This window comes from Humulus lupulus, chromosome 5 (genome assembly GCF_963169125.1).
Source record: "Humulus lupulus chromosome 5, drHumLupu1.1, whole genome shotgun sequence".
Taxonomy (NCBI): Eukaryota; Viridiplantae; Streptophyta; class Magnoliopsida; order Rosales; family Cannabaceae; genus Humulus; species Humulus lupulus.
The window spans coordinates 223,652,464-223,703,227 of record NC_084797.1 but is presented as its reverse complement, the minus strand read 5'-3'; the positions used below and the strand labels follow the sequence as shown (position 1 = coordinate 223,703,227).

The window sequence follows — 50,764 nt, the reverse complement described above, 5'->3', positions numbered from 1 at the left end:
TATTTTGTGTACTACATGATACCTATAGTCTATCCCTTTACAATTCAGAACACTACAATTTTTACCCTAAAAAAATGCCTATATTCTCACAACTTACTCATTCAGACAGATCAAATACCCATTTTTCTACATATCTTCAAGAGAAGAAAAGAAAAGAAAACTCATGCATGGAATTGCATAAACGATTTTATGTGAAACAAAGTGTAGAAGACTTACACAAAGTTGATCGAGGAAACAAGAAATGTGTCAACTGGAAGATCGAGAACAAGGAGGATCACGTGGAATCAAATGAGTGAGGATTACTTGACTTTTTCTGTTTAGAGAACATACGAGGGGTTCTGGTTCTTTGTGTGAGAGTGAAAGATTTAAAGTGAAAAACAAAAATTAAATAGGCTTAAACGGTGATCCCCAAAAGGGATCTAGGCCCTTAAAACAAATTAAAATGTGATCCAAGGGGTCACATTCAATCTCGATAAGTGGCGGCAAAAAATGGAATTGAAAAGACATGGAAACCATTCCCATGATGACATGTGTGACACTCGAGTATGGAAAATGGACACGTTTACCGAATAAAAAGTTCAAAAGTTTCATTCTCATTGGACTCGAAAAGATACTTTTCAGGGGCAAAATGTTACACCCCAAATTTTGAGATATATAAAGGAGCCTCAAAATGTGCTTGCAAGTGTGGAGATCAAATATGCAAAGAGTATTCTATTAGGCTAAATTTAGCCTACTTTTTAAATGTCTTGATCATTGTCTTTTTAACGGTTTATGTGTTTTTGAAGCGGATTTATGCTTGTTTTGCTTGATTTCAGGTTTAAGCATATGTTTTGGGCATTTGGAGTGGATTGTGGAGAAAATATGCTAAACTGAAGGGTTATTCAAGTTTTGCTGAAATTGTATTAGGGCCGCGGCGCAAGAATTATCATCGCAACGCTAATGTGTTTTACAGCCGCGGTGAGGAACGATCACAGATTGGGAGCTAATGTTCCAAATTGAATTAGGGTCGCAGCGCAAATTTTAGCGTCGCGACACTAGGGTGCATTTGAGCCGCGGCGAGCCCATTTTCCAGAAAACCGAGACATCTCAATTTCAGAGTAGCGCCACGATGCAAGAATTGGCGTCGCGGTGCTGATGTCCGTACGTGTCAGAATTTTAAGGCAAATTTCGTCATTTTGGGAGAAAAATAGAATTAGGTCTTCGTTTTAATGAGAGGGAGTTGCGATTTTGGAGATATTCAAACTACTCTAAACCTAGAAAAAGGAGAAAAAAAAAATATGAGAGCAAGCGTTGGCGGATCGTGACAATCCCAACAAGTTTATTCTCTTCTCTCTTTATTTTTCTGTTTTGATTTTTTTTTTTTTGTGAATCAGATAATAACATGTTAATGGAGATTATGAAATAAACTCCAATTTAAGGATTTTAATGGAGATTGTTTGAGAATATCTATGGATTAATGCAATTTTGATATTTTCCTTTCTTCTATTGATATGTGATTTATTCATATTTGTGCTCAATACATGTTTTAGATTGGCCATATTTTACATGATTTATGATTCTAATATGAAATCTGAAAAGTGAATATTAGGAATGCTCTAATTGAATAAACATAGGTTTTGATGCAAAACGAAAGTATTTGTGTAGCTTATGTGGCTTTAGATTATTGCTTAATGCTGATTGATTGTGTAATTTATCTCAAAAATGCATTATTTTACCTTGAAATTTAGTACCTTTATGTCTTAATAGGAATATTGGTAATTTTATAATCAGCCATCACATAAGAAGAAGAAGGAAAATTATTTTGCATTATTGAATTAGATAATTGAAGCAATTGAATTATTTTCCCCTAATTTTCATCACTTGATTGAATATTGTTATTTGTCTAGTTTTATTTCTCTACTTAATTAAATTAGTCTCAAAACAAATTTTTTTTTGCCAAATAGAACTATAGATTCAATTTATTTGGTAATTTGCTATAGTACTTGTGGGAACGATCTCACTCACGTGAGTTATTACTTGGAAAATGATACATATACTTGTGTGTTGAATTTTCTCAACAAGTTTTTGGCGCCGTTGCCGGGGACTGCATTAGCTAATATTGAAATAATTGAATTTTATTCTAATTTGGTATTTCTTTTCAATTTCACTAATTCTGTCATTGTCTAATTTTTTCTCATATCAGGTACAGGTAGTTTATGCGACGTCTAAGACCTGCTGCAAGAGTGCATGTTGATCCTGAAATAGAGAAGACCTGTAGACTAAACAGAAAGAGCAAGAGATTGGAAAGAAGATCTAAAAGTGAAAGAAGGGTTGAAGTAGAGATGGCGGATCCGATAAATGGTAATAATGGGGGTGTTGTTGAAGACCAAGCTAATGGATAGAATCAACCAGCCAGAAGCTTGAGGGATTATGTATTGCCCACCATTACAGGGGTTCAGTCTTGCATCAGACCACTCGCTGTAGATGCCAACAATTTTGAGATAAAACCTTCCATTCTGTAAATGGTTCAATCCACTATCCAGTTTGGGGGGATACCAACTGAAGACCCAAACATGCATCTTGCTAACTTTGTTGAGCTCTGTAAAACATTCAAGATGAATGGAGTTAGTGATGATGCAATTAGACTTAGACTATTTCCATTTTCTCTGAGGGAGCGAGCCAAGAGTTGGTTGGTATCTTTGCCACCTAACTCAATCAATACATGGAATGATCTTGCACTGAAGTTTCTCTCCAAGTTCTTTCCTCTAGCCAAGGAAGCTAAGCTGAGGAGGGAGATCAACAATTTCTACCAGCTGGATAATGAATCTTTATATGAGGCGTGGGAGAGATTTAAAGATCTGATATGGAAGTGCCTGCATCATGGGATAGAGAGATGGATGTTAGTCCATAACTTTTATAATGGGTTGTGTGGTACCACTCGCACACTTATTGATGCAGCAGCTGGTGGGGCATTTATGAGGAAGAGCGCCAATGAGGCGTATGATTTGTTAGAAGAAATAGCCATTAATAATAAACAGTGGCCAAGTGAGAGAGGTAACTCGAATAAAGTGGTTGGTTTGCATGAGATTGATGCAATATCTAAGTTAACTGCTCAGGTTGAGGCTTTGACTAAATAGTTGCAAGGCAGTGCAATGGCAGCCCCCGTGATGCAAGCTCAAACTATGTGTGAATTATATGGGGGTCCCCATGCTTATGAAAAGTGCCAATACACGGATGTAAATAATATGCCATTGGAACAACCCTTATTCAAACTTTTGGCACTTTTTTAACCAATGGCATATTATTTAAACTACAAGCCATTGGGAATTTTCCTCGTCAAAATAACAACAACAACCCTTATTCAAACTTTTTTAACCAAGGGTGGAGGAATCATCCCAATTTTTCCTGGAAGAATGGTCAACAAGGTCAATCCTCAATTCAGCAACCACAACAGTCATTTCAGGAACCACCTCAAGGGTTCTATCAATAAAGTTTTAGGCCTCAGCTGCCTATGCAACAACAACAAAATCATGTGAGACAGCCTGATACTCAGTCTAATGTTCTTAATCAATTCATGACTTAGAAGCGATCTTCTATTAGAAATTTGGAGACTCGGATAGGGTAATTGGCTACTCTATTCTGATAACTTTTGTTTGTTTTCCTTAGTTCATCAATATGCATCCTAATAGTTCGAATGCATTAAAATCACTCTAATAGTTTATCAAGAAGCATCCTAATAGTTTGAATATTATAATAACTACGTAGCGATATTAACAACTTACTTCAAAAAGGGTTCCACAATAGTTGTATTTGATCAGAATGCAACAATGAGCACTTTCTAATAACTCATCAGTCAAGATAATTGATTTCTTCCCAGAAATTGGACCACCTCCAAGTATTACATCATGGCTCCTCTCTTCATTACAAACTTCTTTTACATTAAGGTCACTCCTATGCTTCATGAATTCACTACAAAAATTCATGCACTCATCTGCAAGGTAACTCTCAGCATTACAACCTTCAGGTCTTGCACGATTCCATGGTCTTTGAGTATCTTCATGCGTCTATTAAAGTAGACATGAAGATGTTAATAAACTTTCCATATTAGCACGATTCCATGGTCTTTGAGTATCTTCATGCGTCTATTAATGTAGACCTGAAGATGTTAATAAACTTTTCATATTAGTAAATTTAAAATATCAAGTATGAGAAAGTCACCTTTCAAATGGGTACATCCATCAAAATTGGACAGGTCCACATAATTGTGCTTCTTGTCCAATATGAACCACCAAGTGTATCATAATATCAAAAAAAGCTGGCAGGAAGTATCTCTCAAATAAACACAAGGTTTCAACAACCTCTACTTCATACACCATTAACTTTTCTCTATCAAGAACTCACTGGCATATTTTATTGAAAAATCTACACAATCTAATTATAGTAACCCTTGGACCATTAGGCATCAATCCTTTTAAATCCACTGATAATTGCATTAAGATGTGATAATCATGTGATTTCAGCCCCACAAGCTTTAATTGTTCCATCGACACGCAATTCCTAATGTTAGAGCCATACCCATCAGGTACCTTCAATGAGAACAACCTTCTACATAATGTTTGTTTCTCATTCTTCGAAAGAGTATGTAAAGTAGCTGGAAGGTAAGTTCTATTCCCTCACTCTTCTAGATGCAATGCAATCCTAATACCCATTTCTTTTAAACCCAAACGAGATTTCAGCCCATCTTTAGTTTTTCCATCAGCGACATCTAACAATGTATTAATGATGCTTTAACACACATTTTTCTGTATGTGCATCACATCCAAATTGTGACGAACATGTAATACCTAAATGGAAAATTACAAAAACAATGATTAACTTGAATTTATCTAAATATTTCTTAAAAAAAATGTTAAATAATTGTCACACTGACCTTCCAACAAGGCAACTCAAAAAATATTGATCATTTTTTCCATATGTTGTCAGCTTTATTATTGTTTCGCTTCATTTTCTTTGACTTGGAGCTTCCCCATATATTCTGAAAATCTTTTAGTTCTTCAAAATATTTAGTATACCATTCAAGATCCTTGGGGCAATTTCATTCTCTTCTTTTCCATCAAACCAGCTTTTCTTTGTTCGAAATAGATGATCAACTGGAAGATATGTACGATGGCCTCGAAATGAAAACTTTCCACTATATTTAAGCCATTCTGAATATGTATTTTTACCACATAAAGGACAGCTACAACTTCCCTTGGTTTTGCAATCAGCAAGATTTCCATATGTTGAGAAATCTTGTATTGTCCACATCAACATTGTTCTCAATTTAAAGCTTGAATCATCAAATGCATCATAAGCATCAACTCCATCAACCCACAATATCTTCAAGTCCTCTATGAGAGGCTCTAAATATATATATCAATATATTTGTCAGGTTTCTTAGAACCTGGAATTATCAGTGTCAATAAAATATTGTCTTGCTTCATACATAATCAAGGTGGTAAATTATACATAACCAACATCACAGGCCAAACATTGTACGCAGTACATAAATTGTTGAATGGATTGAATCCATCTGTGGAGGGGCCTAGTCTATGATTGCGTTCTTCATTTGAAAATGCAGGCAATTCTGTATTCACCAAATCCCAAGCTACAGAATATACAGGGTGGCGCATCTTCCCATCCTGCTTCTATTATTACGATGCCATCTTAAATTTTCAGCCATCTCTTTAGACCTAAACATCCGTTTAAACCTCGGTATTATTGGAAAATACCTCAACACTTTAGCAGGGACACCTTTTTTAACCTTGTCAGTATGTTTGTCTGACATCCAACGAGAAGTTCCACATTTTGGGAAATTTTCCAAATTCTCTTTATCCTTTCTATACAAACAACAATCATTGATGCAGACATGAATCTTTTCATATCCTAAGTCAAATGTTTGAAGAAATTTTTTAACAAAATACATTGACTTGAGGATCACATTACCTACTGGAAACACATAACGTAGAAGTTTGTCAAAACTATTATTTGACCAACTATTGGTAGTTTTTAGCTTGTACAAAGCAACTATGGCCAATAATTTTGTGTATTTTGTGCACCCCGGGTATAATAAATTTTCTGCATCTTCCAATTGTTTGGCGAAATATTCTTCTTGAGTACTTTCTTCTTGTTCATTATAAGCATCATCTCCAATATTTGTTGCTCTAAACAAATTGTATGCATCATCATTGTCCCTTTGTGCTATATCTTCACTTCTAGATAATTCCTCCCCATGATGATACCAAACAATATATGTTGAATCAATTCCATTGATAACCAGGTGCTCATAAACAACACTAACACACGACTTAAATTTTGACAATCTTTGCAAGGACAAATCAACTTTTTTGGATAACCAGCTTCCTTTTCTACAGTCTCTACAAAATACTTTGCACCTTCCTTATACTCATTTGAATCTCTCAATGGCATATGAAATCACACTTATTTATCTATCAATAAAACCCTAAGTATATACATAAGAATTTACTAAATGCCTCTTATCCTATTACCTGTTAAAGGGTACCCAAGTTTTATCCATCATAAAAGTTTCAATTGATTTATCCTGCTATAATCAACACATTATATGTTAATGCATTTATTTATATAAATAGAATAATGACCTACCGGTGGTACTCCAAAGCATTTATCTAAGCTTCAACATATACAAACAAAGATCGGTAAAAAAGCATCCCCAAACAAAGGCACTAAAAACAGAGCAAGTAAGCTATTCAAAGAAAGATGTCACTTAATGATTTTAATTGCTTTTGTAAAACTAAATTAGTACTTTTAAAAAAAAAAACCATTATGGCCACATTTCTGCAACACATACTCCATACCCACTCATCAATCTCAAACCTACAAGCACTAACCCCATACATCCCAATCCTCAATACCCTATTTCCTCTAATCCCAACTCTCGACAAAGTATTAGCGACGAAGTTTAGCAACAGTTTTGTTATCTCTATTCAATATAGTGAGGATTTATAGAGCTTTAGCTACAAAAAAATTCCTCTCTAAAACCCTTTTTTGTTATAGTGCCAACACAAAATGATATTTACAAGTGTATGCTTTTAACAATCTAATTAATGTACCAATAATTAAACAAATCAAACAACACTATGTTATTCTTCCTTATCTCACCGCAGCACACAAATTTCTCAGATCTTACTTCACTAAAACATGCAAGTTCTCAACCTTCCGTTATCATCGCAGCAGACAATAATGACCTCAGAACATACTTCACTATGGATGAATATTTAAGATATTCAAACTCCTCTAACATTTTCATAATATTAAAACAAAGGTAAACGACATACCTCTTGCAAAATGCAAACAAAACTATGAGTTTCTCGTGAGGCATCTCAATTATCTGCACAAAGCATAAAATAAATATTGAAGTGTCAAATCTATCTTCTATTGGTATCTCATATATGAATTAATTTTATTAATTAAACATATCTCAATATATATTATTTATTGGAAAAAAATTATGGATGGCAAAATTGTAAAATTTCTTTCACCAACAATAAAGATAGATGTTATTATAAAACAATTTTACCTATGAAAGTTATATAAATACGAGAGAAATTTCTAAACTTCAACATACAAACAACCTTGCTCGATGGTTGCTCGATCAGGCCTTCAAAATCAAGATTTTCATGAAAAAAATCGACTTTGCTCGATGGTGTTCAATGCGATTCTTACAAGAGATGTAATTTTTCACTCAGATATCCGTTTTGGGTGATATGTTTTTTGAATTTGGGTATTTTTTTTTTCAAAATGTAGGCGTTTGAAATATGTATATATTTATAGATATTTGGGAAGTGTAAAAACTTGAAAAAAATACCAAATGCAATACATACCTCATGTTAAAGACATATTTTGATATGTTTTTAAGTTTTATACTTTGTCCATATGCACCACTACAAAAATGTACATTTGTGTCAGTTCCCAACTGTCACAATTGATTTTTTTTTTCATAAGTTTTAAAAGTGACGTGAAATCCCATGATGCAAACAAGTTTGACATTTACGTCAGTGGAGAACTAACGTAAACGTGGAATTTGTGGTAGTTCTCCACTTCTCAAATGTGTAGATCTCAAAAAAAATACCCAAAATAAAAAAAAATCACCTTAAATGGACAACCGACTGAAAAATTACGTCTCTTGCAAGAATCGCTTCGAGCACCATCGAGTAATATCGAACCACCATCGAGAAACCATCGAGCCACCATCGAGCAAAGTCAATTTTTTCATGAAAATCTTGAATTTGAAGCCCCGTCAAGCTGACATTGAGCATCATCAAGAACCATCGACCTGGACATGATTTTTGAGTTTTTTTTTTCCAATTTTGAAACTCTGAAATCTGTAGAAAATCAACTTTGCTCGATAGTTTCTCGATGGTGCTCGATGCCAGCTCAATGGGGCCTTCAAAATCAAGATTTTAATGAAAAAATCAACTTTGCTCGATGATGGCTCGATACTGCTCGATGGTGCTGGATGCGATTCTTGAAAGAGACGTAATTTTTTCACTCGGGTGTCCCTTTGGGGTGATTTCTTTTTTTATTTTTGTTATTTTTTTGAGAACTACACGTTTGAGATGTATATATACACAATTTCAAAGTTTAAAACTTGATAACATACCAAAACATGTCTTTAACATGAGGTATGTTTTGCATTTTGTATTTATTTTTCAAGCATTACATTTCCCAAATGTGTATATATACATTTCAAAAGTGTTGAACTTGAAAAACAAATACCAAAATTAAAAAAAAAAAAAAAACAGATATCGATGAAACATCACGTCTCTTGCAAGAATCACATTGAGCACCATCGAACCACCATCTAGTAAAGTCGATTTTTTCATGAAAATCTTGATTTTGATGGCCCATCAAGCTGGCACCAAGCACCATCACTACTACAAAAACACATTTTTAGGACACTTTTTTAGGACACTCACCTAAATGCGAGTCCTTAAAAAGCCTCATGGACTTTTTAGGACTCACGTTGTGAGTCCTTAAAGAATTTGTTTTAGGACTCACGGAGAGTGAGTCCTAAAAACTATGTGTGTCCTAAATATTTGAGATTTTTTTTTAAAACAAACACCTCCTTGACTTTTTAGGACTCGCAAGAATGTTTTTAGGACTCGCATTGCGAGTCCTAAAAACTTATGTGTATCCTAAAAGTTTAAATTTTAAAAAAAATTCAAATTCCCTTCAATTTTCCTTAAAAAATATTTTTAGGACTCGCAATGAGTGTCCTAAAAACATATGTGGATCCTAAAAAACCTTAATAGAAAATTTAAGTGTAATATTAGTGGTGACTTTTAAGGACTCACTTTGGGTGTTCTAAAAACTTTTAAGTAAAAAATGATAAATAAATGAATAAATTAAAGCTTTGTTTTAATAACTAAATTAAAAAAACAGATTTTTTTTTTATTTTTTAAAAAAAGAAAAGAAAATTGAATTTTATTTATTTGGGGTTATACCCAAATATTGTATTCAAAAAAAAATCTGACCTAATAAACTAAATCCTAACCCTAAAATTTTCAGCCCCCTCGCGACCCTCTCTTCTCCCCTGCCGACCCTTGTCTCCCTCAGCCTTTCCATGCGTCTCCTTGTCTCCCTCAGTTTCAGACTCGCACATGGACGCCGTCGACGAGATCCGTGGCTCGCTCAAGCAGATGCGGAGAGGCTCACTGCAACGGTGGCTCACGGCTCACGATGAGGCGGTGGCTCGTGGAGGGGCTCGCTGCAATGGTGGCTCACAGAGGTGGTGGCTCGATGCAACAGTGGTTTGCGGAGGGGCTCGCTGCAACGCTAGCTCACAGAGGCGGTGGCTCGCAGGCGGGTCTTCATTTTCAGGTGGTGGCTGGCAGGTTGTGTTTGGTTGGATTTTCAGGTTTTGTATTTGTTTGGATCTTTATGTCAATGGAAATTTTTTGTTTGGATCTGTATGTCAATGGAAAAGTTTCGGATATGTTATTGATGTGGATTGTATATAATCATATAATATTATTGGTGTAGATTAATATTTGCTAGTTATCTCAAGAATGTTTGCTTTGATTTTGTTTTTGTGTATCTTTAATATATTCATTCAACTAATCATAGTAATATATCTAATATTTTTCTATAATTTATTTATTTTAAATATATAAGTATATATTTATTATTCATTCAACAATAATGAGATTTAAAAAAAAAATTGGGCATTTTACCCAAATATTGATTTATAAAATAAAATTATAATTAATTAAAAGGTACTCAAAGAAATTTTTTAGGACACACATTGTGAGTCCTAAAAAGTTTTTTTTTGTAGTAATGAAACCTTTTTAGGACTCGCAACACAAGTCCTAAAAAACCTCAGTTTTTAAGGCTCTCAAATAGAGGACTCGCGTCCCGCGAGACCTAAAAACTTTTTTAAAACTCGCAATGCAAGTCCTAAAAATCATTTTTTGTAGTAGTGAATAATAACTTACTTTGGAAGAGACATACAAAGCACTTTTCATAATGGCTTAAGGAAAAGGTACTCCTGCAACGTGGCCATTAATTTGTAACAAAACTGTTTACTTTATACACTAATATTTTATAAATATTATTTTATTAATTACGGGTTCCTATACATTCCTCAAGTGAATTAGATTTGTTAAAATTGTTATCATATGGTCCAAGAAAAGATGCAGTTTCTTATATTGGATAAATCATCAATGGTGAGAGATTTTATACAAAGGAAATTGAGAGATCAACATAGAATAGTGGCGTTTCAATTGAAGCAACGACTATGTGTATATCAAGTGCAAAGGATGTTTCACAAGTTGCCGATGTAGTTTCATATTATGGGGTTCTAAAACAAATAATATTGTTAGATTATCACATAGTTCAAATTCCTGTATTCAAATGTGATTGGGCTAATGTTTAAAATGATGTTAGGGTGGAAGATGGATTTACTTTGGTTAACCTATACCAAAGCCAAAACCCATTTGTGAGAGATCCTTTTATTTTAGCTTCCCAAGCTAAACAAGTATTCTACTCAAAAGAGCATGATTCATCAATTGGTATGTGGTGTTGAGAGCACCTCTAAGAGGATTTTATGAGTTAGAGAAGTATGATGAAAATGAGTATATGAGTACAATTTCTCAATAGGTAGAAGAAAGGATTGATACCTATCTTGATGATACAAGTGAAGATGATCCATATGTGAGAGAGGATTGTGAAGGAATATTAGTTTGAGTAATATGTAGAACCATTTTGAGTTTGTATTTCAATTATGTAGAACAATTTCAAGATTATATTTCAATTATGATATAACTTTTTCGAGATTACATTTCAATTTATTCTATTGGTTATTTATCTTATTTTCATTTCTACAGTGATATTTGATTCCTCAAGTGGTATATAATGTTTTTATCTTATGCATTAAATTGTACTATTCATGATTAATTATGTTGTATTGTTATTTAAATAGGTTGACACCCATGGCTAATGAAAAGAATAAAAAAAATCTTTCAAGAATCAAAGAACTAAGAGAGAATGAGTCTCTTGCACCTTTGAAGCACAAGCGAAAGCGTAGACTTCAAATCATTGAGGATTCTCCTGAACTTGAAAAGTCAACACATGCCAAGGACAAGCCAAAAGCGTAGACTTCGAATCATTGAGGATTCTCCTGACTTGAAAAGTCAACACATGTTGATGACAAGCCAAAGCGTAGACTTTAATCTTTGTGGAATCTCCTGAACCTGAAAATTTATTGCATGCCATAGACTCCCCTGCAACAAACACTGGGGGATCATTGAGAAGGAGGTCTATAGGCATCTCACCAATACTTGGAAATGTTGCAGGCCCTTTAGAAAAATATGTGGGAATGAAGAAAAGAGGTCCAACAAAAATGAAAACAATTACTACAAGTAGTGATGGTCGATTAGAAGTCAAATTCAATGCATTGGGCCAGCTAATTGGAGATGCATCGATAGGTTTATTTTCATTTCTTGGACCACTTGTCAGGGAAATTGTACCAGGAACTATAACTGATTTGAGAAAGATTACTCCTGGGATGAAAGATGTTTTGTGGAAATCAGTTCAGGTATGTTTCTTGTGCTTAATTGATTTTACTAATTCAATTAGTTTCAAAAATATTTACTTATATTAATACATTTTCATGTTTTAATTTCTTAGGCCAGATATTTTGTTGAAAAAGATTGGGAGAAAAACTATATATTTAAAGCCATGGATGATCTTTGGAGAACTTCTAAATCAAGGCTTGTTGCTAAAATAAGCAAGGCACCAAACGAACAAGAAAGAATTAAACTGCGGCCTGATAATATCAAATATGAAGTTAAGTGGAGAGCTTTTGTTAGAGAAAAAACTAGCTCTGAATTTAAGGTTTGAAATCTAACATTTTCATACAGTTATATGTAGGTTATTATGTGGTTGTTTTTAATTTATAAATTGAGACATATTTTAGATTTAGATTATTGCATATAACATTAACTTAAAATTTGTTTTAATTTTTTAGGCTAAAAGTGATAAGTACAAAGAGATAAGAACAAACGACTCCCTCACACTTGTAGCCACAAATGATATGCTCGATTAATTGATTATATGGTAAATAATGATTTTCTTCAAGTCTTTTATACCAATAATAACTATTATTATACATTTATATAGATGTTTTCTTTCCATATAGACAAATAGTAGTACATGTAAAGAAGCACCTTCTAGGGTTGATGTCTGGACTAAGGCGCACACAAAGAAAAATGGGGAACCTATCAATTCAAATGTTGTTGAAGCTTTTGTATGCACCTGCTAATTTTCATTTATTTTTTGATATTATTTCAATATAGTTATTTGAAATTTAAATATGATTATATGCTATTTGCATCTAGTTATTTTGTTAGGACATGTTGAATGATTCGTCATTATCTTCAAAAACTCCAAAAGAAAAAGGAGATTTTATTTCAAAGATAATAGGTCCTGAAAAAGGTTGTTATTTGAGAGCTTATGGCAAAGGAGTTACTAAAACAAAGTTGGCAATTGCATCCGAGAAAGATGATCATATAATTCGAATGGAAAATGATTATAAAGAGTTCACTACAAAAAAGGAGACTTTTGCCGGCGCAAATTTGCGCCGGCAAAAGTATGGTTTTGCGCCGGCAAAAACTATGGAGTTTTTGCCGACGCAATTTTGCGCCGGCAAAGAATTGCGTCGTATCTCCGTCGCTAATGTCACTTTTGCCGACGCAAATATAATGCGCCGGCAATGGACTTTTTTGGCGACGAAAAAATACGCCGGTGAAAATATAAATGCGCCGGTAAAAAAATCTGTCACGATATTGTGGAAAACACTTTTAGCGGCGCAATAATGCGCCGGCAATAGTTTAATTTTTTAGTGGCGCATTTTTGCGCCGGTAAAAGTGTATATGTGAAGGTAAGATTGAAACTCTTTGCCGACGTAATTTTGCGCCAGTAAAAGTATTTTTAAAATAATAATTTTTATTAAATTATTAATATTATTTTCAATATATTAATATTAATTAATAATTTTCAATTTTAATATATTAATAATTATTTAATTTTTTAGTAATATTATTTAATTAGAAATAAAAATAAAATTAAAATTTTATAAATAAATAAACAAAAAATTACAACTATTAATATTTATTGTCTCCACCAAACATTAAAATATAAAAGTAATTTAGTAAAATAAATGTCTCATAAATTAAATTTTAAATAAATAGAAAAAAAGTTCTACAAATGAGTACTGGCCGCCTCATCATTCCCGCCCCCATCAGCATCATCGTCCTCGTCCGAATCCTGGTCTGGTAAGTCAACAGTAAAACCAGGAGCCAATTGACCAACCTGCTTCAACAAAGCACTGAGCAGGAGATCTTGACGCCGTTGACGACTCTCAAGTTTAGTCGTATGCTTCTTTAGGTTCTGATTTTCTAGCATAATGTCCTGATTTTGCTGCAAAATGGTGTCCACTTCAGGTGGCAATTGCCCGGACATTTGAGAAGTTGACGAAGATGCTGCCCTCTTTGCGCCAATTGCCTTCAACCTAGGCAACCCCCCAAACCCTTTCTTATAACGCGAGCGGGGTCCAAGGACATCCGTGACAATATCCATATCAGGCGGGAAATGACCGTCGACATTATCGCCGACACAAGAAGCAGCAGATGATGCAGGGGCCGTACTCTGCGATGCTCGACGTTCGGTCATCTCATTCTGCACAATAAAAAGCACGTATTTCGAATTCCAATATAACATTATTTGAAAACCTAACTTATAAATTTTTAATATAACAACATATAAAATATAACTTTATTATCTATCTGCCAACATCCTATCATTAATGACTGCAGACCAGTGACTGAAAAAGAATGTAATTAATTTTGTTCCCGTATCAGGGAGCAAGTGGGCTAAAGTAAATTTGGTCATGAAAATCCATATCTGAATCAAAATCATGAAGATGTTGTTGATATATACGGTAAGTGCAGTTAATTCCATTAATGAGGAATTTACGTCTCCAAACATATACATCAACTATATTTACATGTTTTTGATTCAGATATGGATTTTCATGACCAAATTTACTTTAGTCCACAAGCTCCCTGATACGGGGACAACATTAATTACATTCTTTTTTTATCTTAGTCCACAATCATTAATCATAAAAATATTGGCACATAGATTATAAAGATTTCATTGTTAAAAATTTAATTAATAATTAATAAATAATTACTAATTGACAACAACAATTAATAATTAATATTTATTAATTATTTACTAAACTTTTTTAAAGTTAAATGATCATAAATTAGTTAAGGTTATGCAACTTACATGTTTTGTCGCCGCTGCATCACTAATCCACTTATCCTTCTTCTTGTGCAGGTGCTCGAATGTGTCGATCATGCTCGGGAGCTGGCCAGTAGATGGGTCCATCTAAAAAAGCAAATTATTTAAACATTGTGACATTTATAATATTTTCGTAAATGTAAGGATATAAGTTATTATAATTTACGTGATCATAAACATGGGCAACGATGGATTTGGAACCGTGTCCTCCTGGTATGGTCATTTTAGCTCGAGCTTCTTTATTTTTCTTCGATATACGCTTCAAAAAGAAAACAGTACTCATTAATCTAAATTGTAATTTTATAATTAAAAATTAATGTAAAATGTACGGCATACCTGGTGAGAATCAGAAACCCAAAAATCACACAGAACTGCCCAATCAGAAGAAGTGATCGACACAAAAGGTTTTGACTTCGCTCTCTCATTGTCCACCTCTCCTCCAACATCTACCCAGTGTTTCTTCATCGTGTGGCGCCAATCAGTCAGATGTTTTTGCATTTGTCTTACCATGGCATCGTTGATTACTGGATTGTCTTCTGGATAAATGAATTTTTCCTAAAATCACAATTAAAATTGGAATTTGTTAAAATATTTTGAAGATAGACAAAATATTTAATAATGAGTTATTAAAGGTTTAAAGAATGCTTACAGATAGTCTCTTTCGAATAACTTCGATATCAGCTGGTTTTACTTGTTCCCAAGCTAGTGTAGTTGGGGGTACGGTGCTACGCAAATAACGAGCCATAGAATTGTTGAACCACTTGCCGTACTTTTGAATAGCTTTTCCAGTTTCTTTATCAAACTCTACTTTCAAATGAGTAACTTTTTTGATGGCCAGCTCCTTCTCGATATTGGCACCGTAATAAGCTCCCCTGCCTCTCTTGGAGCCACCACCTGTGTCATTACTTGTTTCGGCCATTCTACATTAAAATATTCATTAATTAACTAATTCAAATTATGTATGTCTATTGTTTTTTGTTATAAAATTAACATTTATTCATTATGGTATTTCCAAACCTACCCTATTCCGACCTAGTGGATCCCTTGGAGATAGTAAGAAGTCATGTACTTCTCCTCAGTTTTTTAAAATGTTTATCAAACATTTTAAAAAAATGAGGAGCAGTACATGAATACATTGTCTATCCCCAAGACATCCACTAGGTGCATCACTATTATTTTTTTGTTATTGAATTAACATTTTATTACTTATTGTCTTTCCTAACCTACCCTATTCCGACCTAGTAGATCCCTTGGAGATAGTAAGCAGACATGTGCGACTACACACTTTTTCAAAATATTTCATCAAACATTTTGAAAAAATGAGTAGCAGTACATGAATACATTGTCTATCCCCAAGGCATCCACTAGGTGCATCACTATTATTTTTTGTTATTGAATTAACATTTTATTACTTATTGTCTTTCCCAACCTACCCTATTCCGACCTAATAGATTCCTTGGAGATAGTAAGCAGACATGTGCGACTACCCATTTTTTCAACATATTTCATCAAATATATTGAAAAAATGAGTACCAGTACATGAATACATTGACTATCCCCAAGGCATCCACTAGGTGCATCGCTATTATTTTTTGTTATTGAATTAACATTTTATTACTTATTGTCTTTCCCAACCTACCATATTCCGACCTAGTAGATCCCTTGGAGATAGTAAGCAGACATGTGCGACTACCCATTTTTTCAACATATTTCATCAAATATATTGAAAAAATGAGTACCAGTACATGAATACATTGTCTATCCCCAAGGCATCCACTAGGTGCATCACTATTATTTTTTGTTATTGAATTAACATTTTATTACTTATTGTCTTTCCCAACCTACCCTATTCCGACCTAATAGATCCCTTGGAGATAGTAAGCAGACATGTGCGACTACCCATTTTTTCAACATATTTCATCAAATATATTGAAAAAATGAGTACCAGTACATGAATACATTGACTATCCCCAAAGCATCCAATAGGTGCATGTGTACCTATATCTAATACTATCATTAATTAATGATAATAAATAAACTTTTCATTGAATTAAATAAAAAGTTACATACACTTGTTTAAATTACATATCACTGTCCTCGTCATCACTAACTACAACATCATTACGAACATCACTATCACTATCACTATCGACTAGAACATTATCGTCATCCTCATCGTCTTCATACTCGACCAACGTGTCGTCTTCAAATTCAACTTCATCATCGACAACAAATTCATCTGAACCTTCGCCAACCAAATCATCAACGTTGTGCACTTCAGTGGCATTGACATCAACCCGATCATACTGAAGATTATCAAAAATTGGAAGTTCTACCCACAACTGAAATGAAGAAGAATTAACTTCTTGCAATATTGGTATATCATTTGTGGTCTCAGTATCATCAACATCGGAATTTGTGAAATCCCATACATTCCTTGGAATGTATTCATTAACGAGCCTCCAATCATCCCCATTTTTCACATCTCGAAGATAATACACCAACTTCGCTTGAGATGCGAGAACGAAAGGATCATCTTTATAACATTCTTCTTTCACATATACGCTCGTAAAATTGGATTCCACTTTAATTCTACTTGTATTGAACCATCTACACTTGAATAGGACAACACTGTAACCCATCAAGTAGGACAATTCAATTACTTCTTCCAAAACTCCATAGTAGTTCACTCCTTCCTCACTTGGCACCATTACACCGCAATTTTGTGTTTTAAGCTTCATATCACGACCACGAGTCACAAATTTCACACCATTCACTATCATCCCTGGATATGAATACACGGTGCCGCTTGATTTGTTTGCGAGAGCATACAATTCATTATTCACTTCAGTAGGTGTTGACTCATGCAAACCGTTCACCTATCAACATTAACATTGAAAGTTAGTTTTGGATTGACTAATTGGGGTTTCAGAAAAGAATTGACTAATATACATACTCTTTCTTTGAACCACTGAGGAAAATCAGTTTTTTGTTGAACTTCAAGATTCAAGCCCCCCCGTCTTCTTAATTCATCCATATGCTCACTACAAATGAACAAAAAAACTATGATTTTGGCATTTACTCGGTATATAAACCAAACATCATTATTGAAAAAATACTAGAAAACACACCTAAGGTACTCCTTAATTTCGGCACAATTGTTCAAGATATACCACTCAGCCTTTTGCTTTAACTGCGGATTGAGGAGCATATTTGATTTCTTACCAAATGGACGACCAACAGCCTTATAAATAGAATATTCCCGATTTGGTTGGGATTCAACGCGATCGTCATTCCTCTCAGGTCGATTGAATCGAGTCTCAACCCCCCGCAGGTACATTGAGCAAAAGGTTAAAGCCTCGTTCACCACGTAAGCTTCTGCGATTGAACCTTCAGGACGTGCACGATTTCTTACATATTGTTTATAAACTCCCATCGAACGTTCAATGGGATACATCCACCTAAAGTGCACGGGACCGCCAAGAATTGCCTCTTTCGGAAGGTGCAAAACCAAATGCACCATAATATCGAAAAATGCTGGAGGAAATATCATTTCCAACTTGCATAAAATGGTGATAATGTCTGTCTCCATCTTCTCAAGGTCTTTCACATTCAAAGTCTGTGCACAAAGTTTTTTGAAAAAACCGCACAACTCAATAATTGGCTTCCGAACTTCCGGAACCAAAAACGACCTAAGTGCGGCGGGCAACAACTGCTGAAACAACACGTGGCAATCATGTGATTTCAACCCAGTTATCTTGCCATCATTGACATTGACATTCTTCGAAAGGTTTGCAGCAAAACCGTCCGGGAATTCAACTGACTTCACAAATTCACAGAAAACTCGACGCTCCGGGACACTGAGGGTGTAACTGGCGTGCGGTTTCTTCCACTTGTTTCCCTCTTTGCGGAGGTGGAGTTTTTCCCTAATTTTCATGTCTGCTAGATCAAGTCTTGCCTTGTCAGTGTCTTTAGATTTTCCCTCTAAGTTCAACAAAGTTCCCAAGACACTGTCGCAAACATTCTTCTCAATGTGCATTACGTCCAAATTATGCCTCAACAATAACTCCTTCCAATAATCAAGCTCGAAAAATATGCTCTTCTTCGACCAATTAAGTTCAATCGGAGCCCTTTTGCGTTTCACACCACCAAATTCTTTGTGTTTCCCAGGATGTCTAATCAGCAAATTCTCTAATTGCTTCAAAACATCATCACCGGAGTAATGTTTCGGTGGTGGCCTGAGTTCCCTGTTACCGTCGAATAGTGCTCGTTTGCTCCTCCATTCATGATCCATATCAAGAAATCTCCTATGGCCAATGTATGCAATTTTACTTCTAATCCCTACAGAGGGAGTTTCTTCATTGCATGTGGGACACGCCTTGTACCCTTTTGTGCTCCACCCAGACATCATAGCATAAGCTGGGTAGTCGTTAATGGTCCACAAGACTGCTGCACGCATATTGAACAATGTACTATTGTATGCATCTCTTGTCTCGACACCATTCATCCATAACTCCTTCAACTCGTCAACCAAAGGTCTCATATAGACATCGATATCTTTTCCAGGTGAAGAAGGACCTGGAATAAGAATAGACAACATTAATGACTGTGGTTTCATGCACTTCCACGGCGGCAAGTTGTATGGGACAAGTATTACAGGCCACATGCTGTAAGAGTTGCTCATGTTCCCAAAAGGATTGAAACCATCTGTAGCCAACCCAAGCCTAACATTTCGAGGTTCGGCTGCGAAAGATGGGTACAACTCATCAAGGTGCTTCCACGCCTTACTGTCAGCGGGGTGCCTCATCACACCATCTTCCCTTGGCCTTTTAGAATAGTGCCATCTCATATCCTCTGCAGTATATCTGGAACTGTACAGCCTTTTCAATCTCGGCGTCAACGGAAAGTACCGCATGACCTTATGGGCCACTTTCTTCCCGTTCCCACGATTATCTTGCCAGCGACACTCACCACAAACCGGACAGAATTCCAAATTCGCATTCTCCTTCCAAAACAGTGCACAGTCATGCTTGCAAGCATCGATGGACTCATATCCCAATCCAATACTCCGCAACTTTGCCTTCGCCTCATAGTTAGACTTAGGTAAAATTGTTCCGTTAGGCATAGCGTCGACTAACAATTCCAGCAAACCATCAAAGTAATGATTGCTGCACTTGTTAATTACTTTGAGATGCATCAGCTTCACCAAGAAGTTCAACGCGGAATACTTTCGGCAACCCGGGTACAGTTCACTTGACATCTCCTTAAATAAATTGTCATACTTGTCGCGATGTTGAGGATCATCTTGGGGAGGATCATTATAGTTTCCATGGGGAACGTCATCTTCAGCGTAAACATCCTCCAGGATATCCGCTATCTCATCTCTATCATGATCTCGTACCACAGCTGGTGGCGACGGCAGCGCCTCTCCATGGTAATGCCACACTTTGTAGGACTGTACGATGCCATTGTTGAATAAATGCATCGAAATTGCATTTATAGGCTGGAACTTAACATTCCCACATTTCTTGCACGGACAGCGAACCAAACCCCGATCGTTCAACTGATTTTTGGCGATATCGAAGAACTCCTTAACACCATTTCTATACTCCAGAGACCAACGATTCCTCGCACTCATCCAGCTTCTGTCGCTTGCCATCTTTAAGCGAAATAATTAAGAAAATATTAATAATTGTCTTAAAATAAGGGAAATGATAGTCAAAGTATTTCATGACTGTTTGTCTCCCTAATTATCACTAACTGATAATAATATCCTATCTCTGGCAAAAATAATTATTTATAGAGATATTTCCGGCTAAATTACTCAAACTTACAACTTACTAACACTTAAATGACACGTGACACCACATGATTGATACACATTATTATTATTATTATTTTAAATAATTTTTCATAAAAAAAAACATTTTATATTTTTTATTTTTTTTAAAAAATCCAATTTATTGTTTTCCAATTTAAAGGTAACAAAAAATAATTTTTTTTTTCATTTTTTACAAAAAAAAAATCAAATTTGCTGCTTTTAATCAATTATTTAGGATTAAGTAAAAAAAATATTTAATCTTATATTATTGCTTAGATTTTAAACAAAATTACTTAATCTTTAATTGAAAACAAGTAGACAAAATGATAAATAGGAAGATTTTAATAATAATAAATTAAAAATTTTGAGGATATTAACAATATAAAATTAAATTTTAAAAAAAATTTATTTTTCATACTTAATCTTAAGTTGAAAAAAATTTTGAATTTTTTTTTAAAAAATGTAAATTTTATTTTTTTGTTAAATTAAAAAATATTTTAAGAATAATAACAAATTTTATCAATCATGTACTGTCACGTGTCCGTTGACTAGTCTACTTTAACATTTACTTATTTATTACTTTTAATTTAAAATTAATTTAATTATACATTAATCTCCATTTTGTAATTTTTTATTAAATTCTTTAATTTGTATTGGATTATTTACTTAATCAATAATAATTTTATTATATTTATATTTTATTAAATCATTTATATTTTTAACTTTTTCAATTACAAAACATCTAATATTAATGTTAAAATTAATTATTAATTATTAATTATTATGATTGGTAATTTTATTTTATTTAAATTATAGTTAAAAATTATTTTTTTGATGAATTTTTAATTATACTTAAATATTTATTTAATTAATTATTAAACTTTTATTAATTTTACTAACTCCAACAAAAATTGGGCAGCATAACGACTATATTTCAAACTATCCCAAAAATTTAAAAACCTACAAATTAAACACATATATAACCAGAATAGTCCCAGAGCAATATACAGAACATTCTCATAACATGCACAACATAAACCAAGATTAATAACATATATCAAATCTTTCTATATCAGTAACATCAAAACAATTTATTTAGTAAATATTTATAAACAAATAATATTTAATATAAAAAATATAATATATATTTTTTTAATATACATAATCTAATCTATTTTTTAATATACATATTAAGCATTAAAATTAAAAAAATATACATTCTCAAATCAAATTTTTTTTAATAAATACTAAAATTATATTTTCTTTTTCATTATTAATATCATTTTTTTAAAACTACACATTTATTTATTTTATAAACAGAAAAATATAATTATAATAACAAATATCACACACATACATTTATATTAATCAATTTCTACAAAAATTTAACATTAAATAAACATATATACACACCCATTTACAGAAATACATAAACATATATCCATATACAAACATATATACAGATATATAAAAAAAAAAAACCAAATTTAAGTATATATATATTCAGATATAACTAATATATATATATATATTCGGATATAACTAATATATATAAATATATACATATATATAAACTAATATATATAAATATATACATATATATATATATATATTCGGATATAACTAATATATATAAATATATACATATATATAAATATATACATATATATATTCGGATATAACTAATATATATAAATATATACATATATATATAATCATATATAAATATATATATATAAACCGAAATATATATAAACATATATAAATATATATATATAAACTAACCTTTGCATTTGTTTCACCGAGAGAGTTACAACACACCTGTTCATAGGGAGAGAATAACAAAAAAAAAATACAATTACAAAACATAATATTGAGAAAAAAATCCAAAAATGTTAAAAAATTTCTCATTTTACTAACCTTGAGAGATGCTTCAATATATAACTTGAGCCACGGCGTGGGATTATGGGACACCGGTGGTCGGAGACTATCACAGAGGAGAGAGAGAGAGCTTTGCTTTCACAAACTCAGAACAGAAATGGGGAAGAAGGAGGCTGCGGCTGAGATATATCGTTAAGACTTTTGCCGGCGCGTTTCGTTGCGCCGGCAAAAGTCTAAAACTGCGCCGGCAAAAGTGTTTAAGTAAACCCTAAAGTAAAACGATGTCGTTTTAATTATCTCGACTTTTGCCGGCGCGTTTGTTCACTTTTGCCGGCGCAACGAAACGCGCCGGCAAAAGTAAGCCCACCTACTTTTTATTTCAAACGTGTAAAAATTTAAAAACACGTTGACTTTTGCCGGCGCGTTAGGTGAAATGCGCCGGCAAAAGTTTGTACGCTTATTTTGAAAAATCTGGCATTACTTTTGCCGGCGCAACCCCTACTTGCGCCGGCAAAAGTCATCTTTTCCGGCGTTAAATTGCGCCGGCATAGGGTTTGATTTTTGCCGGCGCAATTCATGAATTGCGCCGGTGAAAGTGATTTTTGCCGGCGCAATTACGAATTACGCCGGCAAAGAACTGGTTTCTTGTAGTGGTTGAAGGAAAAAGTGGCAGTTATGGAGCAGTTGATTCACTCTTTCATGAATCCCAAGGTAAATTTATTCATTCTTATTTACATTTACTTTGCATGCACCTTATTTGTTGTATCTAACATTGTGTTTGTGATGGCTATAGTCTCAATCTGGTTTGAGCGGAGAGCAATCCAATGCACATAGTCCTACTTTGGTAAGATTCCAATATTATCAATTTGCTTATAAATTGTCAAATTAATTAATTACTTCTAAAATCTCATAATATTTTTGTCATTTGGAATTTTTGTGGTTAGATGATGATTATAGAGTGGAAGTGTTGGAACTCAAGGCCAAAGATGCAAGCTTTTGGATTGGAATGGTTATGAGAATATTGTTGCTTATGGACATTTCATTTCAAATGATCTAAAAGATTTAGTTCTTGATGTCCCTATTAGACCATTTTCCATGAAGGTTGGTGTTGATTTTGCAAGAGAGTCTGATGCATTTTTGTTGAGGCCTACTTCAGGGATAACTTGTATTGAAGAAAGTGTAAGAAGTGTTATTGCTTGGCCAATCGACAAAGTCATAATGAGGTGAAGATTAATTTTACATATGATAATGAGCTGTGTCATATTGTTTTTGGAACTGTTATGGAAATATCTGAGATTTAATTACAGGTTTCAAAATTTGGGATTTATTGAAAAATAGTTGTTATACTGCTGATTTTTTTTTTTACATAGCAACCTACTATTATGCTTATTGGTTAAGAAGATAACATGTGAGTTTTGTTTTCTTATTGTAATTTTTAAGGGATAACTAGTATCAAATATAGTGTTGGAAGTGTTACTTCTTGGTTCGCCGACAAAGTTATAATGAGGTAAAGATTGATCTTACTTGTAATAATGTGTTGTATCATTTTGTTTCTAGAACTGTTCTGTGAAAATCTGAGACTTAATTGCAGGTTTCAAAATTTAGGATTTATTGAAAAATAAATGTTATGCTGTCGATTTGTTTTTAGAAAAATAACAACCAACTAATATGCGTATTGCTTATGATAATAACATGAGTTTTGTTTTCTTATTGCATTTTTTCTCTATGTTATTTAGGTGATGAAGATAGCGACATGAGAATTTGATGCTTGCAATTAACAAAGAGATAGTATTGGATGAATGTTACAATTTACCTTTTATTAGACTCATTAGACATTATTTCTAAGCATAAACTTTTAATATGGTATTTTGCACTTGAATTTTTTTCATTTGAGACACATGCATTGGATATTTTGGTTGATAAAAAAATACATTAGACTTTATCTTCTAATTACATTATTAAATAATAAATTGCTTTATCAAATAAATGTAATTAAAAATAATTTGATTACATTTTGAAAATTTAATTAAAGATAATAAGATTACATCTGGAAATATAATTAAAGATAATTAAATTACATCTTGAAAATGTAATTAAAGATAATAAGATTACATCTTGAAAATGTAATTAAAGATAATTAGATTACATCTTCAAAATGTAATTAAATGAAAAAAAATATACTTAACATAGAGAATCATAACATCTAAATAATGTTACTATTGATAATATATAACACCGAAACAATGTTATAATAGTCTATTTAATAAAATGAAAATAAATGTAATCAAATGGCAAAACTTTTAATAACATGAGTAGACTTAACACTTGCTAAAGTGTTACACTACAAAAATCAGGGCCTATACCGAGAACAAATGTCCTCGGTATAAGCCGAAATGTCCTCGGTATATCTTATACCGAGACAATGTCGTCGGTATAAAGTTGTCGGTACAGCCGCGTCGGTAAAAACAAAACGTCTACCGACGACATTCAAAATGTTCTCGGTATACGTTTTACCGAGGATAATGTCCTCGGTAGAAAGTGACAAATGTCCTCGGTACAACAAACCTCAATTTCTCATCGTACTGGTACATACCGACATCTTGGTGGTATATACCGAGGACAATGTCCTCGGTATAGACTTGTCCCCAATTTTTTTTTATATTTGTTATTCCCTTATTTATTTATTTATTTTGAATTAAATATAAGAAAATAGAATAAATTAAAACACTTATATTAAAGATATAAAAAAAAACATAAGAGTGTATTCGTTGAATTAAAATAAAGACTTGTCTTAAACATGATAATGTAATAGTCAATTGTAATAAAATTCATACATAAGTCCTACTGAGTCGGTGCTCCAACATCAGGATCATCGGGTGGTGGTGGTGGGGCAGATTGAGATCCCGGGGTGATACAATGAGTCCGGACATGCTCCTCTAACTGTCGAAGACGCTCTCTCATCTCAGACAACTCTTCATCTCTAGTTTGTGAAGGACGAAAATCAAATGGAGTTCGGTCCCTTATGTTAAGGATACGTCCATATCCTTTCTGGTGGCCCCGTCGTTTTCCGAAGACATTTTGTACCAAAGATATGTCTTCATCTTCAGGCGCACTCGAAACTGGTGTGGAACTCTCAGTATCAGTTGCCTGTGTCTGCTGTGTGTCGCGGTATGCACGCAATTCCTCCTGTGATACAATGTATAATGTAATTAAAATTTTGAAACAATTAAAAATTTGAAAAATGTTTAAAAAAACTTAACGTACCCAAGTATTTTTTGCTGTCTCTGTCACCCACCCTGTGCCTGATTTATGGTGAGTATCCATCCAGCTATCCGGGATGGACTCAAGTTGCCCAGTCTCTAAATTGCGCTGTCACGTACATATATTTTTATAAAATTAATAATTAAACGTAAATAAGAAAAATAAACTAAAAAATAATTAATTAACTAACCTTTTTATAGCGTAAGGCTGGGATTGACTGAGAACCTCCATAGCTAAGCTCTTTCAATTTCTTTCTATTTTCCTTGTTGACCACAGAACGTTTCTGCAAAAAGTTATCGTTAGTAATATATTTAATTAAGATAGTTAAGTTTAGCAAGAAATTAATACCGTAATTTCTGGGCGACGGAAAAAATCAATTGCTTTTTGCCACTGCGTATCCGTGCAACCACCATAACGATTTTGTGGCCCATTAATCGTTAAGTGCTCTTTAATATCGTACTTCCAGTCAGAATACTTTTTAGCACACGAAGTATCAATGCCTCTCAAGATCCCAGGCATATGCCCTTCTCCATATCTAGTACGCCCAATATCAAACAAATCATCCTAATTTACAAACATTTATTAGTAAATATCATATATAACATAAAATAAGAATTAAGATAAAAATACATAAACTACTTACTTCCAAATGTGCAAGTATTCTTTCTTTCGAGGCATTTGGTACTTTTGACCATTGAGGACAGTCCGGATCTGTGTACTGTCGAACAAGTAATCCGAGCTCTCTTGAGAAATTTGAGCTGTACTCTCCGATCTCTTTATATGTTCTCCCCCGCACATCCCACTCGAGAGGGAGAGGACGCCCCAACTGTTCCCTCTTTTCCCGCGTGTTCAATCCCTTATGGCGTCCACGTTTACTTGGAGGCGCTATTGTATGCAAATTCAATATTTCATGCTGGAAAATAACGCATCACTTTATGAGGCACTTTCTTTCCCTTGGTGTTCTTGTCCACCCATCGATCCTCTCCACAAACAGGACATTTGCTTTTTCCAGCATGTTCTTTCCAAAACAGTGCGCAATCATGCTTGCAGACATGGATTGACTCGTAGCCCAATCCAAGTTTCCGCAACAACCTTTTCGCTGCATAGTGCGATTTTGGAAGCTTATTTGGGGCTGGAAATGCATCATGTAACAACTCCAGCATTCCATCAAATATTTTGTTGGGAATTTTTCCCAACACTTTGAAATGCATTAACTTCACTAGGAAATTCAATGAAGTGTAATTTTGACACCCGGGGAATAATGGAGCCTCGATCTCAGCAAACAAATCGTTATAATGTTGCCCACTCCTGTAGTCAGTTGTAGGTATCTCTTGACCGCGCTCATTCTCCGCTTGTTCGTCATTGTCATTTTGCATAAGATCAGTGAGAACATCCATCATCTCATCTTCATCATTTTGATCTATCCGAGCTCTCATTGGTATTATTTCATCCTCTCCATGCCAATGCCAATTGGTATATTTCCGTAGAAAACCATTTACAAAAAGATGATTTTCTAATACATCAATTGTCTGAAATTCAACGTTGACACACCTCCTACACGGACATTTCACCAATCCCCTTGAGTCAACGCACTGCCGGGCTCTCTGGAGAAAATCCATCACACCAGCCTCATACTCATCGGATAATCGATCTGTCAAATTAATCCAACTCTTGTCGATCGACATTGTATGAATGTAGCACTGCACGGAACACTAATCATCAAACTTACAATCAATTTGTGTGTGTCCTAATTCAGAGAGAGGCAAATGTAAGAGTCTTCAATGACTCACCCTCTCTAAACGGGTCTAAGGCTTCTTGTGATGAACACTAAAAAAATATAATATTATCACTATGTGATAATAATACTATTATATCTTTGGTAATAATTTCTTATTACCAAAGAAAAAAGCAAATATAATTAAATATGTTTTTTTAATGTCTTATGCTTTTTGAAGTTAATTATGTTGTTTTATGATATCTAACTATAATATATTTCAGTGTAAATATTATTAAACTTATTTAAATTTGACATATTAATTTAGTATTTATTAAATTACATATTTTACTTATGCTTTATTGAATAGTTTGATTAATTTAAACAAAATTTCTAAAATTTGTTTAAAATTTATTTAACTACTTTAGGATTAATTTTTATTTTTATTAAAATTTAGTTGCATAATGTTAATGTTAATTTTTTTTATTCTTAATTTTAAAATATATTATTTATATAAAAAACATAAATTATTCAAAAATTGAAAAAAAATATTAAAAAAAATACAGAAAAATTAAAAACAACTAACAAATAATATTAAAAACATATTTTTTTAATTTTAATTTTAATAATGATTAAAACTAACAAATATTAAATTTAATTTTTTTAATTTTAATTTTAATTTTAATAATGGTTTTCTAATAATATATTTGTTAATTTTATTTAATCAGAACTAACACATATTATTTTTTTACATATTAATTTAGTATTTATTAAATTACATATTTTACTTATGCTTTATTGAATAGTTTGATTAATTTAAAAAAAAATTCTAAGATTTGTTTAAAATTTATTTAACTACTTTAGGATTTAATTATTACTTAAATTATTTAATTAATGTTTATTTTTATTAAAATTTAGTTGCATAATGTTAATGTTAATTTTTTTAATCTTAATTTTAAAATAAATGATTTTACTTATCAATTCACTATTTATTAAATTAGAAATTTTATTGAGTACTTCTACTAATATTCACAATATCTCTAAATTTTACAATTCTATAAAAAATTCGGCAGCATAACGACTATATTTTCATCTATCCCAAAATTTAAAATCCTGCAAATAACACATAAAAAATATCCAGACCCAGATCATGCAGAGAGCATTACAAATTCATTTTAAATAACTATATAATTTATAATTATTAGTCTAAATTTTATTAATTATTCAATTTTCTAACCAAAATATTAAAATTCTACTAAAAATTAACAACAACAAATTAATCATCAATATTCATAAAATCTGAATTTTTACTACTAACATAAGCAAAAAAATTAAAATTGACAACAACAACATACTAACATTACCACCAAAATTTTCAAATTAACACTCAAATATTTAATATGTTTACTAATATGTTTAATACACATAAAATACACCAAACACAACATAGAATTTATTTAAAAAAAATACTAATTAATCATTTAACAATTTTCTAATTCCTAATATCATTTTTACTAATACTTATTTTGAAAACCTAAAAATAAATACATTCTATCTAATATAATTATTTCAGATTTTTATTAAAATTAATATTATATTATTTATATAAAAAAACATAAATTATTCAAAAATTGAAAAAAAAATTAAAAAAATACAGAAAAATTAAAAAAAACTTACCAATGCCTTCAATATCTTGCTAGCAATCCCTATAATCCAACAAAAACCGAATACCCAACCTTCAAACAAAAATTAGAAAATATCATTATACAATTTCATAAATATATATATATATAAAATGAATAAATAAACCATACCTTCAACAAATACACAGAAATTCCTTCACCCTTGGCAATTTTGGGGCTTAAAACCGAGCTTTTATGGAGGAAAACGACTATAATCGGCGGAGGGAGGCGGAGGTTTCGGAGAAAACCCAGAGAAACCAGAGAGGAAGGAGAAGGGGCTTCGCGGCTGAGTGTGATATTTATAAACCCTATACCGAGAACATGTTCTCGGTATAGGTCCTCGGTATAGCAACTAAACCTATTCAGAACCGCGAAAATGTCCCGCGCATATGAAATGTCTATACCGAGGACATGTTGTCGGTATAATGTTCTCGGTATTGAACCTTTTTTTTGTAGTGTTATAACCTGCATTTGATAACATTTTTTGACACTTATCATAAATATTTTTTCTTGTAGTATAGCAACAATTGACATCATTTTGTAATGTTCAAAATCCCTATCATTAATCATAGAAACTCAAATTTCCCTTTATTTTTCGCACGATATTTAGAATCCTTTAAGTTTTTACATGTATCAATACATACATATAGATTTATTTAGTCTATTGTGATCTTTTTTAACAACTAAAGCTATTGTACATTATTACACATATATCAAGGCATATAAAAGGTGGTACAATATACAGTGATTTAGGCAAGTAGAAAAACATTGCTCATCTCGCTTTAAATAGAACCACGTGGATCGTGAGGGCTGCTCGACCTCGTGATGACCAGCATTGCTCTTTCAAATAGTAGTGTATAGGTCTAAAATTGAAAACCTAGGTTTGGGAATGGCAATTAAAGGATCTTTTTTCTTAAGAACAATCCCAAACTTGTCTGACAGGTCAACTTTAGTACCAATAGGCATTTGCCAGTCGAAGCAGTGCAAGAGCGAAGCCAACATAAGCATAACCATCTTCTCTCCTAAAGAAAATCCAGGACATATTCTTCTCCCTGACCCAAATGGTAGATAGTTGAAATTTTTACCTAAAAAGTTATATTTAACATCACCTTGGCTTTCAACTCCTAGGAACCGCTCAGGTAAAAACTCCAAAGGGTTTTCCCAAACGCTAGCATCTCTTTGCATGGACCAAACATTTAGAAAAATAGTAGTTCCTTTGGGTATAGTATAGCCACCAACAATGGCGGTTTGACTTGGAAACCGAGGTATTAAAAAAGGTGCTGGGGGGTGTAAACGTAAAGTCTCTTTAAAAACGGCATTCAAGTAAGTTAGTTTGGACAGATGAGATTCTTCTACGTTGTTGTTCAGTCCCACAACTTGTTTGAGTTCCTCTTGAATTTTATTCAATACTATTGGTTTATTAAAAATCTCTGACATTGCCCATTCCACCGAGGTTGTTGTAGTGTCTGTTGCTCCCAAGATAGTGTCCTATATTTAACACAACATTTGTATAAATCATTATAGCATTATAGTCCTATTTGAAAATGCTCCAATTAATTAAACATATAACAGTAATGCTTGTGCACGTCAAATGAAGTTATGCATGTAGGGTAATGTAGTTTTGGTGTGTTAGAATAAACTACTACAAAATAGGCTAAGCGAGCCCTAAAAAAGTTTTTAGGATTCATGGGGTACGAGTCCTCTATTTGAGAGCCTTAAAAATTGAGGATTTTAAGGACCGGTGTTACTAGTCCTGAAAAGTTTTAATTTTTATTTTTAAAAATTAATTGGTGGGTTTTGAAGCCCAAAGCACAATGGTGGTCGGCGGCAGTGGGGCTTAGGCGACGGCGACGGCGACACCACCTTTCAAAGGTGGTGGTTTGGAAAACAAACTACTGAGTTTTAAAGCCCAAGCCAAGGGAAATGTCGTGGTGGTCGTGGTTTAGTTTGTAATGGCTCAAAAAAGCTCGGATCTACGCTTGAAGGTTCGGAAATCACCATGGATTCTGACGAGCATTGACTCCAACTCTAGTGACCATTGAGTCTCATTTTTTAGTGGGTTTTGAAGCCCAAGAAGCAAGGAGTATGGTGGTGGTGGTGGTTCAGCTCGTGGTGGCTAGGTGGCCGGAAAGTGCTCAGAAAGTTTGGGAGAAACTCGTGAACGACAGAACTTCGAGTGCCCCGTTGAGGGCCTTAGGCAGCGTGTGTGGTGTCGATCTTCAAGGGTTGGGGGTTTCAGGGGAGGACATGTCGACTGGTTTGGCGCGTGGCGGTGGCCAACGACGGGAGGGCAGCCGCTCGGCCCTAGCAGAGACAACACAAGGAGAGATAGAGAGAGAGAGAGAGAGAGAACCGAGGAGAGAGAGAGAGAAAAAGGAGTTGAGTGATTGATTTTTGTTTTTTGTTTAATAAATAAGAGAATTGCTAAGAGACACCACTGGTGCCCAACACCAGAAGTAGGTGACATACTGCTACTGGTGCAATCCAATATCGAGTCTCACTTATTTGAATTTAATAAGTACTATAGGGTATCGCTAACCAATCATGGGGTGCCAATTCATATGGTGTTGGGCACCTTAAAGTGTCAAATAGCAACACTCAATAAATAATAATAGAACTTTTGTTAAAAAAAATTATTCAAACTTTTAGGATACGCATAAGGTTTTAGAGCTCGCACTGTGTGTCCTAAAAGAAATTCTTCAAGGACTCTCAATGAGTGTCCTAAAAAGTCGAGGAATTTTTGTTAAAAAAAATTCAAACTTTTAGGATACACATGAGTTTTTAGGACTCACGCAAACCCTAAAAGAAATTCTGCAAGTCCTAAAAAGTCTATGAACTATTTTTAGAGCTCATATCTAAGTGCATACCTTAAAAAAGTGTCTTAAAAAGCATGTTTTTGTAGTAGTGATAAATTCGATATATATATATTTATTTATGTATATTATAAGTAAGTACCATCAGCAAGGCTTTGATTTCGGGCATGGAAATAGAAGTTTCGCTATCTTGATCTTCATGAAGCTCCATAAGGAACTGCAACAAGTCCTTCCTCGTGGACGCATTGGCCACATGATTAATAATAGCGTTCTTTCGCTTAGCCATCGCGTTGTCAATCATAGCTTCGAACAATTGGGTAATCTTCGTTATATCTCTTGCAATTCCTTGAATATCAAATGACTTAAGCATGGGTAAAACATCTGAGATATTAGGTTTTCCTAGTAGCATCACAAGGTCCTCTATCACCTTCTTGATTTGACAGCTGTCGATAGGAGCGTCTACTCCTTTTAACGATGCACCAATCGTCATGTTCATGATTGAGTTAATGGCAGTTTGGCACACCAAGCTGCCAATATCAATAGGGGTATTAATTCTATCGTAGAGGTACCTCACTGATTTTCTCACCTCTTCTCTTCTCAGCCCATATAGATTATTGAGTACAGTATTACTAGACATCTCATTAGCGAAGATCTTTCGAAGCTTCTTCCATTTGGGACCATACGACGCAAAAGCAATATCGTTTCCACCATGCGTCAAGATTAAGGCGGCAATACTAACGTCACGATTTGCGAACACTGTGTCTTGTTCGCGAACCACTTGGCCAATGAGCTGCGGCGAAGAGATGACCACGCATAGCTTGGTTCCCATCCAGAACTTGAAAATTGGACCATAAATCTTAGCCAAAGCTAAGTAGTCTCGGTGAAGGTTTGGACTCAGATAAGGAAGGTATCCGACTAGTGGCAGGCCGCGAGGGCCCGGTGGCAGTGGTGGCTTGGACGATAACTTCTTTGTCGTCCACCAAAACCATACCAAGGTAAGAAGCGCAAAAGAGAAAAGAACGAGCATGTCAAGAAAGCCATCCCCATAATATTTGATGTTGGTCAACATAGTTGCTAATACAATATATACTTGCTGATAGGTAATTGTACAGTTGAGATAACTATACACATATATATAGTCGCACTATGGGATCGATTACGTATAGTCTGTGACTTTTCTACTGTTTGAATATACGTTGGTTAGCAGCATCCGCATATATATGTGGTCCATGTGTGCATGTGACTTTTCTTCTGTTAGTTGGATTTATATTCGTTGAAATTTTTTGTTTAATGAGGGTGAAAAATCAAAAGATAAGCTTTACGTCGTTACAAGTAGAAGATATTTTTTGTTTAATGCATGTATTTTGTCATTTCGATTATGCATGGACCATTTACATATATAAGTATGAATGGACAAGTAAAATTTGATTTTACAAGTTCAGGTAAGTTGTTTTTTTCTTAATACATATTAATACAATTAGAAAGTAGCCATTAAAATATATTTTGCAATTGTAAACACTACTACTTTTCTTATTAGTGCAAAATGTGGTTTCGACTTTGTTGATTTTCCTTTAATTGTTGTTTTGCTATACATTCGTCTGTGTTGGCACTGCCCAGTCACTATTACGGATTAAGAGAATAGCAATTGTTCTTTTCCTTTCTTGTTTCTTCTATGAAATTTCAAACATGGAGTTCTTGTAGGGCAACGTTGGATGCTTTATGTATAATTGATTACGTACCTATCAAATTAAGCAAATAAGTTAATTGACAAGACCTGGTTCTTTGATGACTATTCCATTAAATAATATCTCTTACCACACTATATTAATTGCAATAAAAAGGAAATACTCTGTGCCATAAAACACCTCTCGCGTATTAGTCAAACTTATGTATAGGTAGCGAATTTTGTATTTTTTTGTAAATTGTATGGACTGCATCTCGTTATCTAATGCAGACTTTGTTTTTATGTACTTATAAGATTAAGATTTAATAAACTCTGAATTTGGTTTGATGTACACACTTTATAAATGATTCATAATTTTCCGATTAATCCAGCCTTTGATTCGACGGTTGTAGAAAGAGCAGTATGCATCTTTGAACTGGACAAAATCTGGTCCCTATCGCGTAACTAAGGGATTATCTAGAAAACTGACTATACATTAATTTCAAATTACAAAATTACTCTTAGCTTTCCCTCATAAATAGATCGATGAGAATAGCATTTGTAAAGGGAGATTTGATTCTCAATCATTCTGAGAATGCTTTTCTCTCATTTGTACTCACTTATTGTTTTAATACTGACGAAAGAAAACTTGAGAATATAGCTAAATCAATATAAATTCTTATGCCTTTTCTTTTTTTGAACAAAATGATTTTTAATTTTCAAGTTGAATAATTTTTTTTGGCACAAATATTTTCAATGAAGTTTGTGCACCTTACTTTGACAAATTCAAATCTTGGGGAGAATTTTTGTGAGAAAACAAAATGCCCAACTTCGTAGAATAATCAGAAGATATAATTTCGTCTAGAAGAAACGACACTTTTGTCGTAGTAAAATTGTTACCCTCTTTATCTCAATTAAAAGGAATTGTTCAAAATTAGCCGACATGCTCAATTTGTAGAGATTTATGCTATCGGGTACCTTAAGGTGTCTATCACCACATGAAGTACCATAGTTATAGTGCAATTTAATATTGGATTTCATATTTTTTTTAATTTAATAAATAATATTGAACACAACTAACTTTACATAATGTGTTACTTCGTATGGTGTTGGACACCTTAAAATATCAAATATAAATATTCTTTGTTGAAAGGCCCACACGGAAGAAGAGATTGCAACAAACTATAACCTAAACCACCTTCTCCAAAGAAGGCACAAATGAAGACTTAGATTAACGTCTTGAGTACGAATACATCTTACGAAAATTAGAAACATATCAATTTAATAGATAACTTAAGTTTATACAAAATGAATAAATAAAAATTGCCCTATTAGTGAGGATAATTAAGTTTACACTTATAAATTATATTTGTTATCCAAAAAATTAGCATTAATGACGTGGCAAGTGATCCCTGGACACGTGGCCGACACCTGGAAGAACTCTGCTAGGGTATCGACCAGAGGTCGCACTAGAAGCAGTAAGCAGCCCAGTCTTACTTATGACCAGTCTGGTCGATGGTTCCGCATACAAAGTAACATTACTGTGAAGATCTTTGTAAATCCCGAATTTAACTCACGCAATCTCCTGAGTATCCGATTATTCAGGAGAGAATATCTGTAACAATCTTTTGTAATTCCCCTTGAGCCTATAAATAGAAAAAGATAGCTCAAGGAATGGACTTTTGGCTTTTGAATTATTCAAGATTAGAGTAATTCTCCTTGAAATATTGTATTGTTCTTCAGAGGTTTGTGAAACTCATTGAACCCTTGTTCTTTGATCACTCCTTTGATTCTTATATCAATAACAGTCTAAGTGGACGTAGGTCATTACCAGATCCTAGGGCCAAACCACTATAAAACTATCGTGTTCTTATTACTTTTTGTCATTACGTTCTTCTCAACCCATTAATTCATATCAAGCATATTCTGACTCCGTGTCAGTTGACCAAAATCTGGGTCAACAATATTCAAGAAGAAAAATTATGATATAATTTAAACTAATATAATATATTTAAATTATTTATGCTACACTAATAGCTTATCATAATCTATATTTTAAATATGTAATTTCTCTCTAATACTATAGCTACTATCTCATAAAAATTTGATTTTTTATGCTTGATGATCATTAAGCTACAAAATAGGAGTTTTATGACTTTATTTGGGAGACATTGATAGTCTACAATGTCTCCCACTTGGGAAGACGTTGTAGGCGAGGTCATTGTAGGTATAGGTCTCACATCTCCCATTGGGAGAGGTGGGAGACTTCCCACGTCTCCCAGTGGGAGACATTGAAAGTCCCTGGGAGACTTTCAATGTCTCCCAGGAAGAGACATTGTGGGTCTTTCACATTTTCCGAACAAAACCTTAAGAACAAATTGACCACTTTCCTATATTCTGCAGATAACCTATTCGCTGACATCCACTGTTTATCCACATATTCTCCTATGTCTATCAAAAAGACAAGAAACGTCACTAAATAAGCACTTGATAGAGTTGGATGTCTATATAAAACTAATCGTTTATTATCCTAAATAAAATCGGGCAGCATTTCCTCTATAATAGTGACCTAACAATCTGCATATGAATAGCAAAACAAACAATTCAAACAACATACAATAAGTTTCTTCCTAATAGGATGTCTATATAAAACTAATTGTTTATTATCCTAGATAAAATCGGACAACATTTCTCCTATAATAGTGACATAACCATCTGCATACCAATAGCAAAACAAACAATTCAAACAACATACAAATAGTTTCTTCCTTATAGCTCCGCAGCACACAACCAAATTTCTCATAACCTACTTCACTAAAACACACAAGTTCTCAACCTTCCGTTATCACCGCAACACACAATTTTAATCTCAGAACCTACTTCACTATGGATGAATATTTAAGATATATATTCAAACTCCTCTAATATTTGTTTAATAATATTAAAAGTAGAAGTAAGAGAATATATATGTACATCTTGCAATTAATAATCCAAAAGCTAACAAAATTACTTCACGTAATAATCAAATTCACTATTAAATCCACAAACTAATAAAATTAAATTAATAATTAATAAATAAAATATCACTAAATATCTAGCAATATATAACTTATTATTGTAATTTTAGAAACTTAATTACCTCAAATGTGTGATTGATATAGAAATTTTGATGCAAAATACTCTCTAAAATCTCACCACAAAATCACAACCTATGAAATTAAATTAATTAATATGTTAAACATTACTAAACAAATATCACTAATGTTGACGCCGTTTTTTGTAAACAGTAAAATAAGAGCACGAAAACAATAAATAGTTATGGCCAGAAAAATATAATAAAACAAATGGGATTTTTTACGTGGTTCAGCAGTTAACTTTGCCTAGTCCACGAGTCTTTGTTATTAGAACTTTAAGATGATCTCTGGAAATTCCTCAAGAATGAATTCTCCAGAGTTTTCTCTCAAGATCACAAAAATTCTGTCATTTACAATAGTGCATGACTTCTCTATTTATAGAGAAGATTTCTGAATACTATCCCACACATTTTGGGAAGTTATTCTGTATATGTAAATAAATTTAATGGCATTAAAAACATGTAATCCTATATACAAGGAAACGTCTCCTGAAGATCAGGGAGCGTATAACTGAATAATAAATATCCCTTGATTATAGGGGATTTACAGCAATGAATGCAAACTGCTTCTCTCTTAGGTGATTCACTAAGATACTCAAAGTTATTAGCTTATATTGTCAATACCACATTCACCTAGGTCTCTTAATGATTTTCGAGCTATAGCATCTTCCCAAGATCATGTGGCTTCGAGCTCATACTTATGTCAGGCTCGGAACCCCTGATCCGAGGTCATCCGAGAACAGACGTACTTCGATATCTGCCTTTCGAGCTCGTGAGGGTTTCGAGGCTACCATCTTCGAAGTTGCCCTTGCTTCCTAGGCTCGGTGCCTAGGTTGCGGACACGTGTTACAGACATTACGAGTCCATTTCTGACGAATCTAGCTTTCGAGATCACAATTCTTAAAGCTCGAAATCTGGGTGTAACATTTTGCCCCCTCAAAAGTATTTGTTCGAATCCTATGAGAAGGAAAATTTTGAACTACTTTCTTCGGGGACCGCACCGGCACACATACTTGAGGGTGGACACGCGTCAGTCGGGTATTGCTCATCCAAGGTACTCGAGTACCTTGGAAATCCGCCCACGATCATTAGCCTGCCCCCTTTTCGGTACCATCATGTCATCAATCCCTGACCGTTGGATTTTCAAAAAAATTTATCCACTCCCTTCCTTTTTCTCGTAGAATACACGTTCTGACTCTTAACCGGGTTTTTAGTATCGAGCTCATTTCGTGCCCGAGCACTCTCCAAGTTTGTCTTGTCAAGCTCGTAATTCTTGAGTTCTTGCATGCATGGCCCTCACCATTTTTTCTTTCTCGCTAGATGTCACAGAATCTGGAAAGACGGTGGGGGTCATTGCTGGCAATTCCATATTCGCCAAAATCCCCGAGCCCAGAATCGTTGTTTGTTCGAAACCAACGTCTGATTCGTGAATACGATCTCGCGCGCGAACAGGAAGAAACCCGAGCTCACCATCGCCGCCAAATCGTCGAGGTCATAGAAAAGAAGAGGAGAACCCTTCGAGAGGCTCTTTATCCAGAATCTAATTCAGGGCCCAAGCCGATCCCCCTCGACCCTAGGTTAAAAGTGACAGTTGCGTACAGTCCAGGAGAGCTCCAATTCTCACTGATGGGGGAGCCTTCTACCTCGCAACCGAGGAGTGAATTCTTTGAGGCCGAGCACTACTGGAGCTCGATTGCCTCGATAAACCAGATAACTGATATCCTGGCCTTCCAAGGTCTCAGGTTGTCAAGCTCCTTAAGGTGTCGAGCTCCAACCTCCAGCGAACAAAGCTACTATGCTCCAGGGAAAGGAAACCCTGGCAACAGGCTGAGGTATGCGGCTTGGAGTTAAGAGCATATGAAGGCAAGAGCGCTACTGCCTTTGAAGTCTTTCTTCAAGGACTTCAGGGACTTTGTTGGGTTGGCTCCATTCCAGCTCAACACTAATTCTTACAGGGTTCTATCTGCCCTGAGGTCGTTTTACCACGAGTTAAAGTGGGAAGGACCTTCACCAAAGGAGATCCTGTATCTCTTTTGTCTGAAAAGCAACCCCTCCCGAGCTCGGGGAGGAGACGGCTTCTACTATCTCTTGAGCTACCCCAAGGAGAAAAAGATGTTCGAGGATCTTCCCAACCATCCTCCCGAATTTAAGAAAGCCTTCTTCTGGACAGATGGCCTGTCCCCGTCTCAATACTATTCATTCAGACGGATTCGTAAGTACCCTAACCTTCTTTATCTCTGTGCTCAAACTTTTGTCTGTAGGCTCGTACTTAGTTGAAATGTGTTTCACTTTCCAGCCAACTTTCACCGTCCCACTCCCACTGACGAGATGAAGGAGCATAGAGAGGCTCTGCTCCAACTCCCTTATGGCAGGAGGTCTCTCTCATATCTTTTGCATGAGAGTAAGCTCCGAGCCTGCGGGCTCTTGGGAAATGGCCAGTCCACCTCGGACTGGTCCAACAAAAAATACGACCGCTGGGAGCTCGTGCCCCTGCCAACAAGCATCCTTCCCTCGAGGAGAGAGGTGAGGCCCCCGCCTCCAGCTCGCCGAAGATGCCCGCAGTCGGGGAACGAGGCTAATGATGAAGCCTCGAGCTCGGGCTCGGATGATCAAGGTACAGTCATCCTAAGGTCGAAAATGTGGTCCCCCACCCTATTAAAACACAAACCCGATAGGTTAGTATTATGCAAGGATGATAGGGATCACTTATATATATGGACTTGGGTAGATGACCGGGTTCATAGGTTTGATAGTTGGCTCGGGAAATATGACACTATGTTCAGTCTGAACGAGGTGTGGGACGGAATAGCCATCCAATATGGGACCAATGACTATAGGGACCTTTCGAGGTTGACGTCCACCTATAGGGAAGGTACTCCCCCCGCCTCTTCTGAAGATGGGGGAATTTCATGGTCTCCGAGCTCAAGCTCGGGGGAGAGTTCCAGTTAGGTCCTTCTCTACTTGTTTTTTTTTTATCTTCCGAGTTTTGTTAGCATTATGTTTAACTTCGATTGGTACTGTGTAGATGCTATGGATCCCGACCTTGATTCCGTGCTCTTTAGCGATGACGGAGCTCAAAAGAGTAAGCGCCCGAGAGGCACGCAGAAATCCGATCGGCCATCCAAAGTCCCCAGGCACACCGAGAAGACCCCAACGGCTCAAACTACTGCGAGCACAATCGAGGACCGAATGTCCAGGTCGATGCATCTGTTTCGACCGCGCTCGCCACGCTTCCTCCAGCCGCAACTCAAATAACAATTGGCCGACCTCTGAAGAAACCCTCCATCTCCAAGGTACTCCTGCCGTCGGCCCGACCTCATGTTGAAGAGTTCGTGCTTGACGGTGCTGCTGGGACCCAAGGGGCTGTACTTGGCTCAGACGTCCTTTCTCGAGTGGGTCAGAGTCTTTCAGGAATCGACGCTAACCACTGAGATCTTGTGCATAAGGCCCCAGACTGTAACACTCTTTATGATAAGAGTATTGAACTTACTGCCGCGGTAATTTTCGCAACTCTTCTTTAATTGTTTATGTCTTGGTTTGTGCTCTAATTCATCCTTTGTGTTTCAAGCCCTTGTCGTTTTGGCACAGCTTAATTATAAGCTGACCAACGAGGTGCATACGAGCATGTCTCTGGCCCAAGAGTCGAGGGATCTTCAGCTTAAAATGGCAGATGAACTCAAAAACTTGAAGGCCGAGCTGGAAACAGCGAAGACTCGTCTTGCGGAGCTGGAGAAGGCTAATGCCAAACTCGAGGAGGAGAAAGCCGCCACTTTCAAGACAATGGAAGGCGAGAAGGCCCGCCTCCTTGACGAGTTCAAAGAGCAGAAGGAAAAAGTGGTCGACCAGGCCATGTACAAAATCTGGGTTGACAATGCCGACCTCGACACTAGCTTCCTGGGTCCTCTTGAGGCAAAGTATGTAGAGCGGTGGAATGCCCGACTTGAGGCAAACGAGGCTGCTCAGAAGGATAGTCATGCTATTCGTCCTAAGGGGTCTAGTGTCGTTGATGCTGAGAAGGCCAAAGGAACTGCTCCTTCCTGAACCTCACTTCGGGGCTGCGTCCCCTTATTTTTGTAATTGCTTTAATTTATGCCCGTAGGGCCGATACAATTTCTTTTTATTTTACTACATATGCTTTACATTTCTTGGTTTGATATATTTTGCACATTTTATGTTAAAGAATCGCGTATGTTTATTTATTCGTATAAACATAATTTGGATTTTAAGCTCGAGGCCCAATGCATTCATGCACTGTTTACTCGAATTACCCGCTTCCGATCTCGTTATTCATCAAGGTCAGATATTACTTTAACCATGAACCCGAAAGTACTTGTATGGTGTGTAATGCAAACAGTTTAGTTATATCTTATTGCTTAGTTACTTTTTCTCATCCTCGGTTATTTATCCGAGGTTTTGAGTTCGAAACTATTTTTCCATAAGATATTCCAGCCTCGATCTTGACTTATCTCGAAGTAGGTTTAGGTTCCAACTTATCGTCGATTAGTTCTAGCCGGTTTGTTCCAAACCTTTTAAGGTTGTGATTGGTTTGTGATCCATACACTTGTATGTTTTTAATAATTTGGTTATATCCAAAATATCCTAGCTCGAGCATTTGGTTACATCCAAACACTTGTACGTATTTTGTGTATGTTATTTTATTTTTCAAGTTTATGGTATATATACCAATGATTCCTCCTTAATATCCTATGAGTGTGACCATAGGTTATTACATTAAGAGAGGTTGAAAAAATAAGGAAAAACATAACATATTGAACAAAATAGGTCTTTATTTGATGAAATTCAAAAGTAGACAAATCAGTACAGATAAACAAACATGGCTACAGGCAACATCCTTCCTATACTATTGGTAGTAAGGTCTTAGGTGTTCGCCATTCTATGCTCGCGGTACCAGGCTCCCATCCAATCTCGCTAGCTTATAAACACTGGGTCGGATGACTGATTCTATCTGGTATGGTCCTTCCCAATTTGGCCCGAGCACGCCAGCTGCTGGATCTCGTGTCGCCAAAAATACACACCGTAGCACCAGATCTCCCACATCGAACTTTCGATCTCGAACCCTCTTATTGAAGTACCTGGTAGCTCGTTGCTGGTAGACAGCGTTCCTCAACTAAGCTTCGTTTCTTTTTTCTTCGATCAAGTCTAAGGTTTGTTCGAGCTGAGTGTGGTTCGAGCTTTGGTCATAAATGTGAGCTCAAATTGTGGGGATTTCGACCTCGATAGGAAACATAGCCTCACAACCGTATGCTAGAGAGAATGGGGTATGTCCCGTTGATGTTTGAGCTGTAGTCCTATATCCCCATAGGACTTGGGGCAACTCTTCGGGCCATCGTCCTTTCGCTTCCTTCAACTTTTTTTTTAGCGAACTCTTGAGAGTTTTGTTTACATCTTCGACCTGGTCATTCGCCTGAGGATGAGATACTAATGAAAAACTCTTTATTATTCCATTCTTCTCGCAAAAGTTGGTGAACGAGTCGTTATCAAACTGGGTTCCGTTGTCGGATATAATTTTCCTCGGCACCCCATATCGTCACACGATGTTTTTTACCACGAAGTCAAGGACCTTTTTGGAAGTTATTGTTGCCAATGGTTCAGCCTCTGTCCACTTTGCGAAGTAATCTACAGCGACTACAGCATATTTCACACCGCCCTTGCCAGTTGGGAGAGAGCCTATGAGGTCGATTCCCCATACTGCGAATGTCCATGGGGAAGTCATCATGGTTAGTTCGGATGGTGGAGCTCGAGGAATCGTGGCAAATCTCTGGCATTTATCGCATTTCTTTACGTACTCGAAAGAATCTGATTTAATGGTAGGCCAAAAATAACCTTGGCGTATGATTTTCTTGGACAACCTATGCCCCCCAGTATGATCTCCGTAGAACCCTTCATGAATTTCTTCAATGATCTTCTTGGCTTCTGGTGGAGTCACACACCGAAGTAATGGCATAGAATATCCCCTTCTATACAGCTTTCCATCCAAAATGGTGTAGCGGGGAGTTTGATACATTAACTTTCGAGCCTGGTTCCGATCTTTTGGGAGGACTCCGGTCTCGAGATATTCGACTATTGGGGTCATCCAGGTAGGCTCGGACTCAATCATACACACGTCTTCCTTCTCCGGCTTGTTAATGCTAGGTGTCGAGAGGTGTTCTATGGGCACCACGTTTAGCTCATCATTCTCGACGGAAGTAGCGAGCCGAGCTAAGGCATCTGCATTGGAGTTTTTCTCTCGGGGAACCTGTTCGATCGCATAAAACTCGAAATGTTCCAATGCGGATTTCGCCTTCTCTAGGTACGCTGCCATTTTCGTGCCACGAGCCTGGTATTCTCCCATGATTTGATTAACCACAAGCTGGGAGTTGCTGTAGCAATGTATTGCTTTAGCTTTGAGCTCTTTGGCTATATGAAGGCTTGCCAATAAAGCCTCGTATTCGGCCTCGTTATTTGATACTTTGAAGCCGAATCTTAAGGCAGAATGAAATCTGCTCCCTGCGGGGGTAATCAAAATGACCCCTGCCCCCGATCCATTTTCATTAGATGAACCATCGACGTAAAGTTTCCACAGCTCGTGGGCCGGGGTTGGAGTGTCTGCTGCCGGAACAGAAGGTTTTAATTTTTACAGCACGCTTGAAGAAGTGGTGATACTTTCTTTCACTGGTGCATATTCAGTGGCATTATTTCGGTGCAAATGGTTTAATACAAATCAAAGAATGAAGAAAACAGTCATTGAAAATAATATCACCAATATAAACGTCAATGGTGAATGGTACAAAGATGAGCCGTACATACTTGCTACTCAAGTTAAGCAAGTTTTCTATCTCGATGATTTACTTAGAGGTCGTGATTGGAAAGTTGTAGAAGATGTGAATCATCGACAGATTAGGGACATTAAGGACAATTCTGATGAGGTTAATGATGTTATTGATGTTGTACATGAAACAAGTTCATCAAATTTTGTGTTGACTGTGGACCTCAGAGAGTTGATTATGCAATCTAATCAACCTGCTGCATATGTTGGAGCTGATGAAGATGGTGACGACGAAGCTGATATGTCAGAACATGAGGACATTGCAAATGCAGAAGATGAATTGGTTGTTGAACTTTGTGAAGATGAAAATGTGTCTCCGATTACTGATGGAAATGATAGTGATTACTCTGTTTAGTTTTTTTCTATTTGTGTAACAGAACTATGTATTTAAATATAATGAAGTGTTTTTTTGTAATCATAATATAAGATATTTGAGCTTTGTGAAAATGAAAATGTATCTCCGATTACTGATGGAAATGATAGTGATTACTCTGTTTATTTTTTTCTATTTGTGTAACAGAACTATGTATTTAAATATAATGAAGTGTTTTTTTGTAATTATAATATAAGATATTTGAGCTTTGTGAAGATGAAAATGTATCTCCGATTACTGATGGAAATGATAGTGATTACTCTATTTAGTTTTTTCTATTTGTGTAACAGAACTATATATTTAAATATAATAAAGTTTTTTTTTTTGTAATTATTATTATTATGAATTCAATGTGATATACTTCTACTTAATGCTAATTACTAACTAATAAATTTTAAACTGAAGTATAATGTCAGCTAATATAGCTACTTATCACGGCGGAGATGGTGGGGGTCAAGACCCGCCAGATCCTTCTAGGGTACCAACATCTTGCGAGTCAGGTTAAATATTGCATATCAAAATTATTTTTAGAAATTATATTGTTAGATAGATATAACATCAATACTAATACTGATTATTGTTGATAAATTTTAAAGCCCCGCCAACGAGAAGAAAAGGTCATGGCCTTGCTAGTAATAATGTTTTTGAAGAACGAAGGAAAAAAGCTGGGAAACCATTGGATCTAGAGCTTGATCCTGTGACCAACAAAGTGGTTGGGCAGGAGGATCAAGCTTTTATTCGCATGTTGGACACTCTAGTTTCCATTTTGTGTCCGAGGCATTATTTGGATTTTGCTGATGTACCTCAACAGTTTAAGGATCAAGTGCTTGATCGTATGAGGGTAAAAAAATTACAAATCTTGTACTTTTCATTATTTAATTCCATTATTTACAAGTTATCTAAAATTTTTTTCTTAATGCAGTATTACTATAATATAGACGGTCATCCACAACGTGAGTCAGTTTTGGCAACTCTCAACAAGGAGATGAGGGAAAGATATCGCGAGAGAAAGAACTATAGACATAAACACTTCAAAAATCATTATGCTAGACCAGAAGATTTGGAGGATGTCCTCTCTAAGCCACCTGACCAATGCACTAAGGAGGCTTGGCAACTTATTTGTGAAATGTTCTTGAGCGAAAGATTTTTGGCTCGTTCCGCTAAAAATCAAGCGAACAGAAGACAAATGAAGTATGTAACAACACAAGGCACAAAGTCGTTGGCAGCTAAGCGTCACCAATATGTAAGTGAAGATGTTAATTTAATTTTATAAAATAACACATTTTGAAACACTTTGTTTACATTTGTATAGAAGAACCCGGATGCGCATGTTGTTGATACTTGGAGGGATGCTCATATGAGAAAATCGACAAAATCTTTTGTCAATGAAGCAGCTCAACAAGATTATGCAAGTGAATAGTATTGTTTTCTTGTTTCTAATTTTTGTTTATAATGTTATCTTTATATAGGAAAAAATGGCGGCTGAGGTTGAGAGGCAAAGTCAACAGCAGAGTGAGGCATCTCTAAATGTATCTGGTGTTGATTCGTCCCCGGTCGATCAATACGAGATACTAAGTAAAGTACTCGAGGAGAGATCTGACTACCAAAGAGGAGTGGGTTATAGGGCGAAAGGGAAGGCAAAAAAGACATCCTCTAACTCTTAAGATCAAAGTCAGTCTCAAGCAAATACTGCTTCTTTTCCTAATGAAGATATGAGAGTTATGGCTTTGCTGATGAAGGCAATTCGTGAGACGTTTGAGACTTCGACAACTGTGCATCCCAGTAAACTGTATGACCCAATGTTTGACAGTTTTCTGCAGAGGCATTTGCCACCACAATCCGAAGGTGGTTCGTCTTCTCAGAGTAACACTGCCAATCCTAATCTTCATACACCGCCACAACAGCAGCACCAGCCTCCTTCACAGCAGCAATATCAGCCTCCTTCACAGTAGCAGTTCCAGCCTCCTTCACAGTATCCACCACATCAGCTGTACCAGCCTCACCCAATGTATCCGCCACATGTGTCGTGGCAACAACCTCCTCATTATTAAAACCAATACATTTTTGGACCCTCTTCCCAGCCTCCTCCACAATATTTTAGTTTTACTGATTTTCCAGGAGGATCGATGCAACCTCCGCCACAGCCACAGCCTCGAGATCTGTTCGGGGACCTCACGCTCGGACGATCATCACAACCACCTTATATTCCTTCACCGCCACAGCCACGGTCGTCACCCTCACCGCCATAGCCACCGCCACCGTCACAACCGTCATCCTCACAGCCAAACCAAAATGTTGAAGATGAGGACAATTTCAATATTAATCTTAATGACTTTCTTTAGTTACTAGTTTATATATTTGGACTGAATTAATACTTTATTTATTTTTAATGACTATAATGATATTTACTAGGTTGATAAATATTAAAACTATTTATATTAATTTTAATGTTAGTTATGTTTAAATTAATTAAATGTTTATTTTTGTTAAATTATATTATAAATTATTTTTAAAAATAATTAAATTTAATAAATATTAATTTATTTAAAATTTAATTTTAAAAAACTTATAAAAACAATATTAGCAGCAGACCCCGCAACTAATAATAATGCCTCGAACATAGTTATTAGCGGTGGGTTCCGCCGCTAATAATTGATTATTAACGGTGGGTGTGTCAGTCCACCGCTAATAATCATTATTAGCGACAACTTTTTAGGCGCGGCGTATTAGCGGCGGATTTGGACATTATTAGCAGCGGAGTCCCCCGCCGCTAATAATAGAATTTCTTGTAGTGAATTCATATACAACTTCCACCTTTGACACGAATACACCTTACAATCTTGTTGCTCGAATCTCAAGCCTTAGTTTTAGATATAGTGAACATGCCATTTTTGTAACTTTTAAATTGAGACTTCTTTTACTCTTAAAATATATGTTTACACTGCATCAAAATCTAAAATAAATATAAAAATATGGGGTACTTGAGAACAACCATAAGCATCATAAATCAGTAATTGAGGAAGAAAAGAAACTAACAACCTTATTAAGCCACATTTAATAATAATACTTATACATTAATAAGTTTATTTTTAGAAAGATCAAAAATTAAATATAGTTAGCCCATTAATTCATTTTTCTTGGCCAAACAAGAAGAGGATATTGCAACCACATAAGATGCTATAAGATGAGAGTTCATGACAAAGATTCAAAAGAGATTGAAGTAAGCAAAGAAGAAGAAGAATCAGACACACAAGTTCAGTTGTAGATAGGGTAATAAATATATTAAGTGTCTAGAGTAAGACACTTAAGAACTCAAGGCTCTTAAAATTGTTGTATGGTTGTTGTGGTTGAGCAAATGAAACTAACCTGTTTTGTTCTTAATCTTGAATTAGTGTCTTTATAACTAGAGTGAAATTACTCTCTTGAGCAACAGAATCAAGTAATTGGAAACTAGTACTATACTCATAGCACTACTCATATATTTGTAATTATAAAATTAATTCATATATAGACAGAGTTTGAAACTTATATAAATACCTCTCATTTCCAACAAAAACTCTGAGTCTACCTGTCTTTATTATATAGATATAACTAATTATTTATTTTTTATATATATGCATCATAAAATTGGTGGCTGTCTATTCTTTCTCTTAATGTCGGTGGCATTTGTGAATATAATTTTGCACCATACAAATTATTATTAATTCAATCAAAACCTTATAGACATATATATATATATATATAAGAATTTCAATTTAAATAATAAATTAATAATACTTTCCTTTAGTACTTCTCCGTGCAGTAAGAGACAAGGAAATGGTCTTGCATTGAGCATGTCCATGCACCTTTAGTAATAGGTCTATAGATGTTAGTGAAATTTCCGGATGGCTTCTGTTTAATTTTTAAATCAAATTATGTTAGATAGAGTTATATTACATAAGTCATGTACCTGAAGAAAGATCAATTAAACTAATTAATGACATATCATATATATAAATATATATATATATCTGTGAAACCATCACAAATTCATGAGCTTTTCAAGTATTGACTTGTGCTCTTAACAAAAATTGCATTACTTAAACATCAACAGTTGAGTCCCATATTTGACTATCAAACTCTTGCAATACAAACACACATTATTATTCGTAATTACTTTAGCTGGAAGAATTTATAATAATAAGATCACAAATGCACTAAATAATAATTAATTAGTATAGATGACAAACCTATAGTTTGAATCCATTTTCAGCAACCCAAAAGTAGTTTGGAATTCTAGCTAAGTGAAGTTTGTATTCATCTGAGTTTGGATCTTTTTTTTTTTTTGATGTTATTATTAAATTATGAATGGTAAGATCGTTCACTCCACTCTATCAATGACTTTACAATTCCAAACATGAAAACTAGAGTAATCCTAATAAAGAGTAAGCTTTTGTGGGGAACAAGACAACCCACTTATGGCTATGGTTTCTTTTCAGCGAAATCCAGTTGACAAATAACTTCATTTTTTTTTTACATCAAGATTTAAGGTCACAGTATCCAATCAAGATTATATATATATATATATATATATATATTAATACATACACATATACATTTTGATTTCCTTTATGTAATTCCTAAAAGGATTTTTAACAGAGTGTTGTAGCTCTTAAAGTTAGTGTATACTCGGGTGAATTCAACAAGTAGCATAAATTGTTGTTACAAAGGCTCTGCCATAGGTAGCATAGCCGACTAAATAGGTTCGATTTTTTTTTTTTTTTTGTAGTACTCTCATTCCCCTCTTTCATTCGTAGGTTCTAATTCTCAGACCCAATTTTTTATGTAAGAAAAAAAGACACAAGTAATATGAACATCAGTAGACGACTATGAAACTTCATGATATAAATTTCACAAATATTAATTAAAACATGACATTTCACATAAGCCACAATTGAAAACAAAGAACAAATGAAAAAAAAAAAAGTGAGAAATCCAAGATAGAAAAAGCAAACCTTTGTTGGACTGAGATATAAGCATTAAATAGTGAGATTCGTGAGCGGCTTTTCGTAGGACAGTGATTATTTCAGCACCAGGTACGAGTGCTTTGGATGGAGAGAGCATCACATTCACGAATGGATGTTACGGACAGTGAAGGCTTCGCTGCCGAGATGGGATCTCTGGAGGAGAACTTATCGGCGTCGGATGGGCGCTCAAAATGGTTAAGAAGGGGACTGAATTTGATAGAGATGACTGATTTTGAGCTTTGGGTCTTCTCAAAAGTTTGGGGTTCATTCTCATGAAACGCTTATTTTCTTTTCACAGCCAGTATAATTGGAGCCAAACAAAAATCCCGCCGAGACAAATTTTCACAATCCCGCCTATATTTAAATTTTAAGAATGTTCTTGTCAAAAAAAATTAAGTATATTGATGTAATGCCATTTTGAATACATTTATTATTATAAAAACAAATAAATATATAACAAAAAATATTAAGAAAAAAATAGGTACAATAAAAAATTAGAGATTACATACTTAATTTTATTTTCTAAATTATTGTTACACCCAGATTTCGAAACCTGAGATTGTGACCTCGAAAGCTGGACTCGTCAAGTGTGAGCTCGAGATATCTAAAACGCATGTTCGTGGCCCAGATGTGAAACCCTCGAATCAAGATGGCAACCTCAAAGACATTTGACCTCGAAGTTCTTTCTGAGCTCAAAAGAACTTAGCATCGGGGTATATCTGTTGTCGGGTGTCTTCGGATCAAGTAGCCCGAGCTTAGTAAGAGTACAAGCTCGAAATGTAACAACCTCGATGGTATCTACCTGCTCCGAGCTGGTCTTGGAGTAAGGTGGCTAGTTCGTAACTTATCTATAGACCTGGACCGACATGATGCTGATTGCCGACCTCGAAAGATTTAATGGGTCATCTGATATAACGCGTTCCATGCATTTAAAGATATTTATTGTTGTAACATCCCAACATTAAAGGGATATTGACAAGTCTGTTATTCGCCCCCTGGTCTTCAGGGGACGTTTCCTTGTATATAGGAGTTACAGTATTTAATATCATTATTTTAATTAATAAGCAAAAGTATCTTCCCGAAATATGTGGGAATGAACTTTGAAAACTCTCTATAAATAGAGAGTTCATGAACATTTGTAGAGGACGGATCTTTTGATATACTGAGAAAAATTCTGGAGGATTCATCCCTGAAGGATTTCTAGAAAACTCCAAGTCTTAATAAAATAGATTCGTGGACTAGGCAGAGTTAACTGCTGAACCACGTAAAATTCTTGTTGTTCTACCATATTGTTCATCTGCGTTATAATTCTTATTGTTTAATTTCTCTACATTTTAAGTTGACGAAAAACGGCATCAACAATTTGGTTCTTTCATTGAGAGCCTTAAGCAGTATAATCCCTGATTAGCTATGGTCGCAAATGATGATAATGTTCCTGAAGAAAACTATCCACGAAACCCTGGGAAGCAACCAATGATGAATCCAGAACCAGAAGAAATAAGTGAATCCTCCGATTCTCGAGGACCTCCGGCACCTCCGACTCCCAGGGACTATGAGGACATGTATTATAATCCCAAGTGGTATGTCTACATTGTGGAACTCGAAAATCAACAGTTAAGAAAGTAGTTGGCTGAGGCCAAAAAGCGGAACGAGGAGCTGGCCAGGTTAGCTGCGGAGGCACAGGCTGCTTAGCCTCAACCTCCGCCTGAGAACCAAGCCCCACCTC

The 50,764-nt window shown here is 35.0% G+C and overlaps 3 protein-coding genes and 1 non-coding gene across 5 annotated transcripts; all 4 read right to left on the bottom strand.

Annotated features, from left to right (window-relative positions):
• Nucleotides 1-2,759: 2,759 nt before the first annotated feature.
• Nucleotides 2,760-2,866, bottom strand: LOC133781039 (small nucleolar RNA R71). Its single transcript, XR_009869837.1, has one exon. It is a non-coding gene; the product is annotated as a small nucleolar RNA R71 (small nucleolar RNA).
• A 9,766-nt stretch (nucleotides 2,867-12,632) lies between these two features.
• On the bottom strand, nucleotides 12,633-18,348 carry LOC133779994 (uncharacterized). Its single transcript, XM_062219883.1, has 4 exons — nucleotides 17,997-18,348; nucleotides 17,822-17,909; nucleotides 17,541-17,744; nucleotides 12,633-12,638 (listed from the first exon to the last, which is right to left on the bottom strand). Exons 1-4 carry the CDS (start codon nucleotides 18,320-18,322, stop codon nucleotides 12,633-12,635), a joined length of 624 nt encoding a protein of 207 aa, XP_062075867.1. The 5' UTR covers nucleotides 18,323-18,348.
• A 6,946-nt stretch (nucleotides 18,349-25,294) lies between these two features.
• On the bottom strand, nucleotides 25,295-29,695 carry LOC133778247 (uncharacterized). 2 transcript variants are annotated; one of them, XM_062218117.1, is made up of 7 exons: nucleotides 29,357-29,695; nucleotides 29,220-29,278; nucleotides 26,472-26,713; nucleotides 26,177-26,392; nucleotides 26,019-26,111; nucleotides 25,832-25,936; nucleotides 25,295-25,753 (listed from the first exon to the last, which is right to left on the bottom strand). In XM_062218117.1, the coding sequence occupies exons 4-7, from the start codon at nucleotides 26,345-26,347 to the stop codon at nucleotides 25,409-25,411; spliced, it is 714 nt and encodes a 237-aa protein (XP_062074101.1). In that variant the 5' UTR covers nucleotides 26,348-26,392; nucleotides 26,472-26,713; nucleotides 29,220-29,278; nucleotides 29,357-29,695; the 3' UTR covers nucleotides 25,295-25,408. The 2 variants fall into 2 exon arrangements, with proteins under 2 accessions (XP_062074101.1, XP_062074100.1); XM_062218116.1 differs by lacking the exons at nucleotides 25,295-25,753; nucleotides 25,832-25,936; nucleotides 26,019-26,111; nucleotides 26,177-26,392; nucleotides 26,472-26,713 and adding an exon at nucleotides 26,725-27,528.
• Nucleotides 29,696-29,786: 91 nt separating this feature from the next.
• On the bottom strand, nucleotides 29,787-33,140 carry LOC133778246 (flavonoid 3'-monooxygenase CYP75B137-like). Its single transcript, XM_062218115.1, has 2 exons — nucleotides 32,180-33,140; nucleotides 29,787-30,712 (listed from the first exon to the last, which is right to left on the bottom strand). The coding sequence occupies exons 1-2, from the start codon at nucleotides 33,104-33,106 to the stop codon at nucleotides 30,068-30,070; spliced, it is 1,572 nt and encodes a 523-aa protein (XP_062074099.1). The 5' UTR covers nucleotides 33,107-33,140; the 3' UTR covers nucleotides 29,787-30,067.
• Nucleotides 33,141-50,764: the final 17,624 nt, after the last annotated feature.

Coding starts and splice junctions, on each gene's coding strand:
- LOC133779994 (XM_062219883.1), bottom strand. CDS start 18,322: ATGTATCCCATTGAACGTTCGATGGGAGTTTATAAACAATATGTAAGA. Junction 17,910..17,996: donor GAAATTAAGGAGTACCTTAG/GTGTGTTTTCTA, acceptor GTTCATTTGTAG/TGAGCATATGGATGAATTAA. Junction 17,745..17,821: donor CTCAGTGGTTCAAAGAAAGA/GTATGTATATTA, acceptor TAATGTTGATAG/GTGAACGGTTTGCATGAGTC.
- LOC133778247 (XM_062218116.1), bottom strand. CDS start 27,513: ATGTCGATCGACAAGAGTTGGATTAATTTGACAGATCGATTATCCGAT.
- LOC133778246 (XM_062218115.1), bottom strand. CDS start 33,106: ATGTTGACCAACATCAAATATTATGGGGATGGCTTTCTTGACATGCTC. Junction 30,713..32,179: donor AAATCAAAGCCTTGCTGATG/GTACTTACTTAT, acceptor TGTTAAATATAG/GACACTATCTTGGGAGCAAC.